Raw genomic sequence first — 72,089 nt, 5'->3', positions numbered from 1 at the left:
TTAACAAAAAAGCTCACTTCCCCTGTCGACGTTGTTGGAGTCAACATTTTGCTTGTCAAATCGACAAGAAAAAATATTTTCCAAGTACTGAACAAATATTTCGTACGCATATTGCATTCTACAAATAGGAAGAAATGACCTGAAGAGCAATACATAATGAAGGGGTATAACATCAGGAATCGTATAAGGATCAAGACAAGTTCCATAACTTCTGTTTTTCAATTTTTTCCATGTGTCAACTGTTGTATCTCACTGCCGGTATCAGCTATATGCTGATAACCATCAGCTGTATTTAACTCCATCATAACTTTAGTCCCTCACCAAATATTTCAAAGGCGCTTCTACCAAACTCAGTTTTAGTCGTTTGTATAAGACGTGGAGAATCGATGATCGGATCCTTGGAAGGTACTTTACTTAAGCATTATGGAGTTAAATATCCTTCCTTCCACTCTAAAAACTTCAAAGTAAGCTCTGTTACGTTATTGGTACATCGTAGACGTTATCGTATCTTCTTCGTCCCTTCGGCTCACACAGGTGGACCTTCATTTGTAATGCCTTTTTAAACAACCCATTTTCTGGCCCTTGCACGTGGATCTCAGGTCATGCTAATCTCAGCTAGGTCTTCGATAGTGGAATACAGAAATATTTTTTATTTGGACACTCGATAGAAATTCCTGAAGTATTAACTGATGAGGGATTAAATCTCTTTTTCTCGAGAGCTCTGCGGAATTATCTGATTGGGAACATGAAAAATTCTCGTTTTTGACTGAGGTCTGTCCTGCTAGGCTAGATGAAACTGACTGGTAAAAAAAAAAAAAAAAAAAGCTTTAAGATGCTTACCAGTAGCTTAGCGAAGATAACGTCCTTGTCCAGTGAATTCTTCTCTTGTCGAAGATGTAGATGATGTAAGAAACATGAACAAAAAGAAAAACTGTGTTGCAACCCATTTCAGACGTTAGGTTTTAAATGATGACCAACTACCACAATTTTTTGAGACAAGGAATGCCTCAAAATACAGAAAACCTGGTTGTAAATCCAAGATAAGAGACATGTACGTCAAATGTGGGGTGTTTTTATTTATTTATTTGTTTTGGGTCATCAGTCATTTGACTGTTTGATGCGCCCCGCCATGAATTCCTCTCTTGAAGCAACCTCTTCATCTCAGAGTAGCTCTTGCAACCTATGTCCTCAATTATTTGCTGAATGTATTACAGTCTCTGTCTTCCTCTACAGTTTTGCCCTCTACAGTTCTTTATAGTATCGTGGAAGTCATTACCTGATCTCTTAGCAGATGTCCTATCATCCCGTCCCTTCTCCTTGGCAGTATTTTCCACATATTCCTTTCCTCTCCGAGTTTGCGCAGAACCTCATTCCTTACTAATCAGAACACCTAATTTTCAACATTAGTTTCTAGTACCACACTTCAAATGCGTCGATTCTCTTCTGATCCGGTTTTCCCACAGTCATTGTTTCACTACCCTACAATGCAGTGGTTTCAAACGTACATTCTCAGAAATTTCTTCCTCAAATTATGGCCTATGTTTGATACAGGCAGACTTCTCTTGGCCAGCAGTGCCCTTTTTTCCGGTACTAGTCTGCTTTGATGTCCTCCACGCTCCATCCATCTTCGGTTATTTTGTTGTCTAGCTAGCAGAATTTACATCTTTTTCGTGACCATTAATCCTGGTCATTTCTGCTACTTCTCATTACTTTCATCTTTCTTCAATTTACACTAAATCCATATGCTATACTCATTAGATTGTTCATTCCATTCAGCAGATCCTGTAATCTTTTTCATTTTCACTGAGGATAGCAACGTCATCAGCGAATCGTATCATTGACATAATTTTGCGTCGAATTTTGATGGCACTCCCGAACGCTTCTTTTATTTCCATCATTGCTTTTTCGATGTGTAGACTGAACAGTAGGGGCTAAAGACTACACCCCTGTCTGCGTTCTTGGTCGTCCAGTCTTATTATTTCCTCTTGGCTCTTGTACATGTTGTATATTTCCCGGCCCTCGATAGAGCTTACCCTAATATCTCTCCGAATTTCGAACATCTTGCACCATATTACATTGTCGAACGCTTTTTCCAGGACGACATATCCTATGAATGTGTCTTGATTTTCTTTAGTCTTGTATTCGTTATCAACCGCGATGTAAAATTTGCCACTGTGGTGCCTTTAGCTTTCCTAAAGCCGAAATGATCGACATCTAACACATCCTCAATTTCCTTTTCCATTTTTCTCTATATTATTCTTGGCAGCGGCTTGGATCCGTGAACTGTTAATCTGATCGTGCGATAGTTCTAGCACTTTTAAGTTCTTGCAGTCTTCGGAATTGCGTGGATATTTTTCCGAAAGTCAGATGGTACGTTGCCAGACTCGTTCATTCTATACACCAACGTGAATAGTCATTTTGTTGCCACTTCCCCCTATAATTTTATAAATTCTGATGGTATGTTATTTAGACCCTCGGCCTTATTTGATCTTAAGCCCTGCAAAGCTCTTTTAAATTCTGATTCTAATACAGGATACCCTATCGCTTCCCTGTCGACTTTTTTCTTCTATCACATCAGATAAATCGTCTTCCTCATAGAGGCCTTCAATGTACTGTTTCCACCAATTCACTCTCTCTTCTGCATTTAACAGTGGAATTCCAGTTGCATCGTTAATGTTGCCACTCTCGCTTTTAATTTCACAAAATGAACGACTTTCCTATCTGCTGAGTCAGTTCTTCGGGCAATAATTTCTTTTTCGATTTCTTCACTTTTCTCATGCATCCATTTCGTCTTAGCTTCCCTACAATTCCCGTTTATTTCGTTCCTGAGCGACTTGTATTTCTATATTCCTGAATTTCCTTGAACACTTTTATGCTTCCGTCTTTCATCTATCAACTGAAGTATTTCTTCTGTTACCCGTGGTTTCTTCTCAGTTATCGTCTTTGTATCTATGTTTTTCTTTACAACTTCTGTTATTGCCTTTTTTAGAGGTGTCTGTTCCTCTTCAACTTTATTGCCTACTGAGCTATTCCTTGCTGCTGTATCTATAGCCTTAAAGAACTTCAAGCGATTCTCGTCATGCCTTAGTACTTGTGTATCCCACCTCTTTGCTTATTGATTCTTCCTGACTGATCTCTTAAACTTCCCTGTTGACTTTTTTCTTCTATCACATCAGACAAATCTTCCCCCTCATAGAGGCCTTCAGTGTACTTTTTCCATCTATTCGCTCTCTCTTCTGCAGTTAACAGTGGTATTCCCGTTGCATTCTTAATGTTACTACCCTCGCCTACTCTTCATCGCTATTACATTGTGAAGTGAGTTTGTATCTGCTCCTGGGTACGCCTTGCAATCCTATATCGGATTTCAGAATTTCTGTCTGACCGTGATATAATTTAGCTGAAAGCTCCCCGTATCACCTGTATTTTTCCAAGTATACCTCTTCCTCTTGTAATTCTTGCTCAGAATATTCGCTATTATTAGCTCAAATTGACTACAGAACTCAATCTTTCTCCTCTCTCATTCCTCTTATTCTACTCCTTCCACTACAACTGCATTCTAGTCCCCCCATGACTATCAGATTTCATCTCCTTTTATTACTGTATTACCCTATCAATATTCTCATATACAGTCTGCAACTCTTCACATTCAGTTTGCGAGCTCCGGCATGTATATCTGAACTATCGTTATCGGTTTGTTGGCGATTCTGACAAGAACACCCTCTAATTGCACAGTTCATAGTAACACACTCTTTGTCCTACCTTTCTATTCACAGCGAATCCTGCTCCCATCATACCATTTCCTGCTGCTTTTGATGTTACCCTATACTCATCTGACCAGAAATCCTTGTCTTCTTTCCATTTCCTTTGAATGAGCGCTACTATATTTACACAGAGCCTTTGCAGTGCCCTTTTCAGATTTTTTACCTTCCCTACCCTGTTAAAGCTTCTGACAACGCCCCATTTTGTAGAAAGTTATCCTTTCGTCGGTTATTCACAATGTTTTTTTCATGGTTACCTTTCCCTTGGTAATTCCCTACCGGAGATCTTAATCGGGGGCTATTCCGGAATCATTTGAGAATGCAGCGATCATAATGACATTTCTTCAATTACAGACCACATGTTCTGTGGATACACGTTGTGTGTCTTCAATGCAGTGGTTTCCATTGACTTCTGATTCCTCCTGCCATTCATCATTGCTGATTATTCCGCCTTTAGGGACAGTTTCCCAACCCAAGGACAGAGAGTTCCCTGAACCTCTTTCCGCTCCCCCTCCCTATGTGACAATGAGGGTGAGTCCTTGCGCCGGAAATCTTCGGCTGCCAATGCTGATTATTAATCATAATTTAAGCGGTGGAGGGTTTCCATCGAGGAACCTATGGCATTTTGGTTGCTAATCAAAGGCGCTGTCCCTAGTTCACGGGTTTTTTGTGTTGTGAAAAATAATTGCTTGAAACTTATCATAAAACGTAGCATAAAGATTTATTTAGTGTCGACAGCAAATTGATAATTGCCAGAAATTATTGTATGATTATCATCTTTTTGCATTTATGGTTTCTGAACATCTACAAAAACCTGTACTGGAAGTCATATATTTGAAAAATATTAAAGTTAAGAATTCTATTTCCTGTGTGCATTCGCATATAAAATTTACTGTTTCCAATAATCTTATATACATTTTTTGCTTTGTACTTCCTTTCCCCTTTCTTCAGTAAAATATTATACATACGCAGACACACACACACACACACATATATATATATATATATATATATATATATATATATATATATATATATATATATATACGACTAACAGAATACATTCATAAAAAAATTCCCAGTTATCGAGTAGGAGACAAACTCCCTAGCATATGAATCTTTTTAGATGATCGTCTCGACCAACAGAACAATACAAAATGAAATATTCGAGGCTATTGATATTGGAGATTCAGAGTCAATGGAAGGAGCACAGCTAGTATCTAAGCACTTTCAGCGCTACACGCCTGTGCGGACCATCATTACATTTTAACATTGGCTTTGGTCTGTCATGTACGTGATTGTGTGTGTGCTTAAACATGGGTACATAAAATTACTATCCTATCCCAGCAGTGTTGTGTGTACGCTTCAGCTGGACTTTGAAATGTTTTAGGAAATTGATGTTAATCATCTGTTGTTTTACTTGACCTATATATCATCTACTGGTTTCCGTTACACCATTATCGTTGAATATGAGGTAAAACAGATCAGCTCAAAATATCCCATTTTCCTTTTAAGTTGATACAATATCAAGGTTGTCATAGTGAAAACTGTTTTATCAGCTTAAAAGAAAAAGGTATATGTTTCTGCCTTATCTGTTTTACCTTACATCCAATGACGTTGGTTTATGACCTAAACCTAGATTATATAGGTTAAGCAAAACAGCTGGTCATTAATACGCCTTTTTGAAGTACTTAACGGATGTTGGTCCTCACCTGATGAAAACATGAAACTTTTAAAACTTTTGTACAGGTCCTTAAGCCATGTATCAATCGGTGTCAGAACCAGTCGTATAGTTGTTGTGATTCTGCCACTGAGTGCTCTAGTACTGTTGATTCCCATTTGCTGCGTTTCATAAACACCTACCTTATCAACGACAGGAGGTTAACCTGTGCCAGCCGTCGTCTGTTCACGGACGAAGAACTGTCTGCACTATTTACTCTTGCAGGCAACCTTAGGCCTGCAAATTTCCAAGTGATCCGTAATACTCAGATTGTTCTAACCTTGTTGGACTCTGGCTACAAAAGACCGTCTCTGCACTATGAATATTGTCACTACTTCATCAATTGCATTTTTCTACTCTTGCATTGGCATTCGTCAGATAAAATTATTGAACGTGATCCACCAGTTACACAAAACCCTTTTTTTCACTTAGACCCAAAAAGGTTTCAAGATCTTTGTGCCATTGTCAGTAGGTTTCCTTTATTTATATCTGTTCAAAAAAATGGTTCAAATATCTCTGAGCACTATGGGACTTCTGAGGTCATCAGTCCCCTAGAACTTAGAACTACTTAAACCTACCTAACCTAAGGACATCACACACATCCATTCCCGAGGCAGGATTCGAACCAGCGACCGTAGCGGTCTCGCGGTTCCAGACTGTAGCGCCTAGAACCGCTCGGCCACCCCGGCTGGCTTTAAATTTGTAATCATGTAAACACATTTTTAGTGATAATTAATTTACGAACAATTGTTGTTTGTTGTTGTTACTATCTTAGGTCTACATTATAGGACACTGTAGGACTTTCCTTCCTTTATCAGAAACGGAAGCTCCTCGTTGTTGTTCTTGTGGTCTTCAGTCCTCAGACTGGTTTGATGCAGCTTTCCATGCTAATCTATCCTGTGCAAGCTGCTTCATCTCCCAGTAACTACTGCAACCTAAATCCTTCTGAATCTGCTTAGTGTATTCATCTCTTGATCTCCCTCTACGATTTTTACCCCCACGCTGCCCTACAATACTAAACTGGTGATCCCTTGAAGCCTCAGAACATGTCCTACCAACCGATCCCTTCTACTAGTCAAGTTGTGCCACAAATTTCTCTTCTCACCAAATCTATTCAGTACCTCCTCATTAGTTATGTGATCTAACCATCTAATCTTCAGCATTCGTCTGTAGCACCACATCTCAAAAGCTTCTATTCTCTTCTTGTCCAAACTATTTATCGTCCATGTTTCACTTCCATACATGGCTTCACTCCATACAAATACTTTCAGAAACGACTTCTTGGCGTTTAAATCTATACTCGATGTTAAAAAAATTTCTCTTCTTCAGAAACGCTTTCCTTCCCATTGCCAGTCTACATTTTATATCCTCTCTACTTCGACCATCATCAGTTATTTTGCTCCCCAAATAGCAAAACTCCTTTACTACTTTAAGTGTCTCATTTCCTAATCTAATTCCCTCAGCATCACCCGACTTAATTCGACTACATTCCATTATCCTCGTTTTACTTTTGTTGATGTTCATCTTATATCCTCCTTTCAAGACACTATCGATTCCGTTCAGCTGCTCTTCCAAGTCCTTTGCTGTCTCTGACAGAATTACAATCTCATCGGCAAACCTCAAAGTTTTTATTTCTTCTCCATGGATTTTAATACCTACTCCGAATTTTTCTTTTGTTTCCTTCACTGCTTGCTCAATATACAGATTGAATAACATCGGGGATAGGCTACAACCCTGTCTCACTCCCTTCCCAATCACTGCTTCCCTTTCATGTCCCTCGACTCTTATAACTGACATCTGGTTTCTGTACAAGTTGTAAATAGCCTTTCGCTGCCTGTATTTTACCCCTGCCACCTTCAGAATTTGAAAGAGAGTATTCCAGTCAAGATTATCAAAAGTTTTCTCTAAGTCTACAAATGCTAGAAACGTAGGTTTGCTTTTCCTTAATCTAGCTTCTAAGATAAGTCGTAGGATCAATAGTGCCTCACGTGTTCCTATGTTTCTACGGAATCCAAACTGATCTTCCCCGAGGTCGGCTTCTACTAGTTTTTCCATTCGTCTGTAAAGAATTCGTGTCAGTATTTTGCAGCCGTGACTTATTAAACTGATAGTTCGGTAATTTTCACATCTGTCAACACCTGATTTCTTTGGAATTGGAATTATTATATTCTTCTTGAAGTCTGAGGGTATTTCGCCTGTCTCACATATCTTACTCACCAGATGGTATAGTTTTGTCAGGACTGGCTCTCCCAAGGCTGTCAGTAGTTCTGATGGAATGTTGTCTACTCCCGGGGCCTTGTTTCGACTCAGGTCTCTCAGTGCTCTGTCAAACTCTTCACGCAGTATCATATCTCCCATTTCATCTTCATCTACATCCTCTCCCATTTCCATAATATTGTCCACAAGTACATCGCCCTTATATAGACCCTCTATATACTCCTTCCACCTTTCTGCTTTCCCGTCTTTGCTTAGAACTGGGTTTCCATCTGAGCTCTTGATATTCATTCAAATGGTTCTCTTTTCTCCAAAAGGTCTCTTTAATTGTCCTGTAGGCAGTATCTATCTTACCCCTGGTGAGACAAGCCTCTACATTCTTACATTCGTCCTCTAGCCATCCCTGCTTAGCCATTTTGCACTTCCTGTCGATCTCATTTTTGAGACGTTTGTATTCCTTTTTGCGTGCTTCATTTACTGCATTTTTATATTTTCTTTGATCAATGAAGTTCAATATTTCTTCTGTTACCCAAGGATTTCTACTAGCCCTCGTCTTTTTGCCTACTTTATCCTCGGCCGCCTTCACTTCTTCATCCCTCAAATCTACCCATTCTTATTCTACTGTATTTCTTTCCCCCATTCCTGTCAATTGTTCCCTTATGCTCTCCTTGAAACTCTGTACAACCTCTGTTTCTTTCAGTTTATCCAGGTCCCATCTCCTTAAATTCCCACCTTTTTGCAGTTTCTTCAGTTTTAATCTACAGGTCATAACCAATAGATTGTGGTCAGAGTCCACATCTACCCTGGAAACGTCTTACAATTTGAAACCTGGTTCCTAAATCTCTGTCTTACCATTATATAATCTATCTGAAACCTTCCAGTATCTCCAGGTTTCTTCCATGTATACAACCTTCTTTTATGATTCTTGAACCAAGTGTTAGCTATGATTAAGTTGTGCTCTGTGCAAAATTCTACCAGACTGCTTCCTCTTTCATTTCTTCCCCCCAATCCATATTCAGCTACTACGTTTCCTTCTCTTCCTTTTCCTACTACCGAATTCCAATCACCCATGACTATTAAATTTTCGTCTCCCTTCACTATCTGAATAATTTCTTTTATTTCATCATGCATTTCTTCAATTTCTTCGTCATCTGCAGATCTAGTTGGCATACAAACTTGTACTACTGTAGTAGGTGTGGGCTTCGTGTCTATCTTGGCCACTATAAAACGTTCACGATGCTGTTTGTAGTAGCTTACCCGCACTCCTATTTTTTTATTCATTATTGAACCTACTCCTGCATTCCCACGTTTTGAATCTGTATTTATAACCCTGTATTCGCCTGACCAAAAGTCTTGTCCCTCCTGCCACCGAACTGCACTAATTCCCACTATATCTAACTTTAACCTATCCGTTTCCCTTTTTAAATTTTCTAACCTACCTGCCCCATTAAGGGATCTGACATTCCACGCTCCGATCCGTGGAACGCCAGTTTTCTTTCTCCTGATAACGACGTCCTCCTGAGTAGTCCCCGCCCGGAGATCCGAATGGGGGACTATTTTACCTTCGGAATATTTTACCCAAGAGGACGCCATCATCATTTAACCATACAGTAAAGCTGCATGCCCTCGGGAAAAATTACGGCTGTAGTTTCCCCTTGCTTTCAGCCGTTCGCAGTACCAGCACAGCAAGGCCGTTTTGGTTAGTGTTACAAGGCCAGATCAGTCAATCATCCAGACTGTTGCCCCTGGAACTACTGAAAAGGCTGCTGCCCATCTTCAGGAACCACACGTTTGTCTGGCCTCTCAACAGATACCCCTCCATTGTGGTTGCACCAACGGTACGGCTATCTGCATCACTGAGGCACGCAAGCCTCCCCATCAACGGCAAGGTCCATGGTTCATGGGGGGGGGGGCGGGGGTGGTTAGCTTCTCATCCTCTGCTAAATGATGTTAATGTGAATTTGGTTTATGACTTAACACCTCAATTTATCACTGAACACAATTTTGCTGTGCAAAGATATTTCAAGACTTTGTTTGATCTTACTTACATTCGGATTTTGAAAATCCTTTTTCATCAGGCCTCTCATCAGTTTCTGAGAAGCGCACATAAACAGTACACACATTATGTAGAACTTCCTTTGTAAACACTACTTTTGAACTTTGCCAAAATACAGTGTAGATGTTGCTGTTGTGTGTCCACTCCAGTTGTTCTCATGCGAGTTTTGCGCAAAATTTGAATTTTATTTACTCCCTCCCTGCCTCCACCCTCTCTCCGTGTTCCTCTTCTCTCTCTCTTTGTGCGTGTGTGTGTGTGTTTAGTTATTGCTGTCATCCTTTCTATAAAGTTCCTCTAATGTGTGCCACTGCGTAGTGCGATGTAGTCGTTTGTAAGCATTTTTCCTCCTGCTAATGCCTTCTGCATATGCAAGTTTTCTGCAATTGGAAGTTTATGGCCTACACTGTGACTGGATTTCAGTATTTTTAAATCTGTTTCTATTGTAATAGGGCGATGGTTGTTGGTTATTAGTCGGTCAGCAAATGTTCCATGGAAGCCACCTGTATGCAAGGAAACGGGAAAACCAGACATAATTCTTGTTTATAACGCTAATAAAGGTGGTGTTGATTCACATAACCAAAAATGTGCCAATTATCCTACGAGACGAAGGACAAGGAGGTGGACACTAGCATTGTTTTTCAGATTTTTAGATATGGCAGTTGTAAACACCCATATTATTTTTGTTGCCAACAACATATCAATGGTGGAAATGGAGAGGAAAAGGCGAGGAAGTATTACTTAAAACTTGGGATTTAGCCTACTTGAAGATTAGCTGAAAGAAAGGGCTCACATACAATCACTGCCCCTAGATATAAAAGCATATTTGCTCAAATACGAGGAGCCTTCTGATTTACCAGTAATCCCTCAAGCCTCAGGAGAGCGACCAAGATCTGGTCCATGGCATGAGTGCGGTAAACATCGCTACAATAAAACTACAATAACATGCTCAGGGTGTACGCGATTTGTGTGCAAAACCCATTCCACCTGCAAAACCATTTGCGATGCCTGCAACATTCGATTCGACGAAGCGTGACATCTTAGTATTTATTTTTTCTAAATATTTGTTCATCGCTATGTTTTTTTATTCAACCTTGTTCGTAGTTAGTCATAAGTAATGAATTATATTTGAAATATTTACTAAAGTATTATATTTGCCATCATGAGCCATTTGTAACAGTTGTACTATTTAAATTTAATTGCTCAATAAATATTTTAGAAATACTATGTTGTATGATTGCTGGAAAACGGAACTGCGGCACGGAGTGCCACGCGCGTGTACTGGGGTAACTTTCAGCAGCGCGTGTAGCTAACGGTTAAGATGACTTGAACAGAACACATGACCACGCGGAAACGCACTGCTGCCTTTGACCCACTCGTACAAGTTCGCACCATTCTCACTAGCTTCTCAGGGATTCTGAAGTCACGCAGTGCAGTGCATATGCTGTTCCTGTGGAAGCTGTTGCATGCGCGTTGAAAATCGACGAATAGACTGTAGATATATCCTGCTGTTGTTGACATTAAATTCAGAGTGAAAACAGCAAAGTACTGTCACTTAATGTTTTTAGTGCAACTTTGTGCAGTCCTGAATGCGCTGCTCCGAATTTAAGAATCTTATTTCAGCCATAAAGTTAAAAAAAGCTTTGGTAACGTGGACTTTCAAATGAAATAAAGTGAATTTTGTCATCGATATCATCAGAGAAGTAGTAAAGGCACTGAAGTGTGTTGCAGTTATTTGTGCAACCTTTTTTCAGTCTAGTATATTCACGTTCAAATATTACTTCACATAATGTTGCCTACCTTCATTCCTCAGTTGCACCTTTCTCGTATCCAGAAATAAAATGACAGATTTGAAATGGAAATAAAATTCGTAGTAGGCAACTAGGTATTTGTTACGTAACTGGTCTATCCGTAAAATATAAAACTTAATTGAGCTGGTGGTCTACTTTGCACGTAAATGCGTCCCTTGATCCTAAAAACTCAATACATTACCAAGATTTGATGAGTATCTTAAAAGCTCAATATCGTACCAACCACCCACGCAATTTATTTCACAAATAACAGTTAGCAATCCACACAGGAGGCATGAGGCAGCAGATACGCTCCAGGGCGTAAGGACCACCAATTAGCAATTTACGAAATAGCGACACTTACCTTTCGGAGTGCCAAAAGCATTTCGTTCCACTGTCACAAACAGTATGAATGCGAGTTATGAAGGTGTTGGCGTACTAAAAACATTCAGTTTCATTGTCACAAACAGTATTATTGCGAGTTTCGGAATGATGAGGCGACCAGTGATGGTTCAGACACGTCGGGAGGAAAGGCGCATATAAGGTGCTAGACAGGCAGCAAGGTGACGCAGCCTCCCGTATTAGATCGCGTTATAAGTAGATCGCTGCCAACACATCCCAATTTTAAACTATCTCATGTTCATAAACAGTGCCAACTAAAATGGGTCTTTAAGCTATTAATGTAAATAAGCGTTGTTCAGTAGAGTTGTTTTAGGTAAGTATAAAATAGTGATTAATTACGCTCGGATTTGCCCCACTTCCTGGTGTAGGCGAGAACTCGCCTCCCGACGTGTCTGAACCATCACTGGTCGCCTCATCATTCCGAAACTCGCAATAATACTGTTTGTGACAATGAAACTGAATGTTTTTAGTACGCCAACACCTTCATAACTCGCATTCATACTGTTTGTAACAGTGGAACGAAATGCTTTTGGCACTCCGAAAGGTAAGTGTCGCTATTTCGTAAATTGCTAATTGGTGGTCCTTACGCCCTGGAGCGTATCTGCTGCCTCATGCCTCCTGTGTGGATTGCTAACTGTTATTTGTGAAATAAATTGCGTAGGTGGTTGGTACGATATTGAGCTTTTAATATACTCATCAAATCTTGGTATTGTATTGAGTTTTTAGGATCAAGGGACGCATTTACGTACAAAGTAGACCACCAGTGTGAAGTGTGTTGCAGTTATTTGTGCAACCTTTTTTCAGTCTAGTTTATTCACGTTCAAATATTACTTCACATAATGTTGCCTACCTTCATTCCTCAGTTGCACCTTTCTCGTATTAGATCGCGTTATAAGTAGATCGCTGCCAACACATCCCAAATTTAAACTATCTCATGTTCATAAACAGCTACTTACAGATGTGTATACACATTCTTGTGAAGGAAAGTGTTTCTTTTTAGGTTTAAATGTTACGCCAAACACAACATGGGCTCCATTAACCACACGAAGCGTTGCTTTTGTGGTATCTATTCTAACAACTCTACTGAACAACGCTTATTTACATTAATAGCTTAAAGACCCATTTTAGTTGGCACTGTTTATGAACATGAGATAGTTTAAATTTGGGATGTGTTGGCAGCGATCTACTTATAACGCGATCTAATACGGGAGGCTGCGTCACCTTGCTGCCTGTCTAGCACCTTATATGCGCCTTTCCTCCCGACGTGTCTAAACCATCACTGGTCGCCTCATCATTCCGAAGCTCGCAATAATACTGTTTGTGACAATGAAACTGTAAGTGGCTGATGAAAGTGAAATCAAGCAGATGCTAGATAAAATAGAATAGATACCACAAAAGCAACACTTCGTGTGGTTAATGGAGCCCATGTTGTGTTTGGCGTAACATTTAAACCTAAAAAGAAACACTTTCTTTCACAAGAATGTGTATACACATCTGTAAGTAGCTGTTATTCGTCTCTTGTAATTCTCGATGATCTTTCAGTTTCCCGGACACTTCTTCACTGCAAAGTAGTAATTGTTTTGAGTTGTAACATCAAATGTGTAAACAAATTCCTTTAAATGATGGCATGCAAGACATCCGTGAAACCTAGAAAACAAAAATACGGGGAGCCTCTGAGTATTCACTAGGCACCATATCGCACATGTAACCAACGAAACACAGCGGGACGGAAATGTGAAGCCTTATCGCCAAGACCAATCATATTTAAGACTGGTGATGGTTCTATGCAGAGAGTGCGACATTATGTAACAACCACCTCTACAGTTTACGTGTAGAGATACATGACTTTCATTAATACACGTACGAATAACATTAGTGAGATTAGTCATATGAGTCTATTGTTAAACCATGTACGGAAGGTATAATTTTTAAATGCTTTGAACCTTATGTATCACAAACCTGAAACATGCTCCCTCTTCTAAAACAGGTGGATGGCAGTGATGTGGGTCCGTGATTTTATAGATCCTTTCTCTTTTCTATTCAGCCGTTCTTTTTCTCCTCGTTTCTGTTTTTTAGTATCCCTGTTGCATGTTTTGGTTTTTAATCTATGTTGCTTGATTTCAGTGCCCTAATACCAGGCAGTAACTGTATCCTACTCCCAGTACAGCTGACGTCGTGTCTTTGAGGTGCGAGAAAGGTCGGCATATCTCCTCCGTCGTAGTCACTACAGACTTCACACATTATTGCGCCGGAATGTATATAACATAACATATATGTATCGTAACATTCGGTAGATTGAACTGGGGTTGGGTTTCAAAGTGGAGCTCTACCGACTCAACCATTCAAACTCTCTCAGAAGTTTCAGTCTGCCAAAGTACATTCCACTACGCTTCAAATGTTCAATCTGCCGGTATACATTGCAGAGTGAAAGAATCAGGCAAGGAAGTACCATTCTTCTCTGTTGTTCACCGCAACATACAGCTACCTGGAATAGACTCGATGCTTTCCTTGAAACAGCAAGGGATCATCTTGTAGTCCCCGTCGGTCACATAGTTTCAATTTCATCCAAACTAGGAGGAATTACAGGATATACAATAGAAGATGCCATGAACCCGAAAAATGATTGGGACAACTTATAATGTAAAGAAGCTGTTAATTATTAAGACAGTCAATGAAAAACGATATAAATGAAACACTCTTCACGACGCCTATGTTTCTGCTTCATTTAATTATCGAAAGCGATCAACTATTGCGAGTTTTCTTTGATCCAGTCGACAAACACGGGGACCCTGGTGTAGACGCTCGGCGATTGGAAACAGTAGCGACTGAACGAAACCAGACCCACAAGCTGCTCGTTCACGTATAGAGGTCCCCCAGAATCACCCTGCAAACATATCATCGTATTACAAAATGGAAATAAAAGACAAAAATCTTGAGTCTAATTCGAATCATATGAGCGCAGCAACACAATGCATATTAAGTGCGTGGCGGCGATTCTTCTAATGTTATGAAACCTAGAACGCCAAGATATATTCATTACCTATTATGGAGCGGTGTTCACACTCAGATAGAAATTTTTATCAAATATCGCTGTCCCTTTCGACTGTTCATATTCAAGCTTAGTCCTCTTCCAAGAGGAATTCTGCTACAAATTTCGTGCTATAGCACATATCAGAACATAAAAAAGCCGTATACATGTTGTTGGATATTTTGAAATTTTTGTTTACATTTAAGCACACTCCTCTTATGCTGTTTTTACTAGATAATGCGCAAAGATCGAAGGTGCAGATGTGGAAATGATAAATAATTTTTAAAGTCGGAAAGAAGAATAGTGTATTTTAAACTGCAGTATTTTTCTTTGCATACCGAAATATACGGTTGCCGAGCTGTCAGTACTGTAAAAAATTTAAATAACCATAGACTAAGTTATAGACAGATAAGAAAGAGAATGAAAACATACAGTAGTCGTTGTAACTGAAGTAGCCAACTTGTTATAAGGAAGGTACTGTTCGAACTGAAGAAAGGCTTACTGTGTGAGTGGCTCGATTGGTGTTTGACGGGCACATCCTCGTACATTATAATGGTGTATAAGAAACGATCAGCCTCGAATGCGGTAATGAAACCAACCTTTAGCTAGATTTCAGCCCAAATAATTGAGCTTTCATCAGAAGACATACATGAATCTATAATTTGTCTAAGAGGGCGTGGTCTATAACAGCCTGAAGAAGGCTCAATTATTTGGGCTGATATCTAGGTAAAGGTTGGTTTCATTACCGCAATCGAGGCTGATAGTTTCTTATATATTAGATTTTCATGATTGCTGACTGTGCTGCAATGTCGAAAATACAAAAATTATAATGGTGAATGCTCAACAGTCTGCCCCAATTAAGCGTAATAGGACCTCTGTTGCTCTCAGTACACATAAAGACTTGTCAGTCAAGATCAAGAAGAGTTCCTTTCGTTGAAAACTGACATTCTGAGACCGTGACTCTACATAAATAGTAGGTTGAGTCCTTCGAAGGAGATAAACTACCACAAAAGTCCCAAAAACATCAGAGAACAATGCCTCACATCAGGCACTTACGCAGTTAGCACAAAAGACGGGAGAAAGCAGAATAAAATATGTCTACAATTTTTATAGATCATATCCTACAAAATAAATAATCTGTTTAAAAAAAAAAAGTGCTTCCACACAACCAGAAACTTTAGAAGGCAGCCATTAATAACTTAAAGAATAACAAGCCCCATAGGAAAGATCGGGTATGTGTAAACTCAGTTGCCAAAATTGTCGTTCCTACTGTATGGGACAATCTAGGAGAAGCTTAGAGATTCGGTTCAAAGAACATTTTCAGTCAATAAGGTTAAACAAATCATCATCATCTGCATTTGCAATGTATACAACTTATAAGTGACATGAAGACCACATCCAAATACTACACCACGCTTAGAAACGTAGGAATGAACATACATAAAAGCCAGTTACCACAGCATCTCCTCAGTGAACAGACGGAACTAGGTACCAACTTTCAATCGCCTACTTCCTACTTTTCAACGTACAGAAACACTACGCCCTTTGGAAACAACATGCAGTCAGTAATCCAAAATAAACACTTCACAATAATATAGCAGCCTCTTCAATCGCATCTTAATACAAATGTTAACTTTACTTAACATTTGAACGTTCAGTTATATGTCAATATAATTTCTACTGTTGTATATGTATTTGTTTCTCGCTACTTATTTGGTTCCCTCTTATACCACAGAATTTACATAATATTAATTAAGAAACATGTTCTAAGAAACAGGTTGCTACATTTGATGACTTTACTTATAATTAATGCTCATTGAATGATAAATGCTTGTAATGTAACGTTTATTCTTTGTAAACATTCTCGCAAGTGCACGCATGTGTGAAAGTGTTTGTGTTTGTGTATATGTACGTGTGTGTGTGTGTGTGTGTGTGTGTGTGTGTGTGTGTGTGTGTGTGTGTGTATGTGTATATGTATGTGTGTGTGTGTGTGTGTGTGTGTGTGTGTGTGTGTGTGTGTGTTGTTGTTGTTGTTGTTGTTGTTGTTGTTGTGTATCGTCACTGAATGATCATAGGAAATGCTGGGAAAGAATACAGGATAATGGTTACAACAAAGACAAAAAACCCGACAGTTGCTGGTTACATGGTTAGAGTAAACATCTACATAACGTCACGCCGTATAAACATTTATAGGTCTGTACAAGAGCAGTTATTAAATTTTGTGTACACGTAGAATAAGTATTATAATAAGGGAAAAGAAGATTTAGAAGAGTTGGAAGTATTCTGACAAAGTGTAGTGCTTCCGTGAAGAAAAATACGTAAAAGACAATATTGCGACCGTTTTTACAGTATTGTTGCGTCTGGAAGCCATGTAAAGTAAGCATTACAGCAGAGACTCTACGAAATAAAAGACGCAGTGGTTGGACAGAGAATTTTAGGGAACTTAAATGGAAACCATGGAAAAAGGGTTATGTAGTTATTCCTGTTATGTATATTTAGAGAATCAGTTAGCTAAAGACTTCTCGAACATTCTGCGGCCACCGTCGTGCATGTAGTATAGGAATCACGAGAATAAGAGACATCAGGTCACTCACATAAGCACCTGCGGACTCGGAGTAGCGTCCTTGGCGTCATGGGTACCGGGTTCTAAGCCAGTAACAGCTTTAATTCTGAATATGAACCATCAGCAATGGTGGCCGGAGACATCCAACATAAGAAGAAACCGTCGTACTTCTAACGGCCTTGTCAGAGACAGCGGGGGAGCGGACAAAGTTTCACGGCACCGTCTCACTTTTGGAGTCGGAAACTGCCTCTAAAAGGCGGAAGGATCAGAAAGGATTGGAAAGCACTGAATTAGAGATACATAATGCGTATCAACAGGATTATGGCCTGTAATTGGAAAGTGTGATGATAATAATTTCATTGGCATAAGATTCCGGAATAGTCCCCCATTCGGTTCCCCAGAAAGACCATAAGAAAAAGACTGAATAACCAACCAAAGAGTAACGTTATACGTGTCGCGGAGTGGAATGTCAGAATTTTCAACTTAGAAGGAAAGCTAGAAAATTTAAAAATGCAAATTCTAAGGCTCGGCCTAGAGGTAATGGGCATAAGTGAAGTGAAATTGAAAGAAGAAAAGAATATCTGGTCAGGAGAGTATAGCTAAATACAAACAGTAGCAGAAAATTGTATGATGGAATAGGAGTTTTGTTTGAATACGAACATACGGTAAAGAGTGAGTTACTATGAGCAGTTCGGTAGTTGGTTTATTCTCATCAAAATCGACAGAAAATCAACACTGACAATAATAGTTCAGATGTACCTGCCGACATCGCAAGCAGAAGATGAAGAGATAGAGAAAGTATATGAGGATACTCAACGGCTAATTCAATATGTTAAGAGAGATGAAAATCTAATAGTCATGGCGGATTGGAACGCGGTTTCAGGGGGAGCAGCAGAAGAAATCTCTATGGGAGAATACAAGCTTGGTGGTAGGAATGAGAGAGCAAAATGACTAACTGGGTTACGCAATTAATTTCAGTTAGTAACAGCGAATGCTCTGTTCAAGAATAACAAGAGGAGGTATGTTTGGAAAATATCCGTACATACGGGAATAGTCCATTTACGTTACGGTTAGGCAGAGATTCCTAAATCGGATATTGGATTGTAAAGAGTACCTAGGACCAGATATATACACACATCCCAACATAGTTATGATTAAGAGTAGGCAGAAGTTTAAGAGATTAGTTAAGAAGAATCAGTGCACAAAGAAGTGGGACCGAAAACAATAAGAAATTAAAAGATATGCTTGAAGTTCTCTGAGGTTACAGATACTGGAATAGTGAATAGTTCAGTAGGCAGTTCAGTTGAACAGAAATTGATGTCTTTACAAAGGGCAATCACGGACGTTGGGAACAAAAACTTAGGTACACGGAAGATAACTACCGTAGAAACTGTCGGTAACGAAAAAAAAAATACTTCAGTTGATCCACGAAAGAAAGAAGTACAAAAACTACAGGAATGTAAGAAACAGAACAAGCAGGAAGGGTAAGGGGAAATGGTTACTTTAACAATGTGAAGAAATCGAAAAACAAATGGCCGTCGGAATGACTAAGTCAAAATATAGAAGAGTCAAAGAAATCTTCCGTGAAATTAAACGTACGGGCGGTAACGTTAGGATTGCTATGGGAATACCAGTTTTAAAAGCAGCATAGATAACGGATAGGTGGATAGAGTACACTGAAGGCCTCTGTGAGGGGAGGACTTGGCTGATCACGTGACAGGAGAAGAAACAGATGACGACAGGAAGGAGATAGTGTATACGCTATTTTAATGGGAATTTAAGAGCTTTGGACGACTTAACGTCAAATAGGGCAGAAGGGATATGTAACACTCCATCGGAATTTCTATAATCATGGAAGGAATTGGCAACAAGGTGACTACTAACATTGGCGTGTAGCATGCATGAGACTGGCGATATACCGTCGGACTTACCATCATCCACACAGTTCCAAAAACAGTAAGAGACGAATAATCTCGCGATCAGCCTAACAGCTCGTCTATCTATGTTTTGACAAAAATAACGAACAGAAGAATGGAAGACTAAATTGAGGGTCCGTTAGTTGACGATCGGTTTGGCTTTAGAAAAGGTAGAGGCAGCAGAAACACAGTTCTGACGTTCCGGACGATAATGGAACCAAGACTGAAGAAAAATCGAGACATGTTCAAAGAATTTGTTGACAAATTCTGAGAAAAATAGAGGTAAGCTGTAGGGAAAGACAGATAATACACAATCTGTACAAGAACCAATAGGGAACAATATTGAAGACTAAGAACGAAGTGCTACATTGAAAAGGGTATAAGGGAGGGATTTAGTCATCCTCCCACCACCCCTATTGTTTAATCTTTGCGTCAAACAAACAATGAAAGAAATGAAAGGGAGTTTCAAGAATGGGATGAAAATTCAAGGTGAAAGGATGTCAGTGATAAGATTCGATGATGACATTCTTATAGCTAGTTAAAGTGAAGAAGTACTACAGGATGTGTTGAATGGAATGGTATAATGAGTACAGAATGTGAACTGAGATTAATCGAAGAATGATGGAAGTAATGAGAAGTTGCAGAAATGAGAACAGCGAGAAACTTTATACGATAAATGGGAATCACGAAGCAGGCGAAGCCACGGCATTCTTCTACCTAGACATCAAAGTAACGCATGATGGACGGAGCAAATACCACAGGCAAGAGAAGTCTGTTAGTATCAAACACAAGACTTCATTTAAAGACTAAATTTCTAAGATTGTACGTTTGGAGCACAGCATTGTATGGTAATTAAATAGGGACTGTTTGAAAACAGAAACACAAGGGAGTCGACGCGTTTGAGACATTTTGCTACAGAAGAAGGTTGAAAATGAGATGCAATGGAGGGTAAGGAATGATGGCGAGGAATAGAATATATGGAAAACACTGGCAAGAAGAAGGGACAGGATGATACGACTTCCGTCAATACATCACGGTATAGCCAGCATGGTACTAGAGGGAGCCGCAGAGGGTAGAAACTCTAGGGATAGACAGTAGAGGATAACAGAGATTGAAATACATTCTGAAAAAGATTGAGGACGTAAGTTGGATGTGCTGCTCTGAGAGGAACAGTTTGTCGCAGGAGACAAATTCGTGGCAGTTCGCATCAAACAAGTCGGACGACTGATGAGAAAAAGAAAAAAAAATACAGAATTTATATGTGAATGTATATGTGTACTGTTTTAGAAAAACGTATTGTGGAGGCTAGTATTGAAAGGGTTATGAATTTATTTTATGGTTGATGTTGAAGGATGAAATGGGAGGTGAGGAAAGGTAACAACTAAATAAAAACCTGGTTAGTTAAAGCCATGTAATGGTAATGTAAGTGCTTATATGTTCGTACTTAACATCCAACCATTTACACACACATGCGCATCTAGGCACACAGAAATGAACACACACACACACACACACACACACACACACACACACACACAAAAGAATATAAACATACAATATACATAACTAGCAAAAAAGTTCTAACATTTTCTTGGAGTTGTGCCAGATATCGGTTTTATTTCCTCATTTCTGCTTTTTTTCGCTGAACTTTCTTTTTTCGTATCTCCAGAGTGAATTAGACGTACTGTAAGTAAGAGAGATGACAGAAAGTCTTGAACTGTTTCCAGCTATGATTATTTAATTTTAACAAACTTCAGTAGAACAGCTGCTAGTATAGACAGCAAATATGGGTCTCAGTTTTCAAAAACGTTGATTTGTATAACTGTGAAAGTAAACATAATTGAAATTTACTTACCCCACAAATCCCGGAATAACGGTCTGCTGCGCAAATGTGCTCTGGTAGGATTCTATTAAATTTGTATTCTTTCTGACATTCCGTGTTGTTGACGACGGTTAAGTTTGTTTTCTGAAGCCATGGCGCCAGCGTTTCGTTCCCATATTCATACTGCAAAAAAAATTTAATATTTAAGGTCTGCATATAAATATGAAATGTGTTAGAGGAATTCTGATCATACGTTGACTTGGAAGTCGAAGACTGCGTTTTTTAGGTAAAAAATTGGCCTTTTTAGCTCAATACACATTGGAACAACGAAGTCAGTAGATTTCCCCACTGAAGTGAAGTTCCAGAAATACTGCAAAATACGTAGCTACAGTTGTCATAAAGTAATTACTGGACCCAAAGTAGTGGCAGCCACAAGCTCTTTAAATTCAAACAGTGGTCGACTTCCGGTTAACTGTATGGATATTATGAAAGTTCGTATTTCAAATCCCTCAACATTTCAGTTACCAAGATGTCTTTGTGCCCATGTTCGTTGTCCTTATGAAATATGTGTCTTTAGAATTCAGACCACTTTTCATTTTTTTTTTCGTCCAATTGATTCGGAATACTTCTATTCATTGTTTTTTTCCTTGCCAGAAAACTTCAGCTCCTTGGTGCAGGGTCATTGGCTCCCGTCCTGCTTAGTCTGCTGTTTCTTGTTTCATCAACAGGGATAAACATACATACATTTCCAGTTCATTTTCCTTTAGTGAAATTCCACTAAAGGCGCGCCCTACATTAATAAAAGATGCTTGTAGTTAACCTTCATGTGAGATGATTGTGACTCATTTATTGTCTCAGATATTTCATTACAATTTCAGTCATTCAATATCGTACTGTGCATTGTACCGATTTTCTCATCCCTGACAGCAGTTACGAAATATGCAACAAGTGGAACATCTTTAGGAAAATGACTAACACTTTTGAGTTCAGAAGGACAATATATGTTCTGGAAATGAAACAACAGATTCTTCATAAGATTTCAGCAGTTTAGTTTGGTATTCCTACAACCAACTTACTTTTGTGCTTGTTTATATACTTCTGGAAATACGCATAAAACAATCAGTCAAGAGAAACCTCTTTTATAATGCGATGTGGAAATGTGTTTTCCACAAATTTTATATTTGTCATTTCGTAGAAGAATAAGTAAATAAAAATTTTATACTTATATCTTGCTTAAAATTATCCTTGGCAGGATACCACTTCACATGCATACCCATGCCTTATCAATAACAGAAAGAAAATATCACTGATATCAGCATTATATCTGTGCTGTTTGAACAACTCTTCATCTTACCTTTGTATGAATAAAAATCACAAAAATAATATAAAGCTGAATAAATCAAACAATTATAGTTACGAAGGGAATATTCTTTCAGGAACTATTGTGTCTACACATCATCAGTCTCTATAGTTAAATATATGGAATACAAACACACAATAAACAGGAATAAAAAAAAAGAACTTCCAGAACTTAAATGTTTCACTGTATCTCGTGAAGTTATATGACTGAACCATGCTGTTTCAGGTCTAAGATATAGAGTGATAAATAGAGAGCTATTGATCAACCAATACCAGGTGGTGCTATGTAAAATTTACATGTTTCATCGATTCAGAGGTGTAAACAACCTTACAACTCAGTAGTCTTAGCAACTAAGCGAACAGCAATGACGACTTTTTGGGACCAGTAATACATCTTGCGGAAGAATTTCAGAGTAGTCTTCATATCGAACACTTATCTTTCAGTCTGTTAAACACAGTCTCATGTCATACATTAAAGTTGAACGATATCTTATCTTTCGTCTATCAGAAAATCGAAAAACGAAATACCACATAGAAAAGATCTTTCAAAACATTGAAGAGATCAACTTACATTGTAAAATTAGTTTAAAATTTTTGATGGAATAAAAGATTGAAGGTATTAAAAAAATAATTACTAGTTTTGCAGAGTATTTCCATTTCATTATCCAAATTTCAAAGAAAAAATGAGGTGAAAACAATGGATATAATTTGAAAGTTTTGTACCTGGGTTTTATGTTTGAAATCTATTTTTCTTTGAAATATTGGAACATATTTGAAAACTTTTTGCTGAAATGATGAAAACCTTCGAAATTACTGTTGAAAATACTTGTTAAAATGATGGAAAGTACTTAAAGAATGTTAAAAATACTTAAAATACTTGTTTCATTTCTGTGGTCATACGCTAGAATATAACCGTAAGCTCTGGGTAATTTTTCCAAAAAATTTAAAAAAAATCGTGAAATTCTGAGGAATTTACAAGGACTTTTGTTTATTCGAAAGAGTGAATTAGAACAAACATTTATACTTTACTCTAGAAGATCAGAGAGTGTCATATGGCAACAAATCTTTCTTCCATTGTTACCAGTCTAGCTGGAGTCACCTTCCTGGTAAACTGTGGCTATGCTTACCGACAGGTAGCCCCATCCAGCGGCGACAGCATTCGCCCCATCCTCCACCTCCTGGCCCTGCACTGGCAGCGTCACAGTAGAGATGGTTACTCCATCCACAGGTAACGGAGAAGACACCTGTACATGTGCAAGATCAACGCTATAGTCAACTGTGTATGGAAAACAGTACAATCCACAGCATAGGAAATTTACAAGTATGTTGTGGCTATATATTAATTGGAAACTTCATGTCTTTTATAATCTTTCATACAATGAAAATTACCACGTTCTCAAAGAGAGGAAAATAACTTTTTTTATCATTTTCGGATGTTCTGAGAGGGAACCCCTAACCAAATACAACAGATATTTAGACACTGTTTCACTTTCAAGAGATGCACTCAAGTGGAATAGAAGAGCTGTACTTCATAATTTATACTTTATCTTACCTGCAGTAATGGGTCTCCTGAACTGCAGCTTAATTAATAAAACGAAATGAATGTAAACATCATCCTTGATAAAACAGTAATTAAATGTCAGGCACATGTGTCCAGCAAAATTTTCCGAATTTTAGCCAAGACGTCAGAGAAATTTAGGAAGAATTGCAGCTAATCCAGTAAATTTCAGTTGCACTGAATTCAACCACAGTTCTCTAAAGTAAGTACCATGTGCTTCAAGTGTTTCATTAAACTTTACTTCGTTTGATTGCTCACGTTTTTAATGTCTTAGTTTAATCTAGGTTCTCTTTCTTCCACTCACGCAATACTGATTCTTCAGATTTTTCCTTTTCCTCCAATTTTGTAATGGCAAATTTCTCTAGCAACATTACTTCATTTTTATAATGTAAATAGATTAACAGTATTAATTTACCAATTGAAGTTGTTCTATGAGTTAGATCGAGCAGAATTTATCTCTTCAGGCATAATCCAACCTTTTTACATATAAATGTAACAGTTACTCTCGTCTAAATTTTCTACACCTTCCAAATAATTGCTCCACTAAACATATTTTAACAATCCTTGAAAATACTACATAACAGCTTTTCTACAGTTTTGTTTCTGTTAATTTTTCTGTATTTAACAAAGTGGTAGAGAGTAAAATCAAATATTTAGGGTATATTTCCCATTATATTCTATGAAAGGTAAAATATGAATTCTTTGCTTGGTGTTAGCATGCAGAACTGCAAAAATTGCGGAATTTATGGTTTTTTTTACTGTCTCTACTGAAATACTAAATTTCTTTTAATTCTAAGTAAAATTCTAAAATTTGGTGAAACTGTGTTTACAAATTGTTGTACACAATATATTTATAAATTTTTTACCTTTTTTTTATAAAAATCTAAATGTTCTGAAATTTTGTTTAATAAATTTGGTTTTCTCAGACTCCGATAATTTTGTAGTATACTAAATTTTTATGTAGAAATGTTTATGAAATTCCATGAAATTCTAGTTAACAATTGGGGAAATTTGTCTGCCACAATTTTAGACTACTAGCCAGAGAGAGAATGACTGTGGGATAACCACAGAAAAAAGGTGCTTGATGAACCTGTTTTCTCATCACTCCAATGATCTCGCACCCATCACTTTAGATGCGAATAGTCGTTCTTTTACCACTGGGGAAATTTTGAAACAAATTTGTATTGTTTCTTCTCCAACATTAGCTGCGACAGTACAAATACGAGTATGTCTGTGTGCACGCGTTCTGTAACAGCTCTGTTGATACAGAATAACTGATCGAACATGTGTCATTTAGAAAAGGAAAGGCACTAAATGTAATCAATTTTGGAAGTAGGAGGAAGACTGAATGAGTTTAACGATGATCATTACAAAAGGCCACATTGATTGTGTGCAGAAAAGAAAGAGATGTCGGCCATGAAGTTAACGATTAACGCGAGCAGTTTATGGAAGCCATTGAACACTAAATGTGAATGACTTGATGGCAGTTTCAATAAACATCCTATCAGATGTATGTCCAACGAGAAATGTTATAGGAGATGTGAAAGGGGGATCCACACTCCATTATTTCAATAGTCAGAAGTAACTAACCATAAACTGACGAGACTTAAAATTGGCTTTTGCATTATGATCTCGAAACAGTGAGTGATCTGCGACATTTCTCCTGCAGTATGCCATATGTGAATACAATAACGGAATGTAAAGAATTGTATGAAATCCATCATATTTGGTGCATATTTGTAAACTCACCCTCAGCAATGCTATATCTGCAGATGAGCCCACTAGACCAGTATAGTTCACATGTACGATGTTCTGCTCCACTTGGTGGATGGATCCTCCACTGGTCTGTGAGTTTGTGCCAGCCAGTATGTACTGCTGAGACGGTACGCTGGAAATAATCGTTAATTGTCAGGACGAGATATCTGCCAGCACACTGCCCTTACATATGCACTAATAAGACGAACTGTCCGTCACAAGTGATTGTGACGATTCGCAAGCTGCAAGCTGCAATTACTGACTTTTTGTAAGGAAATACGGAGAGTTAACGTGTGACGAGTCTGATACGTAAGTTTCGATTCCTCCCACGAGCAGCTTCACTGGCTCAAGGTGGTACACATCCTTGTCGCACTCGAGGGCGCACTTCGCGGCCTGGCATAGTTTTAAGCAGCGCACAAACGGGGACGGAGGTAGTGTTTTGACTTTGGAGAAGGAAGCGGAGTGTACGATGGTTAGTGAAGGTAGCCTGTGCTTGACGGGGTCACGTGCTGATTTCAACGCCTGAGGCGGACAGGCAGCGAGGGGCAGGCAGTCTTCTAACTGCCGCTGACCGGAACAACACACGCTGCGATGCTGAAATCATACGACCCACAACGAAAAGTTACAAATTACAGTATTTTCTGGTGAATTTAAAGGCAGTAGTAGGAAAGCAGAGATGCTGCCACCACCTAATGGTCTGATAAATATGAGTATCACACATGGTGTGCTGCAACACACTATGCGTTTCACAGAAAATATGGAAGCACCATAATTATTTGATTTTTAAAGTTCCAGTCCGCGACAAGTTGTCGTAAATTGTAGGACAAATCAAGAGAATAATGCAAATAGTCTAGCTTCAAACAAATCTGTCAAAATTCCATAGAACAGCGGTCCAAAACAAAGTCAATTAAACAGCCAAGACACGAAAGTATGGTGAAAGAGAGGTAGAGCCTTTGGCACAGTAGGCTTGGAAGTACCTGGCAGCCGCCTGGCGGCCGGGTTTTCTCACCGATTTGACATCAGTGGCTAGGCCAATATAACCACCCTAGTACCTCTTACCGTCCACCGGCTCAGACGCTGCTAGTTTAGTCGTAGGGTATCGACCTTGAATCGGGGCCCGGTCGATATCGTGATACGGGAAGGGAAGAGGTGTGGCGTGGAGGGGGGGGGGGGGGGGGAGGGGGCAAGCCAGCCAAATGTTCGCAGGCCATCTCAACGTGTGGTATCACCGTTCCCAGCGGAGCTGGAACTGGTTTTCCGGTCCCGGGATTCATGCTCTCAATCAGTGGTGCCAGAGGTGCAAAAATGTCCGTTTCCACGAGCTTGCAGCTCCAACGGTATGTTAAGTTATACCAAGACAGCTTTGGGGGCAGTGGTGTTTGTGTCGAGACAGAAGCAGGTAGGTGTGCAGCCAGCTGGTTGGGATGAGGCTTGCAGCTCTTCCCGCATCTACATTTTAAAGGTCCGGACGAATTACACAGCTTCGCCGTTGGTGGCTGGGTGGAACGACGCTACTATAAAGTGCACTATTACATTACGAGAGCCGGAATCACGAAACATTCTGAGTCAACATTGAGGCCCGTTGCCCGAAAGAATTGTTTCTAGAGTTTTTACAAAGACGAATATTTCTGCAGGACTGTTTACTGTCTCCTTTGCTGGAGCGCCTCTACATCTACATCTACATACATTCTCCGCAATCCACCATATGGTGCGTGGCGGAGGGTACCTCGTACCACAACTAGCATCTTCTCTCCCTGTTCCACTACCAAACAGAACGAGGGAAAAATGACTGCCTATATGCTGCTGTACGAGCCCTAACCTCTCTTGTCTTATCTTTGTGGTCGTTCCGCGAAATATAAGTTGGTGGCAGTAAAATTGTACTGCAGTCAGCTTCAAATGCTGGTTCTCTAAAATTCCTCAGTAGCAATTCACGAAAAGAACGCCTCCTTTCCTCTAGAGACTCCCACCCGAGTTCCTGAAGCATTTTCGTAACACTCGCGTGATGATCAAACCTACCAGTAACAAATCTAGCAGCCCACCTCTGAACTGCTTCTATGTCCTCCCTCAATCCGACCTGATAGGGATCCCAAACGCTCGAGCAGTACTCGAGAATATGTCGTATTAGTGTTTTATAAGCGGTCTCCTTTACAGGTGAACCACATCTTCCCAAAATTCTACCAATGAAACGAAGACGACTATCCGCCTTCCCCACAACTGCCATTACATGCTTGTCCCATTTCATATCGCTCTGCAATGTTACGCCCAAATATTTAACCGACGTGACTGTGTCAAGCGCTACACTACTAATGGAGTATTCAAACATTACGGGATTCTTTTTCTTATTCATCTGCATTAATTTACATTTATCTATATTTAGAGTTAGCTGCCATTCCCTACTCCAATCACAAACCCTGTCCAAGTCATCTTGTGTCCTCCTACAGTCACTCAACGACGACACCTTCCCGGACACCACAGCATCATCAGCAAAGAGCCGCACATTGCTATCCACGATATCCAAAAGATCATGTATGTAGATAGAAAACAACAACGGACCTACCACACTTCCCTGGGGCACTCCAGATGATATCCTCACCTCCAATGAAAACTCACCATCGAGGACAACGTACTGGGTTCTATTACTTAAGAAGTCTTCGAGCCACTCACATATTTGGGAACCAATCCCATATGCTTGTTCCTTAGTTAGGAGACTGCAAGGCGGCACCGAGTCAAACCCTTTCCGGAAGTCAAGGAATATGGCATCCGTCTGATACCCTTCATCCATGGTTCGGAAGATATCCTGTGAAAAAAGGGCGAGTTGCGTTTCGCAGGAGCGATGCTTTCTAAAGCCGTGCTGATGCATGGACAGCAACTTCTATATCTCAAGGAATTTCATTATATTCGAACTGAGAATGTGTTCGATAATCCTGCAACAAACCGATGTTAAGGATATTGGTCTGTAATTTTGAGGATCCGTCCTTCTACCATTCTTATATACAGGCGTCACCTGCGCTTTTTATCAGTCGCTCGGGACTTTACGTTGGGCAAGAGATTCGCAATAAATGCAAGCTAAGTAAGGAGCCAATGCAGTAGAGCACTCTCTGTAAAACCGAAGTGGAATCCCATCAGGACCTGGCGATTTATTTATTTTCAACCCTCCATGGGTGCTGCGATTTCGCCAAGCTTGGAATTCTTGCAGGGGTGCTGGTCGCACTGACGTGCAAGTCTTGCAGGAGTAGCTGTCCTCTCGATGTCCTGCAAGATGGTGGGTGCCAGGCATGTCACCTTGTTACCGCCTTCATGCGTGTCATCACGCAGTGGACACCGTGCATGAGATTTGTGACATGCTCATGATGTGACAGCGAAAAGATCATTCGGCAGTTATCGCTTTTTGATGTCAGCATCACTGCTCCATGTACCATGAGGATCCTCATTTTTAGGGAAAAAAATTTCTTGGAGTTGCCGAAGGAAGTTTGGGTGGTTGGCACTAGGAAAAAATGGTTGTTTCAAATGGCTCTGAGCGCTATGGGACTTAACATCTGATGTCATCAGTCCCCTAGAACTTAGAACTACTTAATCCTAACTAATCTAAGCACATAACACACATCCATGCCCGAGGCAGGATTCGAACCTGATACCGTAGCGGTCGCGCGGTTCCTGACTGAAGCGCCTAGAACCGCTCGGCCACTCCGGCCAGCCACAAGGAAAATCATTGTTAATTATGTCTCATAATGTGAGGATAAGGTCTTCAGCTGTATCCTTCATAACAGATGCAGTGTTAGAAAATTCTTCTAAGTGGTTTCGGGAAGTCTTTTTTTTCTAAGCAAAGTGTTTCTCGAGAGCCGGGTGTGAGATCTGATCCCACAGGTGTTCTCGATAGGGCCACGGCGTTAGTATATTGAGCTGTTGCCCGGTGTTGTAACAGCTGATGAAGTTAGTTTAATGTTGTTGGCATTGTGTAATTGTTCCGGAAGGCGTTTCTTTGGGCAGAACAAGAAAATTAACAGTTAGTTTTAAGACGACATTTTGTGCTGTGAAGCAAACTGTGATGATTAGTGCTTTTTTTCGATCTGTCAATAACTGATGACCTAAAGAACAATTTAGACGGGTATGGGTTGGGCAGATTAGGTTTCTGATGAGTCAGAGGTCACCAGGCGAGGGACTTAGTTCAGATAATGTTTTAAATAGTGAAAAGGTACCTGACATTGCCGTGAGGATTCATATTTTGCAGTGTTCTTGCTTAGATAATTTAGATGTCTGGTATTCTGTACGACAATTGGCATCAATAATAATAATTATTTTGCCAAGAAATTACTGAAAGTATTTGAAGTTCGTAGGCAACTGGGCTTTTTCTATGGCTTCCGCACGTTGCTGCGTCGGCTGAAGTCCTTTACAACTCAAAATATGTCCTAAGTACTCCACTTACTCTTGAACGAATTTGCGCTTTTGTAGGCTGCAACTTAGTTCATTGTCTTGTAGTGTCTGGAACAGCAGACGTCTTTCTTAGTCTCGCATATATCATCCAAATAAGTGCCTGTCTTCTGAACGTTCTGAATCAGCTTCTCTAAAAAATGTCGTAAAACTGCTGGAGCACTAGCAATTCTGAGAGAGGCAGCCCATTGTATCTGAAGTGTTGGTGGCCATGAATGGGCGTTTAAAGGCATTTGCAAATAAGTTTGTGATAAACCAATATTAGACAACGCTGATAGTCTTGTCATGACCACTTCTGGACTTGAAACAGGATCGACGCCAATTTCTGATTCTGCATTTATAGTTGATTTTAAGTGACCACAAGCAGGTAGGGAGCCATTTGGTTTTTGTACCACTACCAGTTATTTTCTTAGTTGTCTGGATGTCACAGGTGTGGGAATGTGTTGCTGCACCAGAAGGTCTAATTCGAACTTCAGGCCATCTCTTAACGTTGCTGTCACTAATCTAGTTCTGAAGTACCGAGGTGCTGCAGATGCTTTAACTTAATGTGAGCTATATAATTATAAGCACACGTTAAGACTGGTGAAAATAAATAGGAAAATTTGTTGCACAGTGAACCAAGATTACTGAATGGTAAAGCTGCTAATACGATGTTAACGTTGTCTATTATTTTAAAACTGAAAGATGAAAACGCGTTCAACTCAAAAATGTTTTGTGCATGACTTGAATGTACAGCCAAGAAAGTAACTGGACAACTGATGTTTTTGTACAATGCCGTTATTGTGCATTTATCCTACAAAGCTGTGTGGAGCTTGCTGTAGGATTGCAACCTTTGCGATGTCTGCTGAAGAAACAGAGAACCGATCTGAGGGTAGTTTTCCTCAGTCTGTGAAAGGGTTCTGCTATTTTTATAACCTATTTGGGCTTCTGCTGCGTTGTCAATGCTGTGCGGCTTTTGCGAACTGCTGATGCTTGTCCTTCTGCACAGCACTACGTATAGAACGTTTCCCTACTGCGGGAATGACTGCGCTTATGTTTAACAAAACAAATTGGGCAACGTCCTGCTATTCTTATAACGATTCTGGGCAGGATGAAGTACTCGACGCTGCTGATTTATTGTTTGGGCTTTGTGCCTAAATCGATGCTAAGGATTGATGAACTTTGTCCGCCTCAGTAGCTGCGCGGTCGGCGCCGCACATTGCTCACCGAAGTAGCCTGGGTTCGATTTCTGGGCGAATAATAGATTTTCTCTGTTCGGGGACTGAGTGTTGTGTTGTTACGTTCGTATCGTCATAACTGACGTTCCACTGTTGAGACGGGTGTATGCGAACGTCCCGAAAGTCAGAAGATAAAAAAAGAGAATTTGAAGAATCTGTAAGTGGGGGATGTTGATAGCAGACACCAGGCAATATATGATGGCTGGTAAGACGAGTTTAATTGTGAAGGGATGTTTACAAATCAAGGGAATTGTTGGAGAGTTTCCTTAGGAGGTGGGGATGAAGGTCATCGATATTTTAGCCACCGACTGTATTTTGCACCGGAGGGCGTTGATAGGGGGCATGATGGTAGTGACATATGATGAGCCCAAGATGGAAGTGGGTAGTATGGGAAAGACGGAATCGTTAGATCAGCAGTTAGCTCTTTTAAATGAATTTACGAACCGTAAGATCAAGGTCAGTGTGTGCGGAGTTTCCGGATGTTTTAACGGAGATACTGGGGATTCCACGACTGCTAGAGTACTGGACCGAATTAGTGGATAATGTTCCAGCCAACAAACCATCTCAGAGATAAGCACATCCGAGGATGAAGGCATTAAAGGAACACTTGCAAAGGGAGTAGAAAGTGTAATTCGACCATATAAATCCTCACAAGCTGACCTTGGATCCTATATGAAAGTGCGAGCACAGTCCTTTATTGGATTACCTGGATTACCGTGAATCAAACAAAAAAGGTGATATTGACATCAGTACCGTTACTGGATTTGTAACCATGTTTCATATGGTTTAAGAGAGTGCAGTATTTACCGTATTAGCCCTTAACCAGAGGTACAAATAAGTATCTTCGGAGGTGTCTTGAAAACCGGTTACTGCATTCATAAAGGACTGGAACTTATTTGAGGTCAATCGTGTACGGATCGGATTGGTGACATAGGCGGTAGTTCCTTCCCAGTTCATGGATGCCGTGTTTTTTAATGTAAGATTTAAGTATGTTTACCATTGTCTTGGTGATCGGGTGGTCTACAGTAGATTGATCCCGGAACAAATACAGCACTTGCGGGAGGTGTTCGAGCGGTTAAGGAAGACCGGACCGTCAGTAAATCCTCAGAACGTAGATTTTGTATGTTCTGTGAATTTCCTACGACATATGGTTTTAGGGGAATGAATCTGTAGTGTAATGTTTCCGTAAGGTGAGGTTCAACAACCGTACAGTAGCTACTAAAACGCATTTTAACCATCAGCTGTTTATTTGTATCATTAGTCATCTGTTAACTTTGGTTATTAACCATCATTCAAGATGTAGTGTACAACAGATTACCGTTAGTTAAAAGCATCCCATATTTTTCTGAAGCTGAACAACACAGTAGTTATCCACAGAAATTGCACAAAAACAAAATTTTTTCGGGTCTTTGTGCAATTTCACTGGATAATATCGACATTGATCTGCTTCAAAGGAATAATGGATCCTTTAAACTAATCTGTTGTACCCTTCATCCTGGATGATAGTTAATGACCGAAATCGGTAGATGACTAACGGGAAAAATAACGAGCTGAAGGATAAAATGCATTTAATAAAATAATTTGTGTTGACCCGGAGAAAGTGCACGCCATAAATCAATTGCTGTTAACTGCAGAATATGAGGTAAGTTGCCAGGTTTTCCAGGTTTGTCAGGATATCAATTTTCTTTCAGAAATTTACTATGGTTTTGCACAAAATGAAGCTCTCCTTAATGAACTACTTAGAATGGGATGTGAATTTCTGTGGAGACCTACGCACGAAGATAAGCTTATGGCCTTAAACAAGCGATAATATCCGCATCAGTACTGCAGAAATTTCACAGGTAAACCGTTACAGATCCGTCATACATCCTGATCCCTCTCCATGTGATTTCCATACTTTTGGAGCCATGAAGAAAGACAGTCGTTGCCGACGAGATAAATGTGTTAACAGTTATGGCAAATTCTTTGGAAATAGTAAACAATTTAACTAATTTTTTCCCATGTGTCTCTTTGATATTTTATTGACACCCCCCCCCCCCTTAACCTTGTTGTTAGTTTCAGTGATATAGATGGATATGTCCACAAAATGTACTGCGAATGGGTTAGTAGCGGAGTGCCGCTATCATTTTGTGAGCAAATCTGTCAGTATGTGTGAAGGAGTATTCCAGCAATCGCTTGTAGTTGGTGAATGCATTGTGGTGTCATTTCAGTTATAGCTACCGAGCTGTTGAATTTTTGCGAGACAGGCCAGGTGCACTCGGCGAAACCCTCCAACGCAGCATAATGCACAGCACAGGCATGGGGAATTCTGCAGCAATGTGTTTCAGTCGTGTTGCCAAGAACATGACGAGGGGTGGCTTCAAAAAATGGTTCAAATGGCTCTGAGCACTATGGGACTTAACTTCTAACGTCATCAGTCCCCTTGAACTTAGAGCTAATTAAACATAACTAACCTAAGGACATCAAACACATCCATGCCCGAGGCGGGATTCGAGCCTGCGACCGTAGAGGTCGCGCGGTTCCAGACTGTAGCGCCTAGAACCGCTTGGCCACCCCGGCCGGCGACGGGGGGAGGCGCCATGATATAAGAGACGCTTTGCTATCTTATGTACAGGGTGAAAAGTATTTTAACCGACAAACTCTGAGAGGTTGTAGGGGACATCAAAACAAATATTTTTCCCTAATGTCATTTTTTCCTATGAGGATTATTTAAACCGGTGGAGGCCGCATTGCGATCTTCTGTTGTTAGAGGGCGAATTATGCTCTTCATTGTAGGCACCTGCTGTCCACCAGTGTAGTAGTGTATTGTCTCTGTTTACTAATGTAGTGATACACCTGGAGTGAGTACACTGATATGGTTGGTGCGTAATACGTAGCGAATCACAACGTACGAGCTGCACAGTGGGTTTATCAACAACAATATCCTACTCGCCGTATCCCGCATCATACGACCTTAGCTGCTGTGTACCAACGTCTGCGTGAGACTGGGTCATTTAGCAGATTACCTGGACAGGAACGCCGTCGCACGGTAAGAAGGCTGCAATTTGAGGAGCTGTCTTCCAGCACATGGAGCGGGATCCTTCAATTAGCACTTGTGCAATTGGACGTAGCATAGGGATGAATCAGACGAATGTAAGAACAGTCCTTCGAGAGCAATTGTTACGTCCATTTCACTTACAGCGTGTCCACAACCTGGAACCAGTTCATTATCCACCCAGAGCACAGTTTTCGCAGTGGTACCTGGAACAGTGTGCAATGCATCTACATTTCCATCCTCTGTGTTGTTTACCGATGAAGCAACGTTCGGGTGTGATGGAGTCTTCAACACGCACAACTCGCATGTTTGGAGTGAGGATAACCCACATGCCACAGTTACTAGCGCCCATCCAGTGCGGTTCTTCGTTAATGTGTGCGTCGGTGTTGATGGGAACTGTTTAATTGGGCCGTATCTGCTACCTAGGCCATTAAATGGCAGGCACTATTACAATTTTCTCGCCAGAGCATTGGTAGAATTGCTGGAAGATGTTCCGCTCTCTACAAGAAAACATGGCAGGGTGTCGGCACATTTCAGTCGTCGTGTGCGTCGATTCGTGGACCGACGGTTCCCAGAAACGTGGATTGGCAGAGGTATTCCTGAACCATGGCCTGCTCGATCTGGACTTTTTTGTGTGAGGAGAGATGCGCAACCTTGTTTACGCAACTCCTGTTGCATCAGAAGAGGATCATGGTGCCCGGATAGTAGCAGCAGTAGGAACAATTCAGGATACTCCTGGGGTTTTTGCCCGTGTCAGACAGAACATGTTCCGATGGTGTAACCTTTGTTTACGTGTCAATGGAGGCATTTTTGAAAATCTACTGTAACTGAAATTGGGTTGTGTTGATGTGTGGTCTCTTGGTCATAAAAAAATGGAAAAGTGTTTGTTGCTTTAATTAATTTGCCGCCAGATAAATTTTCCTCTGCCGGTTTAAATACTCCTCATAGGAAAAAATGATATTAGGAAAAAATATTTCTTTTGATGACCCGTACAACCTTCCAGAATTTGTCGGTTTAAATACTTTTCACCCTGTAAATAGCTGTCATTTTCGTAGCAGCTTAAGCGGAAGTCCAGCGATCTACCCTTACGTGGGTGCTGTGCCGCACGAGGCGACCACACAGAGCTGCCGGCTTTCTGCAATATGTCTGCCCCCCCCCCCCCCCCACGACTTAGTGCCGCAGTACAGCGGGCCTCCCTGGCTCACTCCAGCAGCAGCCGTACTCCTTCTCAGGAGGTAATGGGTCGCATCCCACCCACAGCAGGCGACTTCCATCACCGGAGTCGACGCACCTCCGCACTGCACACCAGCGACCCCTGGGACACATCCACCATAGATCTGGCTTCTACAGCGATACTGTCGACCACCTATGTGCGCCGTTGATGCCAGATATTTGTGGCTCAACTCACACAACAGGATCACTTGACACCTGCTGGGTACAGACACCAGCAAAACTGGGCGTGCGCGTTTCAACAAGCTGGGCGTGAGCTAGCTGACACCTCGCCGGCCTTCTGGCTATGTTCTCATGCAGTGGTGGCGTGGTCGCTACCCTGCACCGACGCAGCGCTAATGTACGAGTACAGAGTGAAGTAATAATTTTGACAGCTACATTTTTCTGGGTCTCCACTGCCATGCCGCCGCGCCTCAAACCTCCGCCACGCCCCATCCTGAAATTGTAGCCACCCACTGTTCCCACGGTGGCTACAGTACTAAAGAAGTAATAAATTAAAACGTCAAATTTTTAAATTCTCTCAATAATTATATGAAAAACTAAAAATAAAAGGTTTGGTGTTTCGGAACCTGTTAGACTTCCAACATAAAATAGCATTCGGCTGACTGGGACAATGTTTTAATCTTTTAGTAATAGAGATTTAAGATTCAGAGGAAGCAGTCAAACCCCGCAGCAGAGCAAGGAAAATGCCAAATCCATCCCAATTGCTATGGACACTCCTACAAAATAGTTACAAAGAGATTACTATTTCTGAATCTTCTACGTAAATTTGACTCACACGAATAATGGAAACCCATTTTCATGGAAATTCTAAAAATTATTTTCCGCTATAGCGGATATACTCTCCAAAAATATCGCCATCTTTGTGTTGAGACGCTGAAATATAAGGCAGAGATGAAAGTTGTGGTGAAAGTTATGGCCTTACCTGGTGACTGGGGTTCACAGATCCAACTTGCGGACATCAAAAACACAATGTGGTGCATTTAATGGCTGCAGTCGATCCGAGGTCTAGTATTCCGATATTCACTTGCGCTGACAATTTTTTGCAACTATGTGCACTGTAAGTGTTGATAAATCAAGATACGTTTTTGTAGCACAACCCTCAAAAGGCGCTCACAGTTACAATTGCCATTACCTATGCTTTTCCATTGTTTACAACCTACATTATTTTCATCGGTATATTGTACGTACTGCAGGTCTATATGACTTTCCATAACACAATTTCACTCCAAAGAGACGCTTCAAGAGATGTGACGTTACAGAAGTAATTGCAAACATGTAATTAATGATAGAATTAAGCTCTTTAAAGGACAGCGCTATTTTATTTTATATTATTATTAACTTAAAAGAGTTCTGCTATTTCATATTAAATTCATTTGAATATATATTACTAATGTGGCAATCAGACTTTAATCTAGTATTATTATAACAAACATGTCTCCCATATTATGAAAATAAATGAAATCTATACGATATTTAACTCTCGCAACACCATGGAGGGCTACCTTATGCCTATCTTTGGAAAGTACTACAGTCTCTTACTTTATGTTTTAACATTTTGAAAAAAATATTTATCTTCATTAAGACATTCTCCTATAAGGTTCCACATATGTTTCAAATTTTTCAGTTACACGTAACCTAAAAACTTAAGTCTCAATAGCTGATGTCACATTCACCAATGGATATCTTATCAAATATTTCCAGATTCAAGGATTTACACTCCTGGAAATGGAAAAAAGAACACATTGACACCGGTGTGTCAGACCCACCATACTTGCTCCGGCCACTGCGAGAGGGCTGTACAAGCAATGATCACACGCACGGCACAGCGGACACACCAGGAACCGCGGTGTTGGCCGTCGAATGGCGCTAGCGGCGCAGCATTTGTGCACCGGCGCCGTCAGTGTCAGCCAGTTTGCCGTGGCATACGGAGCTCCATCGCAGTCTTTAACACTGGTAGCATGCCGCGACAGCGTGGACGTGAACCGTATGTGCAGTTGACGGACTTTGAGCGAGGGCGTATAGTGGGCATGCGGGAGGCCGGGTGGACGTACCGCCGAATTGCTCAACACGTGGGGCGTGAGGTCTACACAGTACATCGATGTTGTCGCCAGTGGTCGGCGGAAGGTACACGTGCCCGTCGACCTGGGACCGGACCGCAGCGACGCACGGATGCACGCCAAGACCGTAGGATCCTACGCAGTGCCGTAGGGGACCGCACCGCCACTTCCCCGCAAATTAGGGACACTGTTGCTCCTGGGGTATCGGCGAGGACCATTCGCAACCGTCTCCATGAAGCTGGGCTACGGTCCCGCACACCGTTAGGCCGTCTTCCGCTCACGCCCCAACATCGTGCAGCCCGCCTCCAGTGGTGTCGCGACAGGCGTGAATGGAGGGACCAATGGAGACGTGTCGTCTTCAGCGATGAGAGTCGCTTCTGCCTTGGTGCCAATGATGGTCGTATGCGTGTTTGGCGCCGTGCAGGTGAGCGCCACAATCAGGGCTGCATACGACCGAGGCACACAGGGCCAACACCCGGCATCATGGTGTCGGGAGCGATCTCCTACACTGGCCGTACACCACTGGTGATCGTCGAGGGGACACTGAATAGTGCACGGTACATCCAAACCGTCATCGAACCCATCGTTCTACCATTCCTAGACCGGCAAGGGAACTTGCTGTTCCAACAGGACAATGCACGTCCGCATGTATCCCGTGCCACCCAACGTGCTCTAGAAGGTGTAAGTCAACTACCCTGGCCAGCAAGATCTCCGGATCTGTCCCCCATTGAGCATGTTTGGGACTGGATGAAGCGTCGTCTCACGCGGTCTGCACGTCCAGCACGAACGCTGGTCCAGCTGAGGCGCCAGGTGGAAATGGCATGGCAAGCCGTTCCACAGGACTACATCCAGCATCTCTACGATCGTCTCCATGGGAGAATAGCAGCCTGCATTGCTGCGAAAGGTGGATATACACTGTACTAGTGCCGACATTGTGCATGCTCTGTTGCCTGTGTCTATGTGCCTGTGGTTCTGTCAGTGTGATCATGTGATGTATCTGACCCCTGGAATGTGTCAATAAAGTTTCCCCTTCCTCGGACAATGAATTCACGGTGTTCTTATTTCAATTTCCAGGAGTGTACTTATCCACCGATATTTCTTTAAAAGGAATGTCGAGAGTAAAAATCAGCAAATATGAAAGAAATTACCATTTCTTTAATGTCTTGCGTTTGTCATGAAGTCATTACCACACGATATTGAAGGTGCACTGTTATTGCTATCAGGGTGCTAAAAGCTATTTTTCAGGTTCTGGACGCTACTTACACATCATTAGTTCTTTAAAAAGTATGTTGTGAATATGTTTCAACAACAATTAACGAATTTCTTTTTTTTCTTATTGGTATAAAGTACCCTTCCCGTCTGGTAATGTGTGTAATGGAAAACGCCTTACTATTGCTAGTGTTAAGAAATACTGATAATCGAAGTGCTAAATGTCTCAGCTTAAAGGAGTTTTCGAACTAATTCGAAAAGTCATCTCACAGTTTGCGAGACTGTAATTTTTCTGAAGTTATGGATCATTTCATATTAGGATTTATAGTTTAGTAATATTAAGTCAATTGATGCGTTTGAATTACAGTTTTATGTTTAAAAAATGGTATCATGTCTTCTAGCGTGTGCTGAATAAAGGTTAATTTTCAAAACCGTAGTTTAATTGACTTTTAATACGTCAGAATGGCATCCTATGTTATGTCATGTTGTTATTGTGATCGTCAGTCCAGAGACTGGTTGCAAAAAAATGGCTCTGAGCACTATGGGACTCAACTGCTGTGGTCATAAGTCCCCTAGAACTTAAAACTACTTAAACCTAACTAACCTAAGGACACACATCCATGCCCGAGGCAGGATTCGAACCTGCGACCGTAGCGGTCGTGCGGTTCCAGACTGTAGCGCCTTTAACCGCTCGGCCACTTCGGCCGGCGACTGGTTGCATGCAAGTCTCCATGCTACTCTATACTGTGCATCTCCAAGTAACTACTGCAGCCTACATCCTTCTGAATCTTCTTAGTCTATTCATCTCTTGGGCTCCCTCTACGATTTTTCCCCTCCACGCTTCCCTCCAGTACTAAATTGGTAATCCCTTGATGCTCCAGAACGTGTCCTACCAACCAATCCCTTCTGTGCACAAATTACCCTTCTCCCTAATTCCGATCAGTACCTCCTCATTAGTCACATGATCCACCCATCTAACCGTCAGCATTCTTCTGCAGCAGCACATTTTGAAAGCCTCTATTCTCTTCTTGTCCCAACTATTTATCGTCCATGTTTCATTTCCATACATGGCTGGACTCAATACAAATACTTTCAGAAAGGACTCCGTGACATTTATGTCTACATTCAACGTTAACAAATTTCTCTTCTTCAGAAACGCTTTCCTGCATTTTACATCCTCTCTACTTCGACTATCATCAATTTCTTTGCTCCCCAAATAGCAACACTCATGAACTACTCTAAGTGCCTCATTCCCTAATCTAATTCCCTCGGCATCACCTGATTTAATTCGTCTACAATCCGTCTCGTACAACTTTGGAACTAGCCGAACGAGTTGGTCCCTCAACCAAGCTGGTTATGGTCTTTAGTTGTCGATTCTGAAAGCATGGCAGTAAAACAGAGGGTATCGTATTATATGGGTTTCAATATTCGAAATATGGTTTTATTACAGGAAATCTAAAATACAATTTCGGAAGGATTGTATCGCATTAATGGAGCCATCAGGCAGTCAGTTGCCTTTGTCATAAATATGTCTGATGTATGAATATAAATGAAATGCACTTCAATTTTTTTTTTTTTTTTTAGGTTAGAGAGTTTTTTGTTAGGTGTTGTGACTGACCGTATCGATAACGAGCAATGTCATGAAATTATATTTTAAATTATAAGAAATGTATTTTTCCGTTCAAATGGTTCATATGGCTCTGAGCACTATGGGACTTGACATCTGAGGTCATCAGTCCCCTAGAACTTAGAACTACTTAAACCTAACTAACCTAGAGACATCACACACATCCATGCCCGAGGCAGAGCCGGCCGAAGTGGCCGTGCGGTTAAAGGCGCTGCAGTCTGGAACCGCAAGACCGCTACGGTCGCAGGTTCGAATCCTGCCTCGGGCATGGATGTTTGTGATGTCCTTAGGTTAGTTAGGTTTAACTAGTTCTAAGTTCTAGGGGACTAATGACCTCAGCAGTTGAGTCCCATAGTGCTCAGAGCCATTTTTTGCCCGAGGCAGGACTCGAACCTGCGACCGTAGCAGTCGCGCGGTTCCGGACTGACGCGCCTAGAACCGCTTGGCCACCGCGGCCGGCTATTTTTCCGTGTGTACAGTCTTGTAAGAGCTGCTGGGCAGACAATTCGCAGACGCGGTGGATGCTTTACCTGGTCTTGACGCAGTGCGCGGCGGTGACCAGCCAGTTCTCGGAGAGCACGTTGGCGCCGCAGTAGTGGCTGCCGTTCACGTGCAGAGACGCCAGCGCCGGGAACTCGTGGTCCGCCGCCGGTTTGCCGTTCACGATGCGGCCCCCGTGCCCAGACACTGCATCGCGACAAACAACTTTTGGATGTCTATCACTACACACGTGGTGAACAGTACCTACTACTTATTTACTAAATGCTCATTTGCTACAAGGGCTTCAGATCTAAAATACAGCGAGCGCGTATACTTTTACGTGACGCCATACAAACAAGTGAAGTGAGACGATAGCGTTTAGGAACCACAGCACAGGATGAAATTCGGCAATGATTTCGTGGCGAAATATCGTTCCGCCCAGGAAGATTCCATCTTCATTGGGGGAGAAAATGATACACTCAAGAAGCAGTTAGATAGCAGGATGGAGTAGTATCGATGACATTATAAATTATGACTGCCTGGTGTGAACCTGCAGAATGCGACATGGAGAGCGCCATAGTTCAGCAATTTTATCACCTTGGACAACGAAATCATAGCATTCGTTGGTTCATTTCAAGCTCGTACCCATTTACAAAGAGCGTGAAACTTGTCATCCCTCGTTCACCTGGTGTGTTGGATGTTCTCAACAGTTTAACTGCTACAGTCCTTTGAGCAGCTTTGGTTGTTTATGCATGTTCCTGAAACGCACGCAGTTACAGTGAACATAGCTCTAACGACAATGCACACGATAGAACTCTACGTTCATGTATCGCTGCCCCTGAGAGAATGACTGTAATGATATCAGGACACCCGCTACATGGAAAGATCTCCCACGTCAGAATAACTGCCCAATCAGCTGGAATGGAGTCTGTCGGCGACCATGATAGATAGATAGCTTCTATTTGCGACTTACTTCAGCGTATACAAATGTGTACTGCAAATCAGCAGCAATCCAGCCATCCGTTTTGATGCTTGGAGCACGCAATGGTGTTGCTCCTCCGTTACTGCAGTGCCTGTACTCCGTGAAGTAACTAGGAGCGGAGCCTTCTGTACCCCATAGGGAGCAGTCAGCTCAAGATTTCTAGTTTCTTGCTGTTATCCAACCATGAACACAAAATTAAGTTGCTATGACGATGAAAATTGGAAATCCCTGTGCCTGTATGACCTCGCACATGACGTCCCATGCGTTAGAAAAGCACAGTTTACCGAAAGACATTGACACCGGATACCATGCCCATCCTATCAAGCCAACGACCAGTAAATGGCCTCACACCTTCCCAGTCACGTTAGCTACCGGACCATTCTGAAGTGTTACACTTCCAACACCTTGACCGAACGCAATCAAATGTATAGTCTAGTATTTCCAAGCCTTGAACGTATGTTGTCCAAAACTTCTGCCTTATCCGAGCTTATCATCAGTACTTCCTACAGAAGAAATATGGTGTCAGTGCATTGGGCGAGTCTAAGGCTACTGGAATTTTCCTGGTGAGGTCTTAATACAGATGTAAAGTACAAGCAATTACCGACATCTTTCGGACTTCGTGAAAGGTAGAATCATCGGTATTAGGCACATAGTTGCATCCACATCTACATCACTACTCTGCAATACACATTTAAGTGCTTGGCACAGGGTTCTTCGAACCATCTTCACACCATTTCTCTACCGTTCCACTCTCCAAAAGCGCTTGGGAATAATCGACACTTAAGACTTTCTGTATGAGTACTGATTACTCTTATTTTATTGCTATGGTCATTTCTCCCTGTATAATTTGGTGACAATATTTCCACATCTAGACGAGAAAGTAGGTGATTGAAATTTCGAGAAAACATCTCGCGGCAACGAAAAACGCCTTTGTTTTGACGACTGCCACCCTATCTTGCTTATCATATTCTTAACCTTCCCTCCTCTGTTTTTCGATAATATAAAACGAACTGTCCTTCTTTGGACTTTTTCGATGTATCACCATATTCTGAAAGGAACCTTTACGAAGTTCTTTAAGTTGCTTCGCTGCATCGAGGATATCTGCTTCTAAATGACTCATGTTGGCTGTTGTTCTTAATTCCAGTTCTGGAATATGTACATCATCTTCTTTGGCGAAGGAATTTCGGAAAACTGTTTTTATTAACTCCGACTTAGTGGCGTCAGATAGTGGTGTAACGACTGCAGAACGAGTGATGAAGTGGTTAACTCAAGACAACACTGCGTTAAGAAGGGGTGGTGTGGATCCTTACAGAACGACAACGCCGGAAAAAGGTCCTAGGATTGTTCGACTGGCTCTGAATAGACGATGACAACAGCAGGAATCTGGGAAGATGCGACAAACACAATGTCAGCAAGAACCATTAGAAACACATTACTGGAAGCTGGATTGACTTCTCATGTTGGTATGTGTCACTTAACATGGACACTATACCCCAGACAAAAGTGACAGGCATAATGTAGAAACAGGCTCAACTGGGTCGATGAGTGTGTGGCATTCTTTGGTGTTCCGCATAAAATTTCACTTCTGTTCGCGATGTTCAGCTCGACACCGTTGACGACCTGATGAAATATCACATAAAGCAGCGGTTTTAGATAATATATCCCTCCAACTCTTGTGATCATGTTGACGGGAGGCATGGGAAATTGTAACCAGACTGGCCACTTTTGCCAAACCTTCATGACCAGGGTACTAATTGGCGTATTCCAGCAGGATAATGCAGGACCCCATACTATAGCTGACACCACAAACGCACTGACAAATATAAGGATCGTTGACTGAAATGTGATTTCCTCCGATTTATCGGCTGTAGAGGGGCCACGGGAAAACAAACTTTCAAACCAGTCTCCAGCCAGCAATTGTCGAGAACTGAGACTGTTTCAGTATGAAAAAAAATTTCCCCAGTTGACTTTCGGATGGTGTTTTATTCTGTGTCAAAAAGAAAACAATATGTATGTTCCTGCTGTGGTTGTACCTCATACTAATATTTATATCTGACATCAGTTCGAAACGGGATGAAGCTTTGCATATACAACATCCACACAAAGTTAGAAAAACATTATCTACATGTACATCTACATACATACTCCGCAATCCGCCATACGGTGCGTGGATGAGGGTACCTCGTACCACAACTAGCATCTTCTCTCACTGTTCCACCCCCAAACAGAACGAGGGAAAAATGACTGCCTATATGCCTCTGTACGAGCCCTAATCTCTATTATCTTATCTTTGTGGTCTTTCCGCGAAATATAAGTTGGCGGCAGTAAAATTGTACTGCAGTCAGCCTCAAATGCTGGTTCTCTAAATTTCCTCAGTAGCGATTCACGAAATGAAAGCCTCCTTTCCTCAAGAGCAGGGCTTCCCAACCTTTTCAGCTGGTTGACCCCTTCTTCAGTCGAAAATCCGTGGCAGACCCCTAGCCTGTTTCCAATGACCCCCCCCCCCGCCCCCCCCCCCCCCCTCCCGAAGTATCAATAGTCTTTGGTTTAGAGACGAATGAAAACAACTTGAAGGTCAAAAATCGACTTATGAAATAGGTAGTGCACTGACAAAGAAAGTTTAACATTTAATGATGCCTGGGGCCGCTTACGTGCCAGCGAATTCAGTGATTGGTAGACAAAGCTCGCTCCGCGCATGCGTAAAAGGCTTCAGCGCATCTACCGCCGTGAGCTGGCGCACAAACGACCCCCGTATTGTTGCGAAAGAGTCGATCAGAGAAGCTGCATTCTCCGGCACTAAACTGTATATGCGTTCTTACATAGGAACCGCAAAGGTTGCTTGGGAATACTACCTGAAGTAAAAGTACAAATTTTTTTCACACGAAAAAAAAAATAGTGATGAATTTGATTTTCACATTTTCATTCAATAATTTTACTCATTATTTTACACGATTTGGTGAAGGGTGGCCTCGGACCACCTAGAAAGAGCCGGCGGACGCCTAAGGGGTCCGCGGACCACACGTTGGGAAGCCCTGCTCTAGAGACTCCCAACCGAGTTCCTGAAGCATTTCCGTAACACTCCCGTGATGATCAAACCTACCAGTAACAAATTTAGCAGGCCGCCTTTGAATTGCTTCTATGTCCTCCCTCAATCAGACCTGATAGGGATCCCAAACGCTCGAGCAGTAGACAAAATAGGTCGGATTAGTGTTTTACAAGCGCTCTCCTTTACAGATGAACCACATCTTCCCAAAATTCAACCAATGAACCGAAGAGACTATCCGCCTTCCCCACAACTGCCGTTACATGCTTGTCCCATTTCATATCGCTCTGCAATGTTACGCCCAAATATTTAAGTGCTGTGACTGTGTAAGGTGTAAGGTGTCAAGCAAATAACAATTATTTTAACTGTGCGTTTTTAGCTTAATTGATATCTGTGACCCAATTGTATTTGTTTGTATTTTATCGATCCCCAACCATCTTACTATTAAAGAACCTTACAATAGTTAGGAATTTCTGTTCACAGTTGTGAACATCCAGTATCAATATTTTGCCATCATGTACATATTATAGTTATGAAGCCAGACTTAGAGGCAAGATAAACCTTAATAACGAAAATCCAAGATTATCATTGTTTCTTAACATATAGTTACGCTGAACCCGTACACTAGTTTCTGTTAGCGATAACGATTCCGTTACAGGGAGTGTAGTGGAACTGACATTGATCATTGTCTGATTACATCACTGTACGTACTGCTGCACTCTTATGGACTCTGCATCTGTGGGATGGTATCTTCCTACTTCGCAGGCAGTAGTTTCAAAACAGATTCCTAAAACACTCACAGAGCGTCGTTTCGCAACTGTGGTAGGAAGACAAATCAGAACCAGTCTCACACATGTTAGACAGTGATTCATTCTGTAACATTTTCAATTTCTGTCAATTTCATTCTCTTTGGAGACAGTGGGGATCTCACTCTAACACAACAACTATTTCTCATTCATTCCCTCGAAAATGTTTTACCTTACAATCAATAAAAAGTAAAGTACACATCATATCATATTCAAGTTCTGCACAATTGTTTCTCTCGTTGACGTTCTGTGCCTTCTATGTAACAGAGGAGAGCGGGGCAATGTCATACAGCGGGATAATACCGTGCACCGCTTTATCCAGTTTCCAAAAGAGCACAAAGAGTGCACCATGGTGCTGCCACATAGCGGAAGTAACTATAATCAGATACAGAGGGGTCTATATCGTTCAACGGCACAAACGTCTTCGACAATCGGTTTCAACTGATTTCAACTGTTTTCTTATAAAATCTGAAGATAATAAGTCTAGAGGTGAGCAAAATATGTTAATAGCAACAATATTTAAAGTAGCTCTATTTAATTACGCATTTCTCGATATTCTTTTAAACATCAAATGTTAGACGTTAAATTTCGTGATTGTTAGGTTAGAATTTACAATGGCGACTCATGTTGTCTCGGGACCCCATATGGTAATTTCTTTTGGTATTTTCGTGAACTATATATTTGGAAGTGTGTGTGTGTGTGTATGTGTGTCATCTTACAAGTTTTCTTTCTTTATTTTTTTTTAATCACAGATGGTGAGAAATCGAGCCAGAACCACAGAAAGGGGCAAAGGGTGGACGGAACATGAAATGAATTGCGCACTCCACGATGTTATAGAAAATGCAAAGCCATAGAGAGTAGCTGCAAGAACGTATGGAAGAGACAGACTAAAAACAGGAGATTCCTCTAAAGTAAATTTGGGATAAAACCTATATTTACAAAAGAACAGGACGATGACGTAGCTAATAAAATTGCCAGACAACATAATTCGTCAATTTTTACTTTGACTCCCAACAAAGCTAGTTTACAAAAAGCAGCAGAGAGCAAAAATGCAAAACTAATAAATAGAGAAAGAAAATCAGTGCTAAAGCCTAAGGGAAAAAGCAAGTTCAGAAAGTTTGCTTCAAACATAGACTTACTAAATAAAAACTAGACCGCGCATTAGCGCTAGTGTCACGTCCTCACATTGAACGTGATAGAAGCCACCATTTGCAGTGAAACAGTGAGTAAACATGGTTCGTTCGTTTGCTGCTTTTAATTGTAACAGTAAGAATGGAAGCAAAGACGAAGACGGAAACAATGTTACATTTCACAGGTCAGTCATTTCTGGTTATTTGTTACTTTCTATTACTTATATAGAGTATTTTCATGGAGAAATAATACATCATGATCGTTTGTTTAGATTTCCCCTTGCAAATGGTTTTCTAAATCGGAAATGGATTGTTACTACTCGGAGAGAGAACCTCCAACCGACAGCAAATCATTTGCTGTGCACTCTTCATTTTGAAGAGAGTTGTTACATGGAAAATTATGGAAATAGACGTCAACTGAAGGACGATGTTATACCGACAGTATGTGGATTTCCAACCCATTTGAAAAAGGTATAGTGTTTGAAAGCCAATTAACGCAAATGCTAAATGCAGGTTACAGCAGATTGTTCTATAGCCTAACCTGATGTCTATATTTACACCTTATACTGTATCTAATAAACTTTCTGCTACAAAAATTGCAAGCTACATAGGGAAAAAGTTGCAGTGTTAGATTACAGACAAAGCGACTTCGTTGCATGTCAAGTACTTATATTGTATTTGCATATAAATTACTAAAAATACTAACAGGGGTAATGTACTAAGTTGAACTGAATGAAGAACTAGGCACATGATAGGTATTTAGATTTTTAATCAAATATATATTAAGTATGAATCAGAGGTAGGTAGAATAATTGCGTTTAGATACTTCACATGAGTTGTCAGGTGGTGATTATACTTCGTAAATGGTCAAATATTTGGTCAAATGTTGCAAACTCAACTACTTTCAGAGGTGCTATCAGTGTTAAAAACTAATGTGCGAATGAAATTCCTACAGTATTTAAAGTGATATGGGTTATTACAATTAATCATACCAATATTCGAGTGTAGACAATACTGTGCTAAACAAAAGTAAGCTTGCAAAATGTACACAGTAGTCGGCAAAAAGCAAACAGAACGTGACAGGAAAATTACGTGAATTAAATAATAATAGTACTGTCTGCTACTTTAAAAGTTTCATGTAATTATCTAATGCAAGTAGCTCGATGTAAACTCGCTCGACCTTGTCAGGAATGAGCCTTACATTCTTAAATTTTGCGTCTCTATGCAGACGTATTTCTGAAATTAGGAAACTTCATTCATTTAATAATACTTTTAAAATAGAGTCGAATACTCAGTATGTTTTTTAAACAAACATGTGTTTAATTTGTGCTTCAATTTGCTCTTGCTGCGTCCCATATACTTCAAATCACAACCCCAGTACTAGGATTCATCCTTGCAAATGGCGGCGATCAGCTGTTTCATTTGAGGGGCTTGGCTGCAAAGATAAGACCTCAAAAATTTGAAACAAAGAAATGTCGACGGAATCTTTCTTTTGATTCTTCATCGGATGATGACTTGGACCTACCATTGCACAAACTTTGTAGTGACGATGAGATGGATGACGTTGACCCTTTTGGAGAAACTAGTCCGGCCTACGAGCAAGAATGAAACTTTTAGGAACGACGACTCCGTTTGCTTGCTTTGCGGAGAGTTTGGTAAGAACAGGGAGCTGTGGTTTCGATGTGTGATTTGCAGTGGATGGGTTCATTCCGAGTGTAGTGCATGTGACATAGCTGAAAACTATATTTGCGACTACTGCCATTAAAACAGGGGATAAATGTGTCCAGAGACAAGTTGACACCATAATGCAATAACTTTGTTTTACCAGTAAAAGGATTTTCTGTATTTAGAAACTTTAATAAGTTCTAAAATTTATGTTTTTCAATTCTAAATAAATTCTGAATTTCAAGTTTCTTAATCTGATTTATTTTTACAGAGTTTTTGTCATTTTATGTGCTATGCTGTATCATAAGATATACATCGCGGTATTACCGCACCCCTCGGGGTAATACCATGCAACGTAACACTTTTGTAAAACAGCTGTAGGAATGAAAATCGATTTAATATAGCAAATATAAAGCCATAAACGTGTGGGGCATTGATTTCTTGCCCAAAAAACGGTGTTCAGCATTTCAATTGAGTTCGAAAAATACGAAATATTTGAAAAATATACGTGCACGGTATTTCCCCGCTCTCCCCTAACTATTGTGGTGTGGCCTGACTAGTCACACACCTGCTGCGATCAACGAGTGTGAAAAAACAAACAGATGGTAAATTTATAGCTGAAAACATCGTATGGATCAAACTTTATGTCCGCGCCCTATCTCAAGTCACTACCGATAAGAAAAGCCAGAATCGTCTGGTACAGTAATACGCTATCAAATTCCAGAAGAGAGAGATAACATATCCGAGAAAAGGCGCACAGAGGATTCAGTGGCGAGATAGGAAGCTCCATTCCGCCAGACAGTCTAGATATTTACTTTCTGTGACTGAATGAGAAGTGGTGCCATCAAGGTCTGGAAATCTAACAACGGCCGGAAGACCGGCGTCCTGACCCCACGCCACTTCATGTCACATCCAAATCACGTTATTTGCATCTTAATCTCAGAGCTGCACTTGCACGAAAGTCCTCAATTACTTGTTCGATATATTTCAATCTCTGTCTTCCCTATAGATCCCCCTACAGTATCATGGAAGTTACTGCCACATTTGTTGATTTATCAATCCCTTTAAATTTCATTTTCCTGTGGTGCCAAATGTCATCTCTTCCACTCTTTTCTGTTCTGGTTGAGGCGTAGTGCCTTCGCATCGCTCCTGTCACTTGTTAGGACGAAATCGTTATAGGCATGAGTCATCGACAGATGTCACCAGCTGACATGGATCTGAGTTACAGAGCTGCACGTAGTTGTACTAGTAGCCGGCAGAGGTCAGCAGATGACGGACAATGCTAGCAGTCGTAGTAAAAACGATGTTGTAAAGTTGTGTTTGATTAATATTTAATGTATTTGCATAATTATAATTGTTTTATACGTTTAGTAATTAGCAGTGTGAGTGTTGTATGAGTGAAGAAGAACAGAAGTAAATGAAAATTGTTTTGTTTATTCACGAAGTACCAGTTAAACTATACAGGGGATTAATACTTTAATTAAATGTGCAGTCAGTTTATGGTACTAATAAATCGCGAGTAGAACACAAATTAATCGGTAATTTCAAAGGAGTAATTTTATGTTTGATACTTTTCTAAATTTATTTATTTAGCAATTGCCATTGTACTTAGCTTGAAAAAGTTTTTTGCCTTTATCTTTGAATTTTTTTATTTTCTTTGTTGGTTTAAAGATTTTATTTATTTCATTTATTTAGTGAAATTTTTTAAGAAAAGTTAATAGAAGAGTTAAACTTCTAGTTTTATGTTTTCAAAACATATCCTTTTCCTAAGCATGATTGGTCATTGAAGTAAAGCGCGGGTTAGCGCGGGATAATACTGTAACCTCATTTGCTGTTTGTGATATCAGCCAATCAGAAAAACGCAGGCTCGCGCCAATGCATGCTGGGAACAAAGCCTTTGGTGTGATCTAGGGGGGTTGGGGCTGAGGGTTCGAACGAGTAACATCTCTTTGAAAGCAGCTCCGACGAAAGTACTGTAAAATCGCGAAAAAATGCTAGTTACGAGTTCGCGAAGTAGTACAAAGTGTATTTAAGTGAACGGTATAGTGAAAGTCGTGTGGAATTTCGGATGGAATATCAAAATTATTGCTTTTGACTGTTAGTTAAAATCGCGTGGCGTGTTGTGCGATCTAAGACTGGAACAGGTATTACGTGTAGAGCAGAGTGCACAACATTTGAGCGAGCATTTTCATAACTAAACGATCCGGTGAACTCTGTTAACTTCAGTAACGGGTGTAAATACCATAAACTGGCTACATGTGTGATTGTGGTGTGCGTGTGAACTTTACATTGTGTTGCCACTTAGTACGGACTTGGCAGTATGAACTGTGATCTTTATCGTAAAAATACACCTGAAAATTTACATTGCCAAGTTAAAACTTTTATTTCAGTAGCTAGCCACATCCCGCTTACCGGAAAATTCTATGTATGTTGCGACCTGCAATAGACAGTAGTGGTCTAGTATTTTCTACTCCAGCTTTTAGCTAGACAAATGAACATTGCTGGACACTGGCAGGGCGGTAAAAAGTAACGTGCCGCGCCGCACGGTATTCCCATAATCCATGATTAACTGTCATAGAATGCTTTATATTCTCAGAAATTTCTTCCTCAAGTTAAGGCCTGTGCTTGGTACTAGTAGACTCCTTGTTGCCAGGATGATACGCTGTGCAAATAATACAGTTAACTCTCTCCAAGTCTGTCCTCATATCGTTAGAGTGGCGCTACATTAGAGAAACATGCGAAGCAATCTCTAGCACTTCTGATGTACATCGTAACTTAAAGTCGTAAGGCATTTCATTTGTAGCGCAGCTAACAGTTAGTTCGTTCGTAGGACTGTTTGTAACAACGATGGTCCTTCAGATAGAACATGGCTGTTATTTTTAATTCAGCCTGAAACAAATTATCCGCACAATAAATATGTTAACGTTGTAGTATCTACGCCGAATATAGGATTATATCAACAGCAGCAGAATATGGCATCACAGGAGTAGGATTCATTATGAACAGGAAAGTAAAACAGAGAGTGAGCTACTGCAAAAAGTTCAGAGAGAGAGAGAGAGTATTATTCTCAGAGGAGTCGACTGCAAACCAACGCCAATAACAAGAGTTCTGGTGTACTTGTCGAGATCACAAGCAGAAGAGGGAGGAACAGAGAAAATATAGGAGGATACTGAACGTGAAATGCAGTGTGCAAAAGTAGATGATAATGCAGTAATTAAGGATGCACGAACGCGGTAGTAGGAGAAAGAGCAGCAGCAGGAATGAGAGAGGAAAAATAGCAGTTCTACAACAAATTTCAGCTATTAATAGCGAATACACAGTTCAAAAATAACAAGACGAGGAGAAATTTGAGGAAACGGCCCTGTGACAATGGACGATTCCAGCCGGAATACATACAGGTCAGCTAAAGATCCCGAAATAAGATATTGGATTATAAGGCATACCTAGGAGAAAGAGTCTCGAACCACAATATAGTAATGGCGAAGGATAGGTTGAAGTTTAAGAAATCGTACGGAACAGTCACTGTGAGATACTGAAATACTGAGAAATAATGAGACACATTTTAAGTTATCTATGTCTGTAAATATTGCGATTGTGAATATCATATCAAGCAGTTAAGCCGAAGAGGTTACTGTAGAGGGTAATCACAGAAGTTGGAAAAACATAGGTACAAGGAAGGTAACTGTGAAGGAGATGAAATACTTCGATTCATCGACGAAAGAAGGAAGATCGTATCAAGAAAGATATATAGCAGTATACGTAACTTGAATGTCCGTGGAAGTCAAGGTAAAATGGCTGTAGGAAAATTATGAAGAGACCAGGGGAAAAATGCTAAATTTTCCGACTTTTATAGTTTTGAATAATGACAGTATTAGGAATAAGTATAGTCGTTAGGGCAGCTATGGGACTGAAGAGAAAACGTCTTAAAAATGAACTTAATAACTTGAAATAATCATCCTGAATTTATGATATATCTCTGTATATATCTTTGTAATGAATTTTTAACAAAATTCATTACAGAGCATTATGATACCTCGGGGTAAACGAAATTTGAAGTAAGAATGTAAACTTCGTGTACTTCTAGGTTTTCATTTCCCCCGAGGGAGAGGGACAGATATAACACAGTGCCACAGTGATCCCGGTTTTTATGTATGATAACGTAGTATTCAAATGATGCAGTTGATAGGTTCTTTAAGACAAACAAAATTGTATTTGTAATAAGATAATATGAAAATGGCGAGTCTTACTCGTGATTAATAATCTACCTTTGCGAAATATAGGTATCAAGCTGGGCATTCATGACTCCCTTTTGCCTACCGGCGCAGAGGAGAGATCGGATGAGCGGATGAGTGGTTTAAGTGGAAAGAGTAAACTGCAGACTTCTACGAGAGGGAGAAACTCTTTGCCGACGTGACAGAAGAGAGAAAAATGGGACTTAGTGTTAGAATCAGAGTTTGACAGAATTTCAAAAGATTTTTGATAAAATCAATGCGAAGGGAAAAGTAACACTTCAGAATTTTTAAAATCATTGGGGGATTAGGCAATGCAATGACTAGTCGGTTTTTTAGAATTTATGAGTCTGAAGACATACCACAGGTCTTACGGGAAAATACATCCCTTCAAACTCGAAGATAGCAAGTGCACCTAAGTGTGAGAATTATTGTACAATCAGCTTTACATCTGATTAACCAAGTTGCTGACAACAATAACACACAGAAGAATCTTTCTCCTACTACCGCGTTCATGCATCCTTAATTACTGAACGTTTGTTAGATGATGGTCAGTTCGTCTTCGGAAAATGTGAAGGTACCGGAGATCTAGTTCTGACGTTGTGGTTGCAATGGAAGGAAGATTAAGAAAAACCACGATACGTTCGTAGGATTTATCGACATATAAAACGCATTGATAGTGTAAACTGGCGCAAGATGGTCGAAATTCTGGGAAGAATAGCTGTGGACAAAAGCAGATTTATATACATAATGTACAAGGAACATTAAGAATGGAAGAACAAGAATGAAGTGCTGTAAGAGTGGGATGCTGTTTCCGTTCCTACTGTTCAGTATGCACTCTGAAGAAGCAATGACGAAAATAAAGGAAAGTATCAAAAGTAGAACTGAAATGTAGGATGAAATCAACATCAATGACGAAATTCGCTGCTAGCATTGCTAAAGAGTTCAGAATATGCGTGGAGAGTAAACCGAAAAAACACGAGTGAGGAGTAGCAGAAATGAGATTAGAGCTAAACAGAACACCAAAATTGGTGACCACGAAGTAAACTAAGTGCTTGGAAACAACATAACACATAACGGTTGAAGCGAGGACATGAAAAGCAGCCTAGCGCTAGCACATGCAAAGAGTACACTCCTCGCGAAGCGAAGTCTTTTGGTATCAAATATAGACCTTTATTTGAGGAAGAAATTTCAGGGAATTTATGTTTGCACAGCAGTGAATCATGGTCTTTCGGAAACCGGAGGAGAACTGCAGCATTTTTGATGTCGTGCTCTAGAAGGGTCTTGAAAAGTAGGAGAACTGATAAGATAAGGAATGAGAAGACTCTTCTCAGAATTGGTGAAAATGCGGAAAATTCAGGGACGGAAGTGGGGATCCATCGTGCTAGAGCGATCTGTGAAGGGTAAAAACTATAGGAGAAGACAGACTGGAATACATACAACAAATAATTGAGAACGTAGGGTCCAAGTGCCACTATGACAGAAAGACGTAGGAACAAGAGGGGAATTCGTGGCGCACTGCTTCAAAGCAGACTGATGAGTAAAAAAAAAAGTCGTTTGTACAACAGTAATAGTATGTTTTTCCTTCAAAATGCCAATAAATATCTCCTGATGTCTTAACGCGTATGAAGAAGTACGGAATTACATTGACTGATCTGGCGTCCATGGAGTGATGAGAAACAGTAATGTAGTTGATGTTTGTTAGAGAATCTTCCCTTTCTCTTCGCCAAGCCTTAAGCAACATACCACATTGGAAAGAACAAAAATCTACGTCAAGGAAATGGGCCACCTGAGTACTGTAAAATGTCAGTATGGGGGAAATAGGTGACCTGTCTTATGATTCACTTGTGGGAAAATCGGAAAATAACTAGCATGTGAAAATGATGGGAACTTGTAATCACCTACTTCAGCAACAAATTCTCGCTCGCGGATTTCATCTGAAACGTCGTGGTCGTGATGGGGGCACAGTAAGCTCTTTCGTTTTTTTCCGTCGAGTTCTGCTGGTACTAACAGTTAAGTAAATAACTTCCGCTTTTGAATGAAGCTACACGTATTTGACAGGCTCTAAACAATAACTCAGCATTTTTTTAAAATGCTGCTAATTTCCCCATTATTAGACCCTTCAAGTCTTGTAAATGTGGATGACAACTTCATTATGGGTGTTCGTGCTCCCATGCTTCATTTTCAGATCATAACGTTATTTTTATATACGTTATTTTTATATCGGTATTGTTTACTCCAATTCTCCACTTGTCTGTATATTTTGACTTATTTTCTTTCTTGGTCATTATGGATCAACGTTAACCTGCAACAACTTCATCGCCATCTTCACGTCATCCCATGTGTCCTATCATCTAATATATATCGTCATTTATCCCATTCCTTTCAAAGGAATGACGTGACAACGGTTTGAGGAAATCGCGTGGCACCCATATCTGGAGGCCCGGACGGGTATTTCAACCGTGGTTCTAAGCACCGCGCCACCTCGCCCAGTCCTTACCTAAGACCGAATTCCTGTTCCCTTCACCATGTCCATTACTTTACCTTTGTGTACTCTATGAAAACCCTGTAACGATTCGCTAATATTAAGCACTTTGTGTTTGGAGCCTTTTAAATGTACAACAAAAGGGAAGGAGCTACTGTTTGTTACTGCCGTGTATTCTTTGAACCTTCTTTTCTGTTCGACCAATAGAAAAGTCAAATCAGTTTCCACAACTGATATTATGTATTGCGAGAAAGCTCGAGGTTTACTTGGAGTATGGACCTTGCCGTTGGTGGGAAGGCTTGCGTGTCTCAACGATACAGATAGCCGTACCGCAGGTGCAACCACAACGGAGGGGTATCTGTTCAGAGGCCAGACAAACGTGTGGTTCCTGAAGAGGGGTAGCAGCCTTTTCAGTAGTTGCAAGGGCAACAGTCTGGATGATTGACTGATCTGGCCTTGTAACAATAACCAAAACGGCCATGCTGTGCTGGTACTGCAAACGGCTGAAAGCAAGGGGAAACTACAGCCGTAATTTTTCCCGAGGGCATGCAGCTTTACTGTATGGTTAAATGATGATGGCGTCCTCTTGGGTAAAATATTCCGGAGGTAAAATAGTCCCCCATTCGGATCTCCGGGCGGGGACTACTCAAGAGGATGTCGTTATCAGGAGAAAGAAAACTGGCGTTTTACGGATCGGAGCGTGGAATGTCAGATCCCTTAATCAGGCAGGTAGGTTAGAAAATTTAAAAAGGGAAATGGATAGGTTAAAGTTAAATATAGTCGGAATTAGTGAAGCTCGGTGGCAGGAGGAACAAGACTTCTGGGCAGGTGACTACAGGGTTATAAACACAAAATCAAATAGGGGTAATGCAGGAGTAGGTTTAATAATGAATAGGAATATAGGAATGCGGGTAAGCTACTACAAACAGCATAGTGAACTCATTATTGTGGCCAAGATAGATACGAAGCCCACACCAACTACAGTAGTACAAGTTTATATGCCAACTAGCTCTGCAGATGACGAAGAAATTGAAGAAATGTATGACGAAATAAAAGAAATTATTCAGATAGTGAAGGGAGACGAAAATTTAATAGTCATGGGTGACTGGAATTCGAGTGTAGGAAAATGGAGAGAAGGAAACGTAGTAGGTGAATATGGATTGGGGCTAAGAAATGAAAGAGTAAGCCGCCTGGTAGAATTTTGCACAGAGCACAACATAATCATAGCTAACACTTGGTTTAAGACTCATGAAAGAAGGTTGTATACATGGAAGAACCTTGGAGATACTAAAGGGTATCAGATAGATTATATAATGGTAAGACAGAGATTTAGGAACCAGGTTTTAAATTGTAAGACATTTCCAGGGGCAGATGTGGACTCTGACCACAATCTATTGGTTATGACCTGTAGATTAAAACTGAAGAAACTGGAAAACGGTGGGAATTTAAGCAGATGGGACCTGGATAAACTGAAAGAACCAGAGGTTGTACAGAGTTTCAGGGAGCGCATAATGGAACAATTGACAGGAATGGGGGAAAGAAATACAATAGAAGAAGAATGGGTAGCTTTGAGGGATGAAGTAGTGAAGCCAGCAGAGGATCAAGTAGGCAAAAAGACCGGGGCTGATAGAAAGCCTTGGGTAACAGAAGAAATATTGAATTTAATTGATGAAAGGAGAAAATATAAAAAGCAGTAAATGAAGCAGGCAAAAAGGAATACAATCGTCTCAAAAGTGATATCGACAGGGAGTGCAAAATGGCTAAGCTGGGATGGCTAGAGGACAAATGTAAGGATGTAGAGGCTTATCTCACTAGGGGTAAGATAGATACTGCCTACAGGAAAATTAAAGAGAACGACTTGTATGAATATCAAGAGCTCAGATGGAAACTCAGTTCTAAGCAAAGAAGGGAAAGCAGAAAGGTGGAAGGAGTATATTGAGGGTCTATACAAGGGCGATGCACTTGAGGACAATTTTATGGAGATGGAAGAGGATGTAGATGAAGACGAAATGGGAGATACGATACTGCGTGAAGAGTTTGACACAGCACTGAAAGACCTGAGTCGAAACAAGGCCCCCGGAGTAGACAACATTCCATTGGAACTACTGACGGCCTTGGGAGAGCCAGTCCTGACAAAACTCTACCATCTGGTGAGCAAGATGTATGAAACAGGCGAAATACCCTCAGACTTCAAGAAGAATATAATAATTCCAATCCCAAAGAAAGCAGGTGTTGACAGATGTGAAAATTACCGAACTATCAGTTCAATAAACCACAGCTGCTAAATACTAACACGAATTCTTTACAGACGAATGGAAAAACTAGTAGAAGCCGACCTCGGGGAAGATCAGTTTCGATTCCGTAGAAACACTGTAACACGTGAGGCAATACTGACCTTACGACTTATCTTAGAAGAAAGATTAAGGAAAGGCAAACCTACGTTTCTAGCATTTGTAGACTTAGAGAAAGCTTTTGACAATGTTGACTGGAATACTCCCTTTCAAATTCTAAAGGTGGCAGGGGTAAAATACAGGGAGCGAAAGGCTATTTACAATTTGTACAGAAACCAGATGGCAGTTATTAGAGTCGAGGGACATGAAAGGGAAGCAGTGGTTGGGAAGGGAGCAAGACAGGGTTGTAGCCTCTCCCCGATGTTATTCAATCTGTATATTGAGCAAGCAGTAGAGGAAACAAAAGAAAAATTCGGATTAGGTATTAAAATCCATGGAGAAGAAATATAAACTTTCAGGTTCGCCGATGACATTGTAATTCTGTCAGAGACAAGAAAGGACTTGGAAGAGCAGTTGAATGGAACGGACAGTGTCGTGAAAGGAGGATATAAGATGAACATCAACGAAAGCAAAACGAGGTTAATCGAATGTAGTCGAATTAAGTCGGGTGATGATGAGGGAATTAGATTAGGAAATGAGACACTTAAAGTAGCAAAGGAGTTTTGCTATTTGGGGAGGAAAATAACTGATGATGGTCGAAGTAGAGAGGATATAAAATGTAGACTGGCAATGGCAAGGAAAGCGTTTCTGAAGAAGAGAAATTTGTTAACATCGATTATAGATTTAAGTGTTAGGAAGTCATTTCTGGAAGTATTTGTATGGAGTGTAGCCATGTAAGGAAGTGAAACATGGACATTAAATAGTTTGGAAAAGAAGAGAATAGAAGCTTTCGAAATGTGGTGCTACAGAAGAATGCTGAAGTTTAGAAGGGTAGATCACATAACTAATGAGGAAGTATTGAATAGGATTGGAGAGAAGAGAAGTTTGTGGCACAACTTGACCAGAAGAAGGGATCGGTTGGTAGGACATGTTCTGAGGCATGAAGGGATCACCAATTTAGTATTGGAGGCAGCGTGTAGGGTAAAAATCGCAGAGGGAGACCAAGAGATGAATACACTAAGCAGATTCAGAAGGATGTCGGTTGCAGTAGGTACTGGGAGATGAAGAGGCTTGCACAGAATAGAGTAGCATGGAGAGCTGCATCAAACCAGTCTCAGGACTGAAGACCACAACAACAACAACATGTCTTAACAGACATTGTATACTGTCAGTTTTCCTGCAACTTCAGTTCTATATTCTTAAAGCTGTTTTGCAAGGAAAAGTACCTAAGTACGGGCATTTTCTTCTGTTGTCATGTACCCTCGGTTAATGTTTCTTATTGATTGAGAAATATATTGTAAATAATGTATCAGCCTTGTTCTTAGGAAAATCGTCATTTACAACTACGCTGTAGAGAATATGTAGTTCCTCTCCAGTTTTTTTGTTTTCCAGTTTTAGTCTGACCAATCTGTAGTTCATTGCGTAAACACATGCAAGGTTATATGTTTCCTCAGGTTGACTGCGAATACTTATTTACGTTGTGGAGGGTTTATGAAATATGTCCAACGTATGTTCAAGTTTCTCATTCGAAATTTTCAGATCAAATTATTGATGCTTTTTGATTTTCTCTTATCCCATTGCGAATTTAATCTTACGCTACACGATAATATGTTTAACTGTGGCTGTATAACATTACTCTCAGGTGTTGTGCCATGAAACAAGATTTAAAACGAAGTCGAAACTATTACGACAAATTATTTTCTCAGATTTAGATGTGACAAAAAGAAAATTATCTTCTAAAGTGGTCATTAAAATGTTAGGTAAAGTACCAGTGAGGAACGAATCCGACATATAAATTTCATTCTGGAAAGAGAAGTAGTATGCAGTGATCAATTGTAGCATACCTACTATTTCATAAAGTTCACCTAGACTGATTTTTGTTAATGATTTCAGTAGTCTCTGATGTCGCAATATTCTCGTAGAAGTTTGATATGTCGAGTGATGAAGTTTTCCCACTACTGGGATTCCTTATATTTTTAACTTTATTGGCGATATAGCAAGAATTTTTTGAGGTGTACTCATTCTTATTTGCTCTATGTTCTTTAGGGAGGGACCACATCCCCATAGAAGGTGTCTGAAATCTTTTCGGCCAGATTGAAACATTTGGTAGTGGATCAACAAGCCATTGTATTGAGATAGGGGTCAAATGTTTAGAAACGCATATTTATTGCATTATGGACATACACAGAGTACTTTAGAGTAATTGCTCAAAAAGAAGAGCGCCAGTATCAATGCTTGCATGGCAACGGCCTATTAAGTTCTGTCGCATTGCCTCAAAGATGTCTGTCATCTGTTGTTTCAGGAGACAGGCAGCTTGGACCCGACTAAGCAGAGCTTCATTCCTTTCTACGTTTTGGCGTATCCCCAGAGGAAGAAGTCGATTGGTGTGAGATACGGCGATCGCGCTGGCCATAGAGCAGGACCTTGTCTTCCAGTACAACAATCAGGGTACTTATTGTTCACGTGCTCGTGGACATTAACATCGAAGTAGCCTTGTGCGCCGTCATGCTGAAACCATATTCTTTCGCGGACAACAAGGTGTATAGTCTCCAAGAACTGCATGTGCCGTTGCAGTACATGCATTGACGCTGGAGATCGTCGCTATGACCAATTGCTACGAACTACGTTGTGGGTATGCTGTGTATGTCCATAACATAATAAACAGGCATTTTTCATCATTGATTCCCCATCCTAATATAATCAGTTGTGGACCCACTCTCACATGTTTGAATTTGAATCAAAAGGTGGGAACACCCTGCATAATTAACGTAATGTATGTTTTACATGTACTGCCTGACGAAAAAATGAAGTACCCAGAATATGAGGAATTCGAAGCACTTAAAAGGAAGTTTCTCTATATACGGCACTGCATGACTAAGACAGTGAAGGATAAGGACCAGGAGGAAATGAAACATCACCAGTTCAGAGAGTGTATGAGGCTATTTTAGTGATTAAATAATCAAGTCAAATTTATAATGGACTTGGCAGTATAAGCTCACCAGTATCGCGTTGGCCCTGTGCCGTTGATCCATTCATTGATTCGATTAAGAATAATGTCACGCAGACCTTTTAACCTCACCTGAGGCAAGCTGGCAGACAGCTGTTTGTTCCTTGGTATCCTGGATAGTGGCAATAGGATTGAGTTGACGTCCGAGCTGATCCTACACATGTTCGATCGGGTACAGATGTGAGGATCCTGCTGGCCGCGGGAATACCTCAGCGTCGCGCATGTACTTCTTAGTGACACGTGACATGTGTAGTTGAGCACTGTCCTGTTAAATGCGGACACCGAGGTGCTGTCACATGCGAGATAACACATGAGGACGCACGATGTCTTTGTCGTATTGTTGTGTCGTCTGAGTTCCTGAGTCACTACCAGCCGTGACGTGAAGCCATCCCCGATGACTCCCGAAACCGTGATGTCGTGGGCAACGCCGCTGTGCATCTCCAAAACATTGAAAGAATAGGACCTCTCCCCAGGTCGCCAGGTCGCCGTCATACTTGTTAACCGCTGACGAAGGTCATCCTGCTAATGCAGAGCTACGCTTCATCGCGGAATCCCATACGACGCCATTCCTCGTCAGCGCTTGCTTCCTGGTTTTGGCACCACTCGAATGACAGCCGTTTGTGTTGCCGTATCACAGCATTATACTGCACATGGGACAGTAATTCCCTAGTCTGGCTACGACTAGTATTTGCCCACTCGAGCAGGATGACACAAAATGTTGTGTGTACTGCTTGACGGATGGCATGGCAGCTTCAACGGGGTTATGATGCGACTGGTGCGCAATACCGAGATCCTTCTTTGTGGTGGTCATATGTAGTCAACCAGAAGCTTGACAAAGGGTATGCTGGCCCTGACGTTCCCATGCAGTCCACCATCGGGTCACTGTCATTCCCGAACGGCTCGAGTATCTGCATATTCCACAATTCAACCAGACGGCCAAATGTGAGCTAACGCGAGGTCCTTTTCAGGGGCTGAAGGTACTGTATCACAATAGTACGCGGCATCTCCGTCTCCTTCATAGTTATCGCTGTTCACGCCTGATACACCCCACCAGGCCTAGTAACAACACTGAACACGAACAGTACTAATGCGCTTTGGTAGCAGTTCTACCTGTCACAGACAATTGCAGCTTAAATCATTTACATACCCGCCCCGATGTTGTGTGCACGTAGAAAGTTAACCTTAACATCCGAGCTTCACGTTTATTGTCAGGCATTGTGATTTAGCCAGTCTTATCACTCTGCAGTCCACATGAAGGAAAACACCCGTATTCTTCATCTACACTACTGTCCATTAAAATTGCTACACCAAGAAGAAATGCAGATGATAAACGGGTATTCATTGGACAAATATATCATACTAGAACTGACATGTGATTACATTTTCACGCTATTTGGGTGCATACATCCTGAGAAATCAGTACCCAGAACAACCACCTCTGGCCGTAATAACGGCCTTGATACGCCTGGGCATTGACTCAAACAGAGCTTGGATGGTGTGTACAGCTACAGCTGCCAATGCAGCTTCAACACGGTACCACAGTTCATCAAGAGTAGTGACTGGCGTATTGTGACGAGCCAGTTGCTCGGCCACCATTGACCAGAAGTTTTCAGTTGGTGAGAGATCTGGAGAATGTGCTGGCCAGGGCAGCAGTCGAACATGTTATGTATCCAGAAAGCCCGTACAACACCTGCAACATGCAGTCGTGCATTATCCTGCTGAAATTTAGGGTTTCGCAGGGATCGAATGAAGGGTAGAGCCAGGGGTCGTAACACATCTGAAATGTAACGTCCACTGTTAAAAGTGCCGTCAATGCGAAAAAGAGGTGACCGAGACGTGTAACCAATGGCACCCCATACCATCTCGCCGGGTGATAACGCCAGTATGGCGATGACGAATACACACTTCCAATGTGCGTTCACCGCGATGTCGCCAAACACGGATGCGACCATCATGATGCTGTAAACAGAACCTGGATTCATCCAAAAAAATGACTTTTTGCCATTCGTGTACCCAGGTTCGTCGTTGAGTACACCATCGCAGGCGCTCCTGTCTGTGATGCAGCGTCAAGGGTAACCGCAGCCACGGTCTCCGAGCTGATAGTCCATGCTGCTGAAAACGTCGTCGACATGTTCGTGCAGCTGGTTGTTGTCTTGCAAACGTCCGCATCTGTTGACTCAGGGATCGAGACGTGGATGCACGATCCGTTACAGCCATGCGGATAAGATGCCTGTCATCTCGACTGCTAGTGATACGAAACCGTTTGGATCCAGCACGGCGTTCCGTACTAACGCCCTGAACCCACCGATTCCACATTCTGCTAACAGTTATTGGATCTCGACCAACGCGAGCAGCAATGTCGCGATACGATAAACCGCAATCGCGATTGGCTACAATCCGACCTTTATCAAAGTCGGAAACGTGATGGTACGGATTTATCCTCCTTACACGAGGCAACACAACAACGTTTCACCAGGCAACGCCGGTCAACTGCTGTTTGTGTATGAGAAATCGGTTTGGAAAATTTCCTGATGTCAGCACGTTGTGGGTGTTACCACCGGCGTCAACCTTGTGTGAATGCTCTTAAAAGCTAATCATTTGCATATCACAACATCTTCTTCCTTTCGGTTAAATTTCACGTCTGTAACACGTCATCTTCGTGGTGCTGCAATTTTGATAGCCAGTAGTGTATGTACCTCGTCTTGGTACATCTGTGTCTCCTTCAACATAATATCCTGTTAACGCTGTTTCCGTAGCCCCAAGTCAACCTTAAACATTGTGGGCCCATACGTGTATGTTGATTTCGATGATAAGTGCAATATACAGTGTGCCGAGAAAAGTCACGAGATACCTCTTGACATAGTGCTGGCATTTCTTTCGCCCGGCGTTGAGCAGCAACTTGACGTCACGTGGTATGTACTCAACAAGTCGCTGGAAGTCCTCTGCAGAAATACTTAGCCATGCTGCCCCTATACAGTCCATGACTGCGAAAGGGTTGCGGGTGCAGTATTTTGTTTACGAAATGACCTCTCGATTATGTCCCATAAAATTCAATGGGGTACATGTCGGGCGCTAAGGTTGGTCAAGTCATTCGCTCGACTTTTGCAGAACGTTCTTCAAACCAATCCCGAACAACTGTGGGCCGGAGACATGGTGTATTGTCATATATAAAAATTCTATCGTCGTTTGGAAACATGAATTCCATGGATGGCTGGAAGTGGTCTCCAAGCAGCAGTTGGACCAGAGGACCTTGTCCGAGTAAACACAACCCACACCATTAAGGAGCCACCACCATCTAGCACAATTCCTTATCTACAGCTTGGGTCCACCGCTACGTGGGGTCTGCGCCGCCCTCGAACCCTACTAGGAAATCGGGACTCATCTGACCAGTCCACCATTTACCTAGTTATGTGGAGTCCAACCGATATGATCACGAGCTCAAGGGAGACGCTGCAGGCGCTGCGGTGCTGTTAACAAAGGCACTTGCGCCTAGCCTCTGCTGCCAGATCCAATTAACGCCAAACTCCACCGCACTGTCCTGACAGATAGGTTCATAGCACGTCTCACTTGATTTGTGCTGGTATTTCATGCAGTGCTGATTTTCTATTAGCACTGACAACTCTACGCGAATGCCGCTACTCTCGATCGTTAAATGGAAGTCGTCGACCACGCCGGCTGGAGTGGCCGAGCGGTTCTAGGTGCTACAGTCTGGAACCGCGCGACCGCTACGATCGCAGTTTCGAATCCTGCCTCGGGCATGGACGTGTGTGATGTCCTTAGGTTAGTTAGGTTTAACTAGTTCTAAGTTCTAGGGGACTGATGACCTCAGAAGTTAAGTCCCATAGCGCTCAGAGCCATTTGTTACTACCTTCATCTCAACTGGTGTCATCATCACCTCCACTGCATTTCAGTCCATCTCAAATATTGTGACATGAAATTTCTCGTCTCTGTAGTCATCTGTATCTCTGTGGTCTTGATACATCCATTTTAATGTGTGACACAAGCGTAACATATCTTCGTAGTCTAAGTCAACAAGTTGTCAATGTCGCAGTTTTATCGCTTTGTTAACATCAGTAACTTCTTTATGTGTTCATTCAATAGGTCAGCTCTGTTTTGTACATGTTACATTGTAATCCTGATTTAACTATCTCGTCAATTAAAAATGACAGATTATTTAATAACAGCAGCAGTAGACTTATCGGTCCACGTGTGCTATTTTGCGGCGCTTATCCACGTTCTTCATTGTGATTATGCTGTCTAGTCAGTCGTTGTTGGCGTTCAAAATAAATTTTTTTGTTGTCTTTTGTAATGGGTAGCAATATGGAAACGAGGAAAATGGAAAAAAGTAATGACACTCTTAATTCTTTCAAAAGTTATTTCCGTAACTGTTAACACATTTTATCCCATTGTGATACAAGACGAACATTGCCTTTGTGGAAAAATATTTTGCGGTTGCCTACGGAACCGCGATTGTACTCAGGAGTGAACCTGTTCATCCGAAGCAAATGTACAGCCATGAATATTTTTCTTCAGGGCTCCAAAAACATAGTCATCACATGGGCAGTGATCGGGACTGCATGTCTGTATGGGCTTCCCAGCGAAACTTCTGCGGCGTACTCGTAGCCAACATGTCAGCAATGGATTAGTTTTGAAGTAAAACACTTAATTTTTTTCTGTCAGTGTCTTTTTCATATGACTGCCCCTAAATTCCACTGTGCACTGATTCTGGAAGTGTTCGAATCCTTTTTTTAAGAATTCCGTAAGTGCACAAGCCTGCCAATACCGCCAATTTCACATTCTCATATGTCAGTTGCTCGGCGGCAGTATTTGAAGCATTTGCGTCAGTCGCAAGATCGGCGCGTTTGGATCAACATTTTGCACTGGCAGTGCTGAAGTCGTGTGAAACGGGACAACATGATTTCTTCCACACCAGCAGTTAACCAATAGCCAGATACGAGAGCACATCTCTCAAGAATTCATTTATTAACATATTTAGAAATATACTGCCTGGTTCCCACCGTCGTAATGTAAACACTCAGCAGTAGCTTAAAAAACTCTGGAAATGTCACATCCTCAGTAGCACCTCTGATAACGAGTTCCAACAAAATATTAGAAAGTCAGCGAATATGGACAATGGGAGTACTACATTAAGTTATGTGAGTACCATAAAAGTTATTAATAAATGAAATAAGTAATTCATCTTTATGCTGTCCAGTTGGCTTATAAATTTTTTGTAATACAATATTTCATGCAACATATTTCAGCTACTGCCGTCATCGGCCTAAACTTCGAAATTCAACAAAAAAAATTAGCGTCAATTTGAGATAAGCTTTATTCAAAAGCACGAATTGAACCATAAAACTCACTTACCTGTGGCCGTCGCTATCAGGAGGATACAAATTATCAGAAAGCTCTTCATTTTCGTCAAAATCACTCTTTGACAAGGTATCATCTATGTTCCCCTTTTATATATAAAGATTTGTTGCAATTTCGGGACTGCCAACAGCAACCTTATCTTCTGCGTAACTTCATATCTTTCTGATAACTTACCACCTGTAGACTCTGTAGTTCAATTAAGCATTTCTATTATCTCTTGTTAGTTGACACAGTTTACCTTGATAGCATCTGATAATTGCTATATCTTCCACCTTAATACTGCTCGTTCAAAAATTAATCTGCACACAGGACTTCGTTCCCAATCTCGGTGTATATTAACTTCCTTGCAGCAGCATCTACTTCATGCTGTACTTACATCTGGGATTCCATTTTAGTAATAGAGTCATACGCTTTGGTGCGATAATCTACCTCTATATGTGAAAGTACAACAAAAAGCAAAAAAGTATTTTCTTTAACAATGTAAACAGTCTTTGCTGTGTTGAAATCTGCTACAAGGTCTAAATTACACGAAACGTTTCTTATTTCATCATCCTTCCGTGCACTGAGCTGTATAATCGTGTCAGGCAGTAAGTAGTTACGTAATTGCAATACGTCACAATGTCGTAAGCAGTGTTTTGTATTGAAATTGAGTGGAAGATTAAAACCATGCGTTGGATTTGGACTCAAAACGTGGGACTTCTGACTTTCTCAGGGAAGCCGTGTTTCTGATTCTGCTATCCAAGCAGACATGACTTAGCTTACCCCAGTAACTTCTCGTCCACTATACAAACTTCTCAGAAGTTCTCTTGCATATTTCACCTACTCTGCATACGCATATGTAGTGGCTAAACCACTTTCCCCGAGAAATATTCCTTCTGGCACAAATGACTGTCCCGCAAAGAGCTTACGGCTTGAGGTACTGGTATCATAGGATTCAAGGTACTGGTAGCAGTGTACGCGTGAGTGGTGGCGGAACGGGGTGGTGGTGGTGGTGGGGGAGAGGGGGGGGGGAGCGCGCGTTGATAGCTCAGCTGATAGTGGACTTGCCCACGAAATCCAGAGGTCTCAGGTTTGAGTCCGGGTTCACAAAGCACATTTTTAATCTTCCATTAAGTTTAAAATCTTTACCACTATAATTTACCAAGTTTAGTCTCTGGAAATCGTTAAATCACGATCACGTCGTTGATTCCAATTAAAAGCCATCTGAAAACCCAGGACATCAATGCATTAGCAGCAGGTGATCCCGGCGGAGATGTGCGAGGCACCGATATAGACGGAGAAGTGACGGAGCTGGTCTGGTATGCTGCACAGACCGGAGGCCATCTCACACCTTCGCAGTGGTAGTAATGGTGAGAAGGAAGAAATGGAGATTCCAACTTGATGTCAGTTCAATACCCAGGGCATTGGCACATATGCTAGGATTGCAGTAGAGGAGGGAACCAAGGCAGAACAGCTAACGGCAGTAGAAAGTTAGACGTTTAGTATCGACGGAGATGTTGAGGAGACTCAAAAAATGTTTGATGATGAGATACAAAGAATTACTCACATAGTTAAGGGATATGGAAATTTAACTGTGAATATGGGGCTGAAATTTAACAATAACAAAAGGGAGAAAGGAAAAGAGAAACTGGTAGCAGAATATCGATTGGGAAGAAGGACTGGAAGGGGAAGCCACCTGGTAGAATTTTCCACAGAGCACAATTTACTCATAGACAACACATGGTTAAAGGCATCATGGGTGGATACTGTATAGGAGAATGTGACAAGGAGATACCAGAAAGTTTCAGATAGATTAAACATATAATAGTGGGACAGAGCCTTGAACCAAAATTTTTAAACGCCAAAACTTTTCAAGTTGTAGATGTGTCTCTGAGCGTAGTTCCATTGCTCATTGGTTTTGAACTACAGATTAAAAGTGAATAAATTACACGAAGATACGAAATTAAAGAGACAGCATGTGGATAAATTCAAAGATGCAGAGGTAGTTGAGAGCATCAAATAGAGGATTAGGTAACAGTTGGCTGAAAGAGTGGGAAGGAATACAAGAGAAGACGAACGGATATCTTTGAGAGATGAAACAATGGAGGGAGCAGAGGATGAACCAGGAGAAAAGACCCCCATAAATCTAAGATAGGTATCCCCGATGTTATTCAATGTTTATACTGAGCAAGCAGTAAAGGAAACAAAAGAAAATTTCGGAGTAGGAATTAAAATCCGCGGAGACTAATTCAAAACTTTGTGGTTTGCCGATGACACTGTAATTCTGTCAGAGACAGCAAAGGACCTGGAAGAGCAGTTGAACGGAATGGACAGTGTCTTGAATGGAGGGTATAAAATGAACATCAACAAAAGCAAAACGAGGATAATGGAGTGTAGTCGAATTAAGTCGGGTGATGCTGAGGGAATTAGATTAGAAACTGAGATACTTAAAGTAGTAAAGGAGTTTTGCTATTTGGGGAGCAAAATAACTGATGGTGGTCGAAGTAGAGAGGATATAAAATGTAGACTGTCACTGGCAAGGAAAGCGTTTCTGAAGAAGAGAAATTTGTTAACATCGAGTATAGATTTAAGTGTCAGGAAGTCGTTTCTGAAAGTATTTGCATGGAGCGTAGCCATGTATGGAAGTGAAACATGGACGATAAATAGTTTGGACAAGAAGAGAATAGAAGCTTTCGAAATGTGGTGCTACAGAAGAATGCTGAGGATTAGATGGGTAGATCACATAATTAATGGGGAGGTACTGAACCGAATTATGGAGAAGGGAAATTTTTGGCACAACTTGACTAGAAGACATCAAGGGATCACAAATATAGTATTGGCGGGCAGAGTGTAGGATTAAAATCGTAGAGGGAGACCAAGAGATGAATACACTAAGCAGATTCAGAAGGGTGTAGGTTGCAGTAGGTACTGGGAGATGAAGAGGCTTGCACAGGATAGAGTAGCATGGAGAGCTGCATCAAACCTGTCTCTGGACTGAAGACCACAACAACAGCGACAACAGGCATTTAATTAGTTTATCGAAAGGAGAAAGTATAAAAATGTAACAAATAAAGCATACGAAAGATGGTACATACATCTAAAGGACTAGATTGACAGAAAGTTCAAAATGACTAATCGTGAATGGCTGTTAAACTGTGCATGACTAAGAGAAAGACAGATGCCGCCTGTAGGAAAATTAAGAGGCCTTTGGAGGAAAAAGAAGCAGCTATATGATTATCAAAAGCTGATATGGCAAGCCAGTGGTACACAAAGAAGTGAAACAAAAGTAATTTATTTTAGAAGTAGTAAGGAAGCTGGAGTGAACATTTAAAACAGGGGCCAGTTTATTAATCTCACAAATATCGAAGTTGACACAAACTTTTATAGTAGTCGTTATTAACAAGAAAAAATAAATTCTGTTTGTGGATCCACAAAAATTATAAAATTATAATAAAACTTCTTACACAAATTATTTGTATAGTTTAACATGAAACGAATCTGCAGTTACGTTAGCAAAAAAGAAAGCACATGTTTTAACCAATAAGTGTACGACGATAAGCATTCAGGCCAGACATCTACTAACACTGGCGACTAAATAATGGTATACGTAACGATCCTGAAAACCATGTTAATAAATACCATAATAAGTTAGTCGCATTTTGCATTCAAGTCGATATCTCACTATATATTCATTCCATGGGCCATTGCTAACGAAGATGAGGACTATAATGTTCTAAGGAAAAGAAGTACGCAAGTCACAAACAGAGTAACAGCTGTGCAGCGAACTCCAAGAGCAAGGCATTATTATTTTGTACTTACGGACCAGGCAGATGGACCCAAGTACAGCTGTTGCACATGCTTCTTTCCTGCCCAGTTGCTGAAACATTGGCCTCGGCGTGACGACTTCCTTCTCGCTGCTGTCGGACACTCACTGCAACGCTGGCGAATACAGAGTACTCCGCGTCGCACTGCCCTGATGGCTGAGATTTCTCCGCGACACGAGTCGGCCCCACAACCCACAATACGCTCATAGCTGCACAGTGGTTGTCCACCACGCGGGAATTTAAAATGTGCCAGATAGTGTGGCACAGAAGAAGAAGAAGCTGAAAGATGAAAGAAATATGTACAGGAACTATACAAGAGAAATTAAACTGCAGATGTTTTAGAAAGGACAGAGGCTGCGAATTAAGTTCAGACAGGAGATTTGGTATAGTGAGAAGAATTTGAAAGATCTGTGATAGAGTTGTCGAAACAAGTGCTCTGGAGTAGACAACACTCCCTGAGAATTACTGAGATACTTGTGAGGTCTAACCATGACAAAACTATTTTATCTTACGTGTAAATTACGTGAAACAGGGAAACAGATTTCAAGAAGAACCTAATAGTTCTAATTCCAAAGAAGGAAGGTGCTGATTGGTATGAATATTATCGAGCCAGTAATGTGCCAAATTCTAGCAACGTGCTACAATGTGGTTTGTGTAGCCTTTTGGAATACGGGGTTAGTAATCGTAACTAAAATGAATGTACTGATTTTACGTATATAAATTGAACAGTTTAATGTCTTTAAACTTTGTAATTAATAGTTTCAAATTTCAAGGAGAGAAATAAAATTCAAAAAATGGTTGCAGCAGGAATGGAACCGGAGCTGACAAGTTGTGAGTCGATGTGCTTGACCACTTTTTAACTGCAATTTATTGATTGTTCTACACCTACAGTTAACTTAAATTGGAATAAAGGAAATAAAGATGTACATAAAACATTTTTCAAACATCAATATAGAATTAATTAGAAGAAGCATAACAGAAGTATCTGAATACTCACACAGAACAGGAAATTCATTTCACTAAAAGCATTTTATAATGGTCTTAGTCAGACTCAGGCCGGCGGAAACTAGGTGAGTAGAGGTCAGATCCCGAAGCCTGTAAACGATGCCTTCGCCCCGTCACTAAGCTGCTCCCTCATATAATACCAATGGTACATAAGGAACACAGAGAGAAAACAGAGGAAAGAAAACAAAAGCGCAATGACGGCAGCAGCTGCTACCGAAATTATCCAGTACCCCGTCCTTGAAAGGTAAGATTGAGCATGTTGACGAAGAGTTCACAAAGTCGTAATGCAGAGAGCGTCGTTCATGTTCCAGTATTGGCCTTGCGATCTTGTCAGTAATCGATTTCCAATTCAGAGTAATCATTTGGAGTGGACAACGATGACCAACTCCCCAGTGATACATATCGATCCACAGCAGTGGCTCACGCGATTACAGCTACACCGAAACTCCGTAAGTTGGAAGTTTACTTTTGAAATCGCTAAATGCACTTCCAAGGCAAGGCAATAAACATTGATGATCGCCTTCAGCTGAGGTATCTCTGCATGCCGCCGGAGTAAACCCATCGCATCAACAGTGAAAGCGCCAAAAGCAAGGATCCTTCCAGAAAGCGTCCAACCTCGACGCTGTGACTCAATCTTCTAAAGCAGCAGCTTCAGAGATAAAACAAACAAATATATCTAGAACGGGATCCCCTGCAACACTACTCATTGTTGGTGTGGTCTTCATGGTCTGATGCAGCTCTCCATGCTACGCTATCCTGTGCAAGCTTCTTCATCTCCCAGTACTTACTGCAACCTACATCCTTCTGAATCTGCTTAGTGTATTCATCTCTTGGTCTCCCTCTGCGATTTTTACCCTCCACGCAGCCCTTCAATGCTAAATTTGTGATCCCTTGATGCCTCAGAACATGCCCTACCAACCGGTCCTTTCTTCATGTCAAGTTGTG

At 41.0% G+C, this 72,089-nt stretch overlaps 1 protein-coding gene across 1 annotated transcript; it reads right to left on the bottom strand.

Annotated features, from left to right (window-relative positions):
• Positions 1–14,646: 14,646 nt before the first annotated feature.
• LOC124620356 (chymotrypsin-1-like) lies at positions 14,647–66,452 on the bottom strand. Its single transcript, XM_047147064.1, has 6 exons — positions 66,331–66,452; positions 41,274–41,430; positions 25,933–26,071; positions 23,753–23,869; positions 21,300–21,449; positions 14,647–14,821 (listed from the first exon to the last, which is right to left on the bottom strand). Exons 1-6 carry the CDS (start codon positions 66,410–66,412, stop codon positions 14,684–14,686), a joined length of 783 nt encoding a protein of 260 aa, XP_047003020.1. The 5' UTR covers positions 66,413–66,452; the 3' UTR covers positions 14,647–14,683.
• Between the last annotated feature and the right edge of the window lie 5,637 nt (positions 66,453–72,089).

The sequence above is a fragment of the Schistocerca americana genome, chromosome 1 (genome assembly GCF_021461395.2).
Source record: "Schistocerca americana isolate TAMUIC-IGC-003095 chromosome 1, iqSchAmer2.1, whole genome shotgun sequence".
Classification (NCBI taxonomy): domain Eukaryota; kingdom Metazoa; phylum Arthropoda; class Insecta; order Orthoptera; family Acrididae; genus Schistocerca; species Schistocerca americana.
This window is presented reverse-complemented; position numbering and strand designations above follow the sequence as displayed.

Bases quoted from the DNA above. Each gene is read 5' to 3' on its own strand.
- LOC124620356 (XM_047147064.1), bottom strand. From the start codon at position 66,412: ATGATACCTTGTCAAAGAGTGATTTTGACGAAAATGAAGAGCTTTCTG. The intron at 26,072-41,273 runs GTAAAGCATCCA...GATTATTTCCAG, and splicing joins GCGCACTGCGTCAAGACCAG to CGTACCGTCTCAGCAGTACA. The intron at 23,870-25,932 runs GTGAGTTTACAA...GCACATGTACAG, and splicing joins CAGATATAGCATTGCTGAGG to GTGTCTTCTCCGTTACCTGT.